The sequence below is a fragment of the Antechinus flavipes genome, chromosome 1 (genome assembly GCF_016432865.1).
Source record: "Antechinus flavipes isolate AdamAnt ecotype Samford, QLD, Australia chromosome 1, AdamAnt_v2, whole genome shotgun sequence".
Lineage (NCBI taxonomy): Eukaryota > Metazoa > Chordata > Mammalia > Dasyuromorphia > Dasyuridae > Antechinus > Antechinus flavipes.
This window is the reverse complement of record NC_067398.1, coordinates 309712322-309784410: the sequence shown is the minus strand read 5'-3', so window position 1 is coordinate 309784410 and position 72089 is coordinate 309712322. Positions and strand designations below refer to the sequence as shown.

The window sequence follows — 72089 nt, the reverse complement described above, 5'->3', positions numbered from 1 at the left end:
AAAGATGAATGAGAAAAAGATGTTTGGTCATTAATTTTCCCCAGAAAAAATGACTTGCTAGCTGCCACAGAGCTGCCTGCACAGTGTTTATATGTCAATTTAGAGTTCTCCAGGACAAGTGAAGAGGAGAAAAAACATGCCTGAATGATGAAGTGTTTGTTCTTCAGTTCAGGTTCTTTCCTGACCTCAGGTAACTCTCACACCCTCAACAGAAGAACTGTGAAAGAAGAGAAAGAAGAAGCATACTAATTTTTTTTCTCTTATAAGAAAATATATTATAGATGTCTTTTTTAAATTAATTTTTTCTTATTTGATTCCTGTTACATGTAAATTTAAAAATTTAGCACTAATTATTTTTTAAAAATTTGAGTCCCACACTAATAATACATTGTTGGTGGAGTTATGAACTAATCCAACCATTCTGGTGAGCAATTTGGAACTATGCCCAAAGAACTGTCAAACTGTGTGTACCCTTTGATCCAGCAGTATCTCTACTGGGTTTATATCCCAAAGAGATAGTAAAAAAGGGAAAAGAACCCACATACGCCAAAAATGTTTGTAACACTCCTTTTTATGATGGCAAGGAACTGGAAACTGAGTGGATGCCCATCAGTTGGAGAATGGCTGAATAAGTTATGGTATATGAATGTCATGGAATATTATTGTTCTATAAGAAATAATTAGCAGGATGATTTCAAACAATTCTGGAGAGATTTACATTAACTGATGCTAAGTGAAGTGAGTGGAACCAAGAAAACATTATATACAGAAATAAGAAGATTATGTGATGATCAGCTCTGACAGATATGAAAACAACAAGGTGATTCAGGCCAATTCCAATAGACTTGTGATGGAAGGGACCATCTGCTTCCAGGGAGAGTACTGTGGGGATTGAATGTGGATCACAACATTGTATTTTCACCATTTTTGTTACTGTTTGCTTGCTTTTTTTTCCTTTTTCTCATTTTTTCCCCCTATTTTGATCTGATTTTTCTTGTGCAGCATGGCAAATATGGAAATATGTGGAATAGAATTGTACATGTTTAACATATATTGTATTACTTGCTGACTAGGAAAGCAGGTGGGGGAAGGGAGGGAGAAAAATTTAGAACACAAGATTTTTCAAGGGTGAATTTTGAAAACTATCTTTGTATATATTTTGAAAATAAAAAGCTATTATTAAAAATATGAGTCCCAGATTCTTTCTTTCTTCATCTTCTCTCCCATCCTTGAGAAGAAAAATAATTTTATATTGATTATATGTGTGTGTTCATGTAAAACATTTCCATATTAGCTATATTGCAAAAGAAAACACAGACCCTCAAAATAATTTTTTAAAGTTTAAAAAACATGCTCCATTCATGTGTCATCAGTTCTTTCTCTGGAAGTGGATAGCATTTTTCATCATAAGATCTTTGGAATTGTCATTGCTGAAAATAACAAAGTCATTTACAGTTGATCATCACACAATATTGCTGTTATTTTGTGCATCAGTTCATGTAAATCTTCCCAGATTTTCTGAAATCATTCTGCCTATCATTTCTTAAGACATAATAGTTTCCATCACAATCTTATATCTCAGTTTATTTAACTATTCCCCAATTGAAAAGCATCCCCTCAATTTCTAATTCTTTTGATCACAAAAAAAAAAGCTGCTATAAACATTCTTGCACATGTAGATTCTTTTCCCTAATTTGTGATTTGAGACCCAGTAGAGACATTATTGAATCAAAGAGCATGCACATTTTTATAGCTCTTTGGGTAGCATTCCAGATTATTCTCTAGAATGGCTACATCAGTATTAATATTAAATTATTAAAGTAGTCCCTATTTTATTATTATTATTATATTATATTATATTATATATTATATTATATTATATATTATTTATTATTATTATTAAAGTAAGTCCCTATTTTCCCACAATCCCTCCAATATTTATCATTTTCCTTTTCTGTCATAATGGCCACTCTGATAAGCATAAGATGATATGTCAGAGTTGTTTTAATTTACATTTCTCTTATCAATAGTGACTTAGCTCATTTTTTCATATGATGGTAATTTTTGTTTCTTTAACTAAAAACTGTCTGTTTATATCTTTTGAACATTTATCAATTGGGGAATAACTTGCATTCATATAAATTTGAATCAATTCATGCCCAAAGAGCTATAAAACTGTTTATATCTTTTGATCCAGCAGACTCACTAATGGGTCTATATCCCAAAGAGATCATAAAAGAGGAAAAAGGACCCACATGTGCAAAAATGTTTGTAGCAGCTCTTTTTGTGGTGTCAAGGAATTGGAAGTTGAGTAGATGCCCACCAATTGGGTAATAGCTGAATGTAATGGAAAATTATTGTTCAATAAGAAATAATGAGCAGGCTGATTTCAGATAAGCCTGGAAAGATTGACATGAACTGATGCTGAGTGAAGTGAGCAAAGCTAGGAGAACATTGTACACAGTAATAACAAGATGATGTGATGATCAACTATGACAGACTTAGTTCTTCTCAGCAAAGCAGTGATCCAAGCAATTCCAATAGTCTTAGAATGGAAAATGCCATCCACATTCAGAGAGCGAGCTATGGAGCCTGAATGTGGATCAAAGCATGGTAATTTCACCTTTTTTTTTTGTTTTCTTGCTTTTTCTTTCTTATGGTTGTTTCCCTTTTAATCTGATTTTTCTTGTACAACATGACAAATATAGAAATTTGTTTAAAGTATTGTACATGTATAATCTATACCAGATTGCTTGTTGACTTGGGGAAGGAGGAGGGAACAGAGAGAAAGAGAAACTTTGGAGCACAAAATTTTACAAAAATGAATGTTGAAATTTGTCTCAGTTGTCTATATATTTGAGAAATGAAGCCTTTATCAGAGACATCTCCTGGAAATATGTGTTCTCAATTTCTTGCTTCCCTTCTAATCTTGGCTGAATTAGTTTTATTTATGCAAAACCTTTTAAATTTAATGTTATCAAAATTATCCACGAAATTCTGTCTTCATAGCCTGAAAGTCACTTCTTTGGTCATGAATTCTTCCCATAATTACTGATTTGACAGGTAAAGTATTTTATGCTCCCCTAATTTACTTATGATATTACCTTTTATGACTAAATCAGATATCCATTTTGACTTTATATACAGTGTGAAATGTTGATCTATACTTACTTTCTGCCAACCTGCTTTCTAGTTTTCCTAGTAATTGTTGCCAAATTATGATTCTTTTTCTTAAAATTTTGGATATTTGGGTTTGTCAAATACTAGATTACCATGGTCATTTATACGTGTATATCCCTGATCCACCATTCTATTTCTTAGCCAGTACTAGATTGTTCTGATGATTATCACTTTGTAGTACAGCTTGAAATATGATATTTAAAGCCTCTTTTTTTCACTTTTGTTTTCACTGATTCTTTAGATATTTTTGACTTTTTATTTTTCCAGATGAATTTTGTAATTATTTTTTCTAGCTCTATAAAATAACTTTAGGTGATGTAAGTAATTAATTTAGGTAGAATTATCTTTTTTTTAATGTTGGTTCAACTATCTATGCACAATTAACATTACTTGTTTAGATCTGACTTTAATTGTATGAAAAGTTTTATAATTGTAGTCATATAATTACTGTTTGTTTTGGCAGGCATACTCCCAAGTATTGTATGTTGTTTGTATTTATTTTAAATGGACTTTCTCTTTCTATTTTTTCATGCTGAACTTTGTTAGTAATATATAGAAACGCTGATGATTTATGTGAGTTTATTTTATATCTTGCCCACTTTGCTAACGTTGTTGATGTCTAGGGCTTTCTAAATAAAACATCATATCTTCTGCAAAAAATGATAATTTTGTTTCCTAGTTGCCTATTCTGATTCTTTCCATTTTTTTCTTATCTTATTGCTACAACTAACATTTCTAGAACAATATTGAATGATGGGAATAATAGGCATCTTTGTTTTATTCCTCACCTTATAAGCTTTTAGTTTATCATTATTAGAGATAATATTTGCTGATAGTTTTAGATAGATACTACTTATCATTTTAATGAAAGCTCCATTTATTTATATACTTTCTAGTGTTTGTAATAGAAATGAGTGACATATTTGATCAAAAGCTTTTTCTGTACCTATTGAGATAATCATATGATTTTTGGTATTTTGTTGTTGCTATTATTGATACAGACAATTATGCTGAAAGTTTTTCTAATATCGAACCATATCTGAATTTGTAGTATAAATTCTACTTGATCATAGTTTATGAATTTTGTGATATATTGCTATAATGTCATTGATAATATTTTGTTTAAAATTTTTGCAGTAATATTCATTAGGAAAATTGGTCTATACTTTAGGGTTTTTTTTTTGTTTGTTTTGTTTTGTTTTGTTTTGTTTTTGTTTTTGGCTCTTCCTGATTTGGTATCAGAAGCAAATTTGTGTTGTAAGAAGTATTTATTAGAACTTCTTTGCCTATTTTCCAAATAGTTTATTTTAGTATCAGAATTAATTGTTTTTTTTTAAAGTTTAGCAAAACATTTTCAGCAAAACGTAATTTACTTATCTCCTTTAATTAAATCTATTTTTGCTTTTGCTTTATCTGAAATCATGATTGCAATTCCTGGATTTGTGTGTGTGTGTGTGTGTGTGTGTGTGTGTGTGTGTGTGTGTGTGTGTGTGTTAGCCTCTGCTGAGGCATAATAAATTATACTTAAGTCCCTCATTTTTATTTTTCATCTCTCTGTTTCAAATGTCTTTTTTTAATAAACAATATGCTGTTGGATTCTGGTTTTTAATTCATTCTGCTATCTGCTTTCATTTTGTGGGTGAGTTCATCCTATTCATATTCATGTTATGACTATTAACTGTATATTTCCCTTCATCTTTTTTTTTTCCTTGTTTATCCTTCTTTCTCTTTCTTTTTAGCCTGTCCTTCCTCAGAAATTATTTTTTTTGCTTCTAATCACTACTTTCCTTCACCTGCTCTCCCTTCTCTAATCCCTTTCCCATTCTACTTCCCTGTACTATAAGACATTTGGGGTTCCATACCCAACTAAGTATATTATTTCTTCTTTAAACCAATTCCAATGGCAGTAAATTTAAAGAATTATCTCTTATCTATCCCCCATCTACTCCTTAATTGTAAAAACCCTTCCTTTCATATACTTTTTATATGAGTTTTTTTTAAACTAATGCATGCCTCTTTTTTACTTCTTAATTTTATTTGTTTAAATTATCCTATTAGAGACATCTCACATCCATGTCCGCTGTCTATGTATACTACTTCTAACTTCCTTAATAATGAAAAAATTCTCTAGTTACAATTATCTTCCTATATCAGTATGTAAACTTTTTATTCTTATTGATTCTCTAATGGTTTCTCCTTCATGTTTACCTTTTTGTTCCTCTCTTGAGTCTTTTTTTTTTTTGAAAGTCAAATTATATATTTATCTCTGGTCCTTTCATCAGGAATTCATAAAAGTCTTTTATTTAATTGAATATTCATTTTTCTCAATATTGCTGGATAGATTTTTCTTGGTTGTAATCCCAGTTCTTTTGCCTTCCAGAATTATCATATTCTTAATCCTCTGATCCTTTAATGTGAAAGCAACTAAATGTTATGTGATCCTTACAGTAGTTCGATAATATATTATTTATTTATAGCAATATTTTTTCCTTGCCCTGAGAGCTCTGAAATTTGGCTGTAATATTCCTGGGAGTTTTTATTCTGGAAAGTGATCAATGGATTCTATCTATTTCTATTTTATGCTCTGGTTCAAGGATAGTTTTTCTTGATAGTTTTTTGAAATATGATGTCTATAGTTTTTTATCATGACTTTCAGACAGTTCAATAATTTATATATTATTTCTCCTGAACCAATTTTTTCCAGGTCAATTGTTTTTCCAAAGAAATATTTCACATTTTCTTTTATTTTGTTCATTCTTTTGATTTTGTATTATTTTTATTTGTGTCTCATGGTATGATTAACTTCTAATTTTTAAAGGATTGTTTTCTTTAGTATACCTCTTTTTCTATTTTGCCAATTCTGCTTTTAAAGTATGCAGATTTTTATGGCTCTTTTACTAAGCCGTTGACTTTCTTCTCATAATTTTCATGCATCATTCTCATTTCTTTTCCTAATTCTCCCCTACCTTTTTATTTGATTTTTAATGCCCTTTTAAAGATTTTCCAGGAATTCTTTTTAAATTTGTATCCAATTCACATTTTTCTTAGAAGTTTTGATTATAGCTACTTTGACATCATTGTCTTTTTTCTGGGTTTGTGTCTTGATTTTTTATTGTATCTTGTTATGGTCATTCTTTTTTTTTTTTCCTGCTTGTTCATTTTTCAAATCTATTTCTTGACTTTTAACTTCACATTAAAATTGGGCTCTGCTCCCAACGTAGAGGGAGTGCCATTCCAAGGCATAGGCCTTTCTTCCTATTGTTTTCAAAGGTTGGAGAGGAGAGAGAGAGAAAGAAAATGGAAGAGGGAAGAATGAAAGAGTGAAAAAAAGAGAGAGGGAGGGAGGAATGAAGGAACAAAGGAAGGAAGGAACAAAGTAATGAATAAATGAAGGAAGGAAGAAAAGAATGAACAAATGAAAGGAGGAAGGAGGAAAAGAAGAAAGAGAAAAAGAAAAGAAGGAAGGAAGAAATAAAAAAGAAAAAAGAAGGGAGAAGAGAAGACAAGAGAAGACAAGAGAGGAGAGGAGAAGAGAGGAAAAGAGAAGAGAAGAGAAGAGAAGAGAAGAGAAGAGAAGAGAAGAGAAGAGAAGAGAAGAGAAGAGAAGAGAAGAGAAGAGAAGAGAATAAGAGAGAAACCAGATGCTAAAGTTTTCTTTTTATCCCTAAAGGGAAACATACTCTGGATGAGGTGGCCAATAAAGAACAGGAGGGATTTCATTGTTTTTGGAAGGTGTTCTAGGGCTGGAATCATATACAGAAATGAATTTTTAAAAATAACTTCCTGACTGCTTCCCACTGGTTTAACATGAAAAGTTTTTCAAAGTTCATGATCCCCAGGGCATTAAAAAGTTGTAAAATGAATTCTTATAAACTTGGCATATGAACCAAGGTATCTCTACCTTACACAGCCTTGTAAGTAGCTGCTGCTTACTAGTCTTCAAAAATAAGGTGTTAGGATGATTTATATTTATCTACAAGAGGCTTATATCTGTTAGTATTTGTTTTGGCTACGTCCTGTTGCTGATCTTCAAATAAAGAAGACTATGTCTCAATAAGCTTTACTAATTGGTCAAATAGTCAATAAAAATTTCTTAAGCACTAAGAATACACCAGGAACTGTTGCTAAGCAATGTGGACACAAAGAAAGGTAAAAAGACAGTCCATTCTCTCAAGAATTTTACAGTTTACTGGGAGAAATAACATGACAACAGCTATGTACAAGCAAGCTATATAATAGATAAATTGGGAAAGATCAACAGAGGGAAAGTACTAGAATTCATTAAAGATGGGCTTTGGCTGAGACTTGAAGGAATCCAGGGAAGACAGAAAGCAAGAGTGAGGAGGAAGAGTATTCTAAGCATGGGGTCAGCCAGTAGAAATGTAAGGAGTCAGCAAAGCAATTATCTTTTTTTAAGAAACAGCAAGGACAATGGCACTGGATTGCAGAGTATTTAGGGAGAAAGTATAAGGTATAAGAAGATTGAAACTTTCTAAGAGTAGTCTTGGAAATATGTGAAGAGGCAACTGGTATTCACTAGAGGCTAGGCCTAGAGTCAGGAAAACCTGAGTTCAAATCCAACCTACAGTACTTACTAGCTATTTAACATTGGGCAAGTCAAGTAACTTCTCTCTGCCTCAGTTTTCTCAATTGTAATATGAAAATAATAATAGCACCTACCTCTCAGGGTTATTTTGAAAATATTTTTTTCTTTTGGTATGATTTTTCTTGTACAATATGACAAATAAAGAAATATGTTTAAAAGAATTGTACATAATTAACCTATATCAGATTGCTTGGAGTCTTGGGGAAGGAATAAATAAGGGAAGGAGAGAGAAAAATTTAGAGCACAAAGTTTTATAAAAATGAATGTTGAAAACTATCTTTACATGTATTTGGAAAAAATAAAATATTATTAAAAACAAAAAGAAAAAAAGAAAATCAATGAGATAATATTTATTTTTTAAAAAGCACTAAGTACAGTATCTGGCATATATTAGGAACAAAACAATATATGTTTTCTTGCCCCCTTCCCAATAAAATAGGGGAAAGATCACTAGATTTGTAGATCATTCTACCTAAGGATCTTTTATAATCATTGAATTTTGATTCAGCTAACCTCTCTGAAATTCAGTTTCCTCATTTATAAAATGGAGATAATACTATATATGCACTATTACTTTAAGATTATAAAAATAAAACAAGATAATGTATTTAAAACAATATCTAATTATGAACTCTTGTCAGACATAATTGTTTTGTTATTTTGCTTAAATGTTTTTATTTGATTACAAGGGAATGTTCACTTGGTAGGAGAGGCAGAGTTTATAGGTAGAAGAGCCATAAATTACTGTGATGTAAAAACAAAGTTTTAATAAAACTGACTTTTTCAGATATTTTGCAATAATTGTCTTTGTTTTTACCATATCACCATAATAAATAACTCTTGTTAAAAGTTTAAAAAATATTTTTAAAAGATTATTTTTAAAAAATGAATGCATGGATGGAGGAATGGACATATGCAAACTATCATTAAGATTGCAGGCAAATTCTCCAATTGATAAATGATCAAAGGATATGAACAGACAATTTTCAGATGATGAAACTGAAACTATTATCACTCATATGAAAGAGTGTTCCAAATCACTATTGATCAGAGAAATGCAAATTAAGACAACTCTGAGATACCACTACACACCTGTCAGATTGGCTAAGATGACAGGAAAAAATAATGATGAATGTTGGAGGGGATGCGGGAAAACTGGGACACTGATGCATTGTTGGTGGAGTTGTGAACGAATCCAACCATTCTGGAGAGCAATCTGGAATTATGCCCAAAAAATTATCAAAATGTGCATACCCTTTGATCCAGCAGTGCTACTACTGGGCTTATACCCCAAAGAGATACTAAAGAAGGGAAAGGATACTTACTTTGTATGTGCCAAAATGTTTGTGGCAGCCCTGTTTGTAGTGGCTAGAAACTGGAAAATGAATGGATGCCCATCAATTGGAGAATGGCTGGGTAAATTGTGGTATATGAATGTTATGGAATATTATTGTTCTGTAAGAAATGACCAGCAGGATGAATACAGAGAGGACTGGCGAGACTTACATGAACTGATGCTAAGTGAAATGAGCAGAACCAGGAGATCATTATACACTTCGACAATGATATTGTATGAGGATGTATTCTGATGGAAGTGGATTTCTTTGACAAAGAGACCTAACTCAGTTTCAATGGATAAATGATGGACAGAAACAGCTACACCCAAAGAAAGAACACTGGGAAACGAATATGAACTATTTGCATTTTTGATTTTCTTCCCGTAAAGAAGGGGTTATTTTTACCTTCTGAATCCAATTCTCCCTATGCAACAAGAGAACTGTTCGGTTCTGCAAACATATATTGTATCTAGGATATACTGCAACATATCTAACATATATAGGACTGCTTGCTATCTAGGGGAGGGGGTGGAGAGAGGGAGGGGAAAAATCGAAACAGAAGCTAGTACAAGGGATAATGTTGTAAAAAATTACCCTGGCATGGATTCTGTCAATATAAAGTTATTATTAAATAAAATTAAATTAAAAAAAAAAGATTGCAGGCAATCAGCACCGTGAGTGAGTAGATTTGAGTCTTCATTGGCCTTTGTTGGTTTTATTATTGATGTAATTTACTATGCTAGTTGATTTCCTAAAGTTAAACTGTTTTTGCATTCCTGAAATAAACTCATATTACAAAGAATATTTTAATATGTTGCTTTTATTAAATTATTTTATCATTAATGATTTTGGCCAATTACCCATGCATGTGCTTTGTAAATAAAAATTTTAAAATAATAATAAAAAGTCCCCATCTTTAGTCATTGGTCATATCCCACATGAAAATGTATACAAATACATTATAGTGCTGTGGATATGAATTCTGGCTCTCTTATTTACAGCCTGTTTGATCTTAGACAAATCATTTTTCTATGAGAGCCCCTTTTGTCATCCTTAAAATTCAGAAATTAGACAAGATGTCTAGGGTCTCTACATCCTGTGACTGTATGTAAGTTTTTGTGGCTATCAAGTACTTTACCTTAACTAATTTGATAATGTGGACTAGCATTTATTAAACCACTTTGCAAATATTTGTTTCTTACAATAGTGTTTAAGCAGATAGGACAAACATTGTTGTATTTGTTTAGCACCTGGAGAAACTACCACCATCACTACCACCACCACTGCTCCCAGCTTTCCCCAGAAGAGGGCTATTAACTTCGAAGTACTCTGTTGGACCAGATTCTTCTAAAACCATAGCTCAGGAACCTTCCCAATATGGTTACTTTTAATAGTCAAGGAATTCATTCCAAGCAAAGTTATTAAATGAACTAACACAATACGAAAAAGTAGCAATATATCATGTTCCCAGCTAGGTGGTACAGTAAGCACTTTCTGGAGACAGGAAAACCTGAATATAAATCCAGTCAAAGATACTGACTGTATGTCCCTGAGCTTGTCATCACATTTTAGTTTCTTCAGTTGAAAAGTGGAGATAATAATAGCATCTATCTCATAGAGCTATTGTGACAATTAAATGAGAAAATACTTGAAAAATGTTCAGCATATTGCCTATTATATAGTAGGCATTTAACAAATATTTGTTCCCTTCTTCCTCATAAACTAGGGCTCACTCTCCTATAGAATAGACAGAACAAACATGAAAAGACATCCATGTAAGGAATATGTGGCTAAAGCCTTTGTGCAGAGATTCATATAAGAAACACAAGTGTCCTGGACTCAGGGATAGAGGTATAGAATACATTGGGACACAGTAGCAGGACACACATGGAAAAACTCATTTCAACTGCTGACATAAGATTTTTCCTGATCCATATAGCGGCTACTGCTTCCCTCTCTCTTGCTCTAACTTGTGAGGGCCATTTCCAGTTATTTTTATTTTAGATTACTGGATCCAGATGGCTCTGAAGGGGAAAGTGAGGCAGGTAACCTTGCCTAGCCCTCCCTCACTCAATCCAATGACATCACTTCCCTGATGTCTAGAATGCAGTACAAAAAACAACAATTAACTTGTATTTATTTTGTATATAGTTATATGCATATGAACATGTCATTTCTCACAAAAATAATATAAGCTACTTGAAGGCAGAAACTGCTGCATTTTTGTCTTTTTATCCGTTGCAAAGAGCCTGGCACATAGTAGATGTTTAATGAAGGCTTGATTGAAGGAAGAAGGAATAAAATAAGCATTAATTAAAGCTCCCACAATAAGCCAAGCATAGTACTATAGTCTTTATAAATATTATCTTACTTAATTCTCACAGCAATTCTGAGCGATAAGTACTATTGTTGTGCTCATTTTATAGTTTTAATCTTTTACAGAAAAGATTTAAAAACAAACAAAAAACCTTGGAGCAAGACCAGGAAAAAGCATTCCTTTTCTTCTTCGTTCAGAAGAATGAAGCCTTTTATCTCCCAGGGGCCAAATTTTTGAAAATAAAGAATAGAGGGCTTCCAGCCAGTTAATGCCTTGAAGATTAATCTTTTCTTTGGCTTCCACTTCCTAATCAGCAGATTTGATAATTCAGTCCAAGACCTAGCCTTGCTTAATGGTAAACACTCCATATATCTCCCAAATTGTTCTCTCTAAAGACTATATGATAAGTAATGATTATTCATTCAGTTATCATGGAGCAGTTCTGGGATTCAGAGTTGTCTAACTTTCAGATCTTGTCTCTAAAGTTCTTTCTTTGAGTGAGTAAGAAAAAGGTGGGGAAATGTGTTAGACCCTGAAAAAGGCTTTTATGTCAACCTAACCTTTTCATATACTTTTGTTGTCAGAAAAGGCAATCTAAAACTAGATTTGAACTTAGGAAGATGACTCTTACTTGAATTTAGGCCCAGTACTCTATTCACTGCTCCATTTAGCTGCCAACCAAGAATAGGAATACAGCTCAATATTACCTCTGCCTACCCCTCAACCCACTTTTATTATGCAGACCCATTGCTGGCCCTCCTCCTTTATGTACTACACAAAGGATATGTGAAGGCAGAAGAGGGACTGAGGGGTGAAAGAGGAAAGGGAAGTTGAAGAAGGGAGGAGAAAGGAAGTATGAAAGGCAAAGATGGAAGAAGGGAAAGAAGGAGGAGGGAGTAGAGGGAGAAAAAGGGGGAGGAAAGAAAGGGAAAGAGGAAAAGAAAAGAAAGAGGCAAGAAGTAAAATGAGAGGGGAAGAAAATTTTAGGATTGTCAATATTTTCAAATACAGCAAGAATGTCAAACAAATATACAGGAAATTTATATAAATTTTTTTTCATTCCTACCACACTTGGTATTATGGATTTGGAGTTCTCCTTCCAGTCCCCTCCTACTTTTGAATCAATACAATTTTGATTATAAGTTCCTCAAAAATGGGATCATATATGTGAACAAATGTCAGGGGAAGAAAATTAAGCAAGAACTTCTATCAGGAAATTAAAAAGCTCATAGTACATTGGGCAAAGTTTAAATGGAAGTGATGATTGATCAGGTCACGTGATGTTTAGAGATGGCAAAAGGAGATTCGATATAACCAGATTCCAGTTATAATGCATATAATTAGGTTTTAGACTTTTTGAGGTACATTTTATACTGACACAAGCTTTCCCCACAGCTTGGACCCTGAGGAAAAACAAAGGGCTGCTAGTAAAGAAAAGAAACAGGAAATACCAATGGCATGTAGAAAATTCCTCTTATAACCATGATGACTACAAGAGGTAGAAGATTCTCCTCTATTTTATTCCCAGAGCTTTTTCCAGATGCTGGCAAGTCAGAAAGCCTTTGGCGGTGGATCTTTTATACTTTCATGAAAAGTTTTACAGGCTTCTCCCAGAATCCTCTGAGTAGTTTAAACTGAACATACATGCCTTGTTTCCTCTCCTCATAGATACCAAGCATGTGTCAAAAGGGATTTGGAAGGAAATAACTTTCCCAGTAGCTTCAAAGCTTTTGGAAATTTATGAAGTTCTAAACAGTGACCTGAATCCTACCAAGAATTCTGGTCCAGTGGTCATCTATCTATACAAATGAATATATCAAACAGGTTAAGACTAAATATCCTCATGAAGCAGCTTATGACACCTTCCTTTATAGATTTTTTTTTAAGTGACACACATTATTATATGGATCAACTAATGGGGTAAAACTAGAACCCACATTCCATCAATTTCTTGATGTACTGGCTTCCTATGAGAACTAGATGAATCATATCTAAACATCTATTTCTAAAATTAATAAAGGCAATCACTCTGTTTAAGTTGGGTGGGATGGATATTCCCCTAAGGCCAGAGAGTCGGAATGATCTTTTGAAATTCTCTGGTCCAAATTCTCCCAGCAGACTTTATCCTCAAAGTCAAGAGGTGGCCTGGGACAAAGAACAGATATATTACAAATTCAAGGATCTCTATAAATTTGATGTCCTGCATTTCACCCGGAACTAACTTCTCCTTATGACCAACAAGTTCAATGATGTCAGGATGGTTGCCCAGAGAAGTTCATTAGTAGAGTCTATAAGTTTCATGATGGCATGCTTGCTTAGGTTCTGGACAATGGACAATACTTTCAAGTTTCCCAATCACCAATGGGGTGAAACAAGGCTGTGTTCTTGTTCCCAACAAGGATAAACATGAAATCAAAGTCAGCTACCAGACAGATGATAAATTCTTCAACTTGAAAAGGCTGCAAGCCAAAGCTAAAGTAGAGGAAGTGTTGGTGCATGATTTTTTGTTTGCAAATGATTGTGTATTCAATGCAGCCTCCAAAGCTGAGATGAAACAAAGTATGGACCAATTCTCTGCTACTTGTGCTATTTTGGATTAACAATTAACACCAAGAAAACACAGGTTTTCTACTAGTCAGTACCACATCATCCAAATATGGAACTATCAATTGTAGCAAATGGTGAAGTTTGGAGTGGTGTGGATAAGTTCTTTTACCTTGGCAGTATACTTTCTAGGGATGTTTATATTGATAATGAGGTTGACACACATATTGCCAGAGTTAGCTCAGTGTTTGGGAGACTCTGGAGGAAAGTGTGGAAGAGGATAATTATATTACCAAAATGAAGGTCTACAGAGCCCTTGTGCTGTGTATGTCTGTGACATACATGACAATAGATGAAGTCCATGCTAGGAAACCGAAACACTTCCATTTGAATTGTCTGAGATCCTTTCTCCAACTAAACTACCAAGCATTCCAGTTCTTCTACAGAAAGTACACATCCATTGGGCTGGTTACATTGTTGGAATGCCAAATGTGGGCTTGCCAAAAAGATTATTTTATGGAGAATTCATACCAGGAAGTGCTCATAAGGTGGTCAGAAAAAGGGATACAAGGACACTCTCAAGACCTCTCTTTTAAAGTGGAAGCTACTAGGTCCTGGATAATCCTGATTGTAGCTCTTCAGTACTTGAATTGTTTCCTTCTGATGCTAACAGTATTTTCTCCTTGATTTGATAATTCTGAAATTTAGCTATAATGTTCCTTAGAGTTTTCATTCTGAGGGTCTTTTTCAGGAGGTAATCAATGAATTCTTTCAATGGCTATTTTACCCTCTGGTTCTAAGACATCCAAGTAGTTTTCCTTGATGATTTCCTGAAAGATGATGTCTAGGTTCTTTTTTTTCATCATGGTTTTCAGGATGTCCAATAATTCTTAGATTGTCTCTCCTAGATCAGTTTTCCAGGTCAGTTGTTTTTCTGATGAGGTATTTTACATTTTCTTCTATTTTTTTTCATTTTTTGGTTGTTTAACTGATTTTTGAAGTCTCATTGAGTTATTTACTTCCATTTGTTCAATTTTAATTTCAATTTTTAATTTTTTAAAAGTTTTATTAAAATTTTTTATTTATATGCATGGGTAATTTTTCAACAAAGACACTTGCAAAATCTTCTGTTCCAAATTTTCCCCTCCTTCTCCCCACCCCCTCCCCTAGATGACAGGTACATGTTAAATATGTTAAAATATATGTTAAATCCAATATATATATACATATTTATAAAGTTACCTTGCTGCACAAGAAAAATTGGATCAAGAAGGGAAAAAACTGAGAAAGAAAACAAAATGCAAGCAAACAACAACAGAAAGAGTGAAATTGTTATGTTGTGGTCCACACTCAGTTCCCACAGTTCTCTCTCTGGGCGTAGATGGCTCTCTTCATCACTGAATAATTGCAACTGGTTTGAATTATCTCATTATTAAAGAGAGCCATGTCCATCAGAATTGATCATCATATAGTGTTCTTGTTGCTGTGTATAATGATCTCCTGGTTCTGCTCATTTCACTTAGCATCAGTTCCTGTAAGTCTCTCTGGGCCTTTTTGAAATCATCCTGCTGGTCGTTTCTTACAGAACAATAATATTCCATAACATTCATATACCATAATTTATTCAGCCATTCTCTAATTGATGGGCAGCCACTCAGTTTCCAGTTTCTTGCCACTACAAAAAGGGCTGCCACAAACATTTTGGCACATGTGGGCCCCTTTCCCTCCTTTAAGTTCTCTTTGGGAGATACACTGCTAGATCAAAGGATATGCATAGTTTGATAACTTTTTGAGTATAGTTCCAAACTGCTCTCCATAATGATTGGATCCATTCACAGTTCCATCAACAGTCTATCAGTGTCCCAGTTTTCTCACATCCCCTCCAACATTTGTCATCCTCTTTTCCTATCATCTTAGCCAATCTGAGAGGTATGTAGTGGTATCTTAAAGTTGTCTTAATTTGCATTTCTCTGATCAATAGTGATTTAGAGCACCTTTTCATATGACTAGAAATAGTTACAATTTCTTCATCTGAAAATCGTCTGTTCATATCCTTTGACCATTTATCAGTTGGAGAATGGCTTGAATTCTTATAAAATTTTTTAATAGCTTTTTATTTACAAGTTATATAAAGGGGTAAATTTACAGCACTGACAATTGCCAAACTGAATTCTTACAAATTTGTGTCAGTTCTCTATATATTTTAGAAATGAGGCCTTTATCAGAACCTTTGAATGTAAAATTGTTTTCCTAGTTTTCAATTTTAATTTTTAGTAAATTATTTTCTACAGTTAGCTTTTTAATTTCCTTTTGCATTTGGCTAATTGAACTTTTATATGAAGTGTTTTGTTCATTGCATTTTTTCCATTTCACAGATGTCGTTTTTCACTGAATTGGTTTCTTTTTCATATCTATTTTGTAATGAGTTATATGCTTTTTCCACTTTATCAAGTCTATTTTTTAAGGAATTTTCTTCAGATAATTTCTGGTTTTCTTTTTCCATGCCCTTTTGCAAATATCTCATTTCCTTTCCCCATTTTTCTTGTAACGCTTTTAAGATCCTTTTTGAATTCTTCCAAGAGAATCTTGTGAAATGGGGACCAACTCACATCACCTGTTGGAGCATCATCTAGAGTTGATTTGCCTTTAGGATACTCAGGGTTTGAGGTCTGTTCTTCTCTTTCTCCATAAAAACTATCTATGATCAGAGTTCTTTTTGGCTTTTTGCTCATTTTTTTTAAAGATTGAGGTCTGCTTTTATGGCAAAGGGGTGACAGTCGCCTTAATTTGCCCTGAAGCCCATACTGCTGACTGACTTCAGGTGCTAGGTAAGTTCCCATTCTTTCAGAGTTCATTGGCTCACAATTTGCCTTTTGTATTTGCTTTGCAGAAAATCTGCTGAATCACCAGCTTGCAACCAGGACAGAACAGCCTAAGAGCCTCACAATAGATTCCCCGGTGCTGAAGGCCCCAACACTCTGGTTCCCTGACCCCAGGGCTCCCTGCTCTGTGGTCTGGACTCAGTAGCATCTCCCCCTGCCCATTTGAAACAGACCTGTTCTGAAGTTCTTCCAAAGTATCTTCTTCTGGAAATTTGTTGTACTCCAAATATTTGTGGGTTCTGTCACTCCAAAACCAACTCCAAAAGTTCAGAGGCTTAATTTGCTGTTAATTTAGAGAAGCTCTAAGGAGGTCAAATAGATATGGTGTCTGCTCTCCACCATTCTGGCTCCACTCCCCAAGATCTCTCTTAAGAACTTAAGAGTTGATTGTTAAGAGTTGATTGCGTGACATGGGAGACACTGGCACAGGACCTCCCAGCATGGTGAGTGAACTTCAGAGAAGGCACTGCGCTCTATGAGCAAAGCTAAATTGAATTAGTTCAGAAGAAACGGGAGATTCGCAGAGTTAGAAAAGTCACCCCAAATGTTCATAGGGACTGTTTGTGTTGGACCTGTGGCAGAGCATTCCGAGTTCCTATTGGTATAATCAGCTACAGTGGGCAAATTGTAATTGGAACTAGTGACAGTCATTTTGGAACTCATCGAAAATATAGGGGAACAACTAACCAAACAATTGTGTTCTGTACAGCCATACTTTCTTGCTTCATCTGATTGCACAGGCAAGTAGGTGAAGGCAAGGAGCTGTTCTTAGATACTTTCTTCGTTTTTCAAACGCCAGAAGTCTCGTAGTAACACAGGCCCACCGATAGAGGGCTGAGGTTCTCCTCCCCAAAGGCAGCAAGGTAAGAGAGCGTGTCTTTTCGTTTGGCAAGAAGAGGGAGGATTCTCCAGCCTAGACCTCCAGAAGAGAAATGGTCTGTCTGGAAAAGGTCAGGCTCAAGGATATTTCTGGGGACTCCAAAAGCTGTCCCTCTCCCGAAAGGACTCCGGCCGGTGGCCAAAGGAAGGACCTCAGTAGGCGGGACTACCACGGCCATATCATGTCTCAAGCGCAACTAGCACCAGCTGGAAGGGCAGTGACTGCCCGCAGTTCGGCGGTGGGGCTTCAGAGGGAGCTATGGAGCTGTCCTTAGTCGGTCCGGCTTGACTGGATTCTGAGGGCGGTGTCTAGGGCTGGGAGGCCAGCCCAGGGAGGAGGGACCGAAGGAGGAGACTGCACCAGGCTCACAAGAGGCTTGGACAGCCGGGACGGCTGGGGATGCCCAGGCTTCTCGGAGCGCATCGCAGCACAGCCCGTACTCACATCCCTTCCCACTGTCAGGTAGCTCTGCCGCTGTCCTGAACCGGACCTCACTTCCGCAAAGCCCCAAGGTGAGTTTTAAAATCCCGAGGGAATAGGCATCTAGAGGTGTTCCCTGTGAAAGTTGGTTCGAATATTTGGGACTCCGCGTCGGTCTCCGGTTGCCGGTAGTTCTGCTGGTCCGACAGCGTGCTTTCCTTTGCTCTCTGCTCTCAGCATAAAATTTTAAGTTGGCTTTCCTCTCAGTCGCGGTCTGAGAAGCTGACACCAGTCATCTGCATTTTCCAAATAGAGCAAAACCAGGACTAACCCTAGGATCTGGACCAAACCTCCCCTGCCCGCTACGCAGGGATGATTTATAAGCAAAGTATCTCTGTATCCTTGATTTTGTGGGTGCGCAGGAAAGTGCTGAGCACACCTGAAGCCAAGGTGAAGAGTCCATTGTCTCACAGCTCAGTTCCCTCTAGCTACATTCCGGCAGCTAGAGATCCCCGGGACCCTTTGCTCTCAGGGATCTGAGTACCGAAACACCGAATCCTGAAAAACAAACTCCACTGACATTCAAACTACGACCGGCCCTTGGCATTTTACTTAAGGTCTAGCAGTTTCAGCGAATTGGTTGATTTCAACCTTATGCTGGTATAACTTATTTTCTATAGAATAATTCAGTCTTGGAGAGAAAGAAGGGGGAAAGTTAAGGCTTTAAATCTGTCCACATTAAAACAGGTTTTAAAAAATTCTTAAATTGCTGAGAGCTCCTGGCAAAAGTGGGAGAACATGAAATCAAAGATGCAGGTAGAGAGATTTAGTTTCTACTAAAAATACTTCTGTCATCAGAGGGAAGGAGAGAGTAGGTGCTGATGAAATTTCCAGGAAGCTTATGGAGAGGGCTCTTGTCTGGTGGCAGCAAATCTTGTTGAAATAGCAGGCTAGGGTATCTCCCCAAGTATGGGAAATGATGAGAGTCTAAGGTTAGAGGATAAATTAAATGTCTGGAATTGGTCTCGGATGGTAGTAAATGAATAAGATGATTGAACAATGAGCCACCCCAAGATTATGCACGTTGAATTTACAAGGAATGAAATCAAAGCTATATTAGGAGTTTTTGTTTTGTTTTGTTTTGTTTTTTATTGCTCAGCAGTTGGAAAGCAGGAGAAGAGAAATCAAGAAATCATATAGTGGAAATTTCCTAGATGTGAAAATTTTTCAGACTGGGTGTTGGGACTGATGACAAAAGGGATCCTAAACTGATAATTAGTGAAAGAGAAAAGTAGCAGACCAGATCTAGGCTGGATAGAAAAACTATTAAAATCAGAATAGGGAAGATGTGAAAAGATCACTGACTATGAAGTCAGCAAATCAGAGTTAGAAACCTAAGTTTTCTGTTTATTATCTGTGTGATGTGAGTCAAATTGTTCACTTTTGTACAAGTGGGAAGATTGAATTAGATAACCTCTGAAATATCTTCCAGCTCTCTCTATATAATGCTATGAGCCATGTAAAGATCAAAACCATTTGGAGATCAGGACCATCTAGATTGATCAGCCATCAATCTCTATTCTAACAGAATAACTGTTATGAGTAATTCAATGTCATGAAGGGAGCAGGGAGGAAATTTCTGTGGACCATGGACTAAGTTATCAAAGAAGTATAATCCCAAAAGAAAATTTCTTTCAATGAAAGAAATTGTGAATGTTGGTAGAATCAGAAATAGTAACAGCAGATTAATTATTGAAGTCTAATCTCCAAAATCATAGATTTGATAGCTTGATAGCTATATGTTCTTAGGATCATAAGATTTTATTGCACAGAGGAAAAATGTCACACTACCTCGTTGACGTATTTAACCTCACTGTTTTGAGATTTGAGTCACTTCTACAGGACTGTTCTCAAGACAAATATATGTGTGTGTGTGTGTGTGTGTGTGTGTGTGTGTGTGTGTGTGTGTGTGTATTTAGCCTTAACAAATCAGAGGAAACCAGATTTATGTTTCACCAACCTTGCAAAACACTCAAAAGCAAAAAGGCCCAGTCCTTCCTCAGACTAGGACAAGTAGTGTTCCTGGTGAAAATTTCCAATCAGTAATCAAAATCAGATATTTCTAAATATCTCCTATTAGTCTAAAAGAGAGTTAAAGTTTTAAGAAATAAATTTTATTTTTCACTCCAGTAATCCATCAGATTTTTGCAAATTGTGTCTTTTTAAAAAGTTGCTAAAGTAGAAGTAAAGAAATAATTCCTCTGTGGTGGGAAATGAGATGTTTAATGGGAATGAGGAGGTAGAATCCTACGTACCTGTGGAGTGAGCTGGAGCTGTTTGACATCCAATATGTCACTGATTCTTTTCTTCCTAACATCAGATAACTTGTTTCCCTTTTCCTGGTCAATCCCAGGCCTTTGGATTCCATATTTATTGTTTTTACTATACCATACTAACTCATGCCTTGCTGAAGAGTTTCATGTCACTGGTTTAGGGGTCTAGGGTAGAAGAAATATAACAATCAAGAAAAGAAGACGCCTGAAATCCAGCCAAAGAGCTCAGTCATTTTTTCAGCCATTTTTGACTCTTCTTGACCCCATTTGCAGTTTTCTTGGCAAAGATACTGGTTTGCCATTTCCTTTTCTAGCTCATTTTACAGATGAGGAACTTTGGCAATAGGGCTAAGTGACTTGCCTAGCATCATATAACTAGTAAGTGTCTGAGGCTAGATTTGAACTAAGAAAGATGAATTTTTTCTGATTCCAGGCTCAATGCTCTATCCATTGCACAACCTACACACATGCAAATCAGAACAGTTGTCCAAGGTACAGAAGACCAATTTTTGCACATCCAAGTCCCTGAATTCTCCTTCCTCTTGCTCATGGAAGCCCATAGTACTGAAATCCATTGCATGCATATATGATCATCAAAATGGCCATGGAAATCATAAGATTGTAGACTCTGAGGTAGAATTTTATCTCATATCTCATCTCATCTAACCATTTTATTTATTTATTTATTTTTACCAATAGAGAACTGATGCCAGAGATCACTCGAAATCACAAGCTAGATAGCGGCAGAAAAGAAAAGGAAAAGTCACCTGCCTTCAGAGATTTCAATCTAATGGGGCAACTAACAGAAAAATAACTGTATAAACAAAATATAGAGAGGATAAATTAGAGTTAATCAAAAGAGGGAAGACACTGGGATTAAGAGGGGCCTGGAAAATGTTTCTTATAAAAGGCAAAATTTTAGTTAGGAGTGGAAGGAAGTCTGGGAAGCCAGGAGATGGAAATTAGGAGAGAGGTTTCCAAGCATCAGGAGAGCCAGTGAAAATGTTTGGTTAGGAGACTTAGGTGAAGAACATTAAGAAGATCAGTGTTATTGGATCACAGAGGATCATTACTTGGGAGTAAATAAGGTATGAGAAGACTTGGAAGATATGAGAGGCAGAGGTTATGAAGAACTATGGTCCAAAAGGCAATGAACCACTAGAATTTATTGCATAAGAGGGTAACAAAGTGAGGTCAGATCTGTGCTTTAGGAATACCAATTTTCTTTCTTTGGAAGCAATTGATTACACAGCTAGTAATCATCTGAGTCAGGATTTGAACTCCAAGGCTGGTTCTATATCCACTCTGATACCAGCTGACTCTAAGAAGATTAATTTGACAATTAATGTGGAAAATGGAATGAAATAGGGAGAGATTTGAGGCAAGGAAATAGTCCAGGACTTTGGTATACTGGTGATAGGCTCAGGAGAGAAGAGGAAATATAAATGTTTTGAAGGTGAGATTGACTGGATTTGGGGAAAAAAAAATTGGATATGGAGTTGAGAGAAAGGGATGAATAGAAGCTTCTAATGGAAACTGAATGACTGGGAGGAAGCTGTGTCCTACAGAGTGACAAAGAACTTTAGAAGAAAAGAAAGGATTTATGAGGAAGATAGTAAGTTCCACTTAGGAGGCAGAAGAAATGTGGTCATTTAAAAAGATATGAAGAATAAAAATTGCATAGGGCTTTCAATACCCCAGAAGAATTTGTATTTTATTCTTGGAGGAAAGGGGAATTACTGAAGTATCTTGGGTAGGGAAATGATATTGTCAAATCTTTGCTAACATTTTGGCAGCTAATGAGAGGAAGTATAGAGTAGGGGAAAACAGATAAAAAGAAATCAAGTAAGAGACCACAGCAATAGTTTAGGCAAGAGATGATAAGAGGTTGAACTAGGGCAGCCACTTTTATGGGTGAAGAAAAAATGATGTTTGGGAGGTTTATTAAAAAAAAAAAAAAGCAGAGTTAAAGGATTTTGATTTTGGCATGTCATCTAGCCTCTCTGGGCCTGAGTTTGATCATCTTTAAAATGACAGTGATGATGTTTGGACTTTCCATCTTTCAGGGTTGTTGTAAAGTCAAATAACTTGTGCAATCTTCTTTTTTTTTAAAATTGTATTGTTATTGGAATGCTTGTTTTAGTCCATAAATTAAAAAACAATTTTAAAAAAAAAATCAAGTTAGGTAAGAAAGATCTTTGTCACTGTGAAGTGCTCCACAAAAATGGAAGAGTCTAGTAAAAGAGATTGGAAAACCTGGGAAAATCTCTGGAGAGTTCATGTTTTAATAAGTTCAATAAAGTAGCTGAATATAAAATAAACATGCGAAATAGCCAGCCCTTCTGAATATTGCTAGCAAAACCAGCAAGAAGAGAAAACAAAGGAAACCCCACTCAAAATAACCATAATAATCCAGGAAATATTGGGAATTAGTTTTCCCTCACGCCCAGGATTTATGTTTACAACTCCAAAACAACAAAAATAACAAGATAAAATAATCAAAGCGAGATTTATTTCATTGTTCACTATATCATTAAAAAAAAATAGAACAGTGCTGAAATTAATTTACAGATTTGTGGCTAGACCAATCAAATTAAGAAGGAATGTGTGTAAAGAACTAATTTTTCTATGCTGACCCTATCAGAAAACTCCAAAATGAATTTTCTTTACTAGGTCCCTTTCAGTGACTCATTAGTTAAGCCTCTAGGAACCCTACAGGGATAGATCGGTAGCTGTAAGGAGAGAAAACAAGACTCTTTGGCAGAGACCACAGTCAAAAACAAATATCCTGGAGAAGGAGCCAAACCTTAAGTGCACAGTATCCACCAGATAAAGGGAACAAGATTTCCCTCAGGTCTGGCTGGCTTTAGCCCCAGAATGAGGTTCCTCCTAAGAAGACATGAAAAAGACTATGAGCAACATAATGCGCAGAAGGTCAGGGGTTTGCAGGCAGCGCTTCTCTCACTAAGATCCCACCTTTTCCTCCTCCCTTTTCCAGGGTCGAACTTCACCATGGCTCCTGGGGAGAAGATCAAAGCTAAAATCAAAAAGAACTTGACTGTCACAGGTCCTCAGGCTCCCTCAATAAAGGAGCTGATGAAATGGTACTGTCTGAACACCAATACTCACGGCTGCCGGCGGATTGTAGTGTCCCGGGGCCGTCTCCGCAGGCTTATTTGGATCTTGTTAACGCTCAGCGCCGTGGGGCTTATTTTGTGGCAGTGCGCCCTGCTCGTCCTCTCCTTCTACACTGTCTCTGTCTCCATCAAGGTCCATTTTCAGAAGCTCGAGTTCCCGGCTGTGACCATCTGTAACATCAATCCTTACAAGTAAGAGATTGGGATATGAGGAGCAAAGAAGGGGTTTTTGAAGTGACCAGAGCCAACCATTTTACTCAAGACTTTAGGACTCAGTTACAGTAAACTCTGCTTATAGTTACTCTGATAAAGTAGTTTACATAAGTTCATAAAATGACAGTTCATGAGAAGGGGAAGATATAAATGGCTGTTATATATATATATATATATATATATATATTATATATATATATATATATATATATATATATATATATATTATATATAATTTTATTAGTATACATTATATATACTATATATGATTATATTTATTATAAAATCAGCATGTTTTTAAAAGTTTTGTCCCAAGCATGGAAAATGAAAAGAGTTACTTAATTTTAATTAAGAACTCTAATTTAGAATTCTTTTTCCCCCTTGAAGCAATTGGGGTTAAGTGACTTGCCCAGGGTCACACAACTAGGAAGTGTTAAGTGTCTAAGGTCTTCCTGATGCAGGGCTTGTGCTCTATTTATGTGCATCACCTAGCTGCCCCTAATTCAGAATTCTTAACCTTGAGGACCTCTTAGGGATAGATATATTTTAGAGAGTCTCTTAATTTGAATGGAAGACAATTATAATCTTTCCTTTTTTTCCTTTTTTACCAGTCTTTAACTAGAATATAGTTATTTCCTTCAATTATAAATATAGGCAATGAACATTATTCTAAGAAGAGAGCTATCAGCTTTAACATAATACAAAAATATATTTAAAAAATATTATTTTTCTTTAGGCAGTCAGAGTTAAATGACTAGTTAAGTTAGTTCAGTCTCTAAGGTCAAATCTGCACTCTGGACTTCCTGCCTCTAGGCCAGTGCTCTATCCACTGTATCACCTAACTGCCCCATGTCTATTGTTTTTCCAGTATTATGATTCTTACTCTTGTAAAGAGAACCTGTAGTAGCTAGTGAGACAGAGGTCTAGCTGCCTGTGGTTACTTTCCCAAATTAAAGATGATTGCAGGAATATCATAGGTTTGGGGTAGAAACATCTTTTAAAAAACACAACACAGGAATGTCAGATAGCCTGATCTTACCAAAAAACAAATATTTATTAAAGGTCAACCAGGCACAAGAGGGGTTTATAAGGCAGGCATTACCATCTAAGAGTTGATAATGTAATTAAGGAAACAGAAAACACGCATATAAAAAGAGAACTTTATCTCCCTGGGACTTTGTTTCCTCATCTGTAAAATCACAGGACTGAACCATATGTCTTTTGAAGACTCTTATTAATTTCCTAGATTTATGATCCTGTGAACTGCAACTATAAGAAAATACAATATACCCTCTCCAAATAATATACATAATATGATAAAGTACAGGGGTAGTCAGATAAGTAAGAGTTTTGGCCCTCAAGGAGCTTATTGTCTAGTAGGAGATAAAAGAGAAACATAGCTGGGCAGAATACACAGTAAAATGTTCCTAACAGAAGAGCTTAATTTGGCAAAAAGATTTTTTAAAAAAAATTTTTAGATTTTTTTTTAAGGGAATAGGTTGTAGACAAAATGAAGGGATAAAATAGACATCAGGAATGGTAAATATGAAATAGAATTGGGAAATTATAGCTAGATGAACCAAAGTTAGCTAGAGTGAGGAGAAGGACTCCAGTAGAGGGAAGACATTATGAGAGGAAGAGAGAGTAATCTCATGGTGGGCTTAGTTTTGTAAAGAACTTAGGCTAAACTTATACTCTTAGAGTAAGCCAAAGCTCTTTTAAGCTACAGCTCTTTTAATTCAAGCTACCATTTCTCGGACTTCCAGGTCCATATCTCTCTGAACTAAAGTTTTAGGCCTGACATGGCTAAGAGAAGGAAGTACAGCTCTAAAAACCTGTCCAAATAACTTCTAGCAGTAACTGAGCAGCTGCAGGTAACAAACTTAGTAGGACCCAGTCCCACTAATTGGGATCCCTGGGCATGAGACAGAGTGGCCCATAGAAAACAAACCTTAGCAAAGTAACTGCTGGGTCACCTTCTAGCTATCTAGTGAAGATTTTAAAAATTGCCATAAGGCAGATAGGAAATATCTTGAATTCTGCCAGTGTATGAGGGGAAGGACCCTCCAAAAAGCAACATTTAAAGTTATACAGTGAGTCAATGTCAGAACCAATTTCAGATCTCCTAATTCCTAACCTATCCTATGGTACCAAGAAAGCCAAATTCTAATGTAGTTAATGGTATACAGGTAGTGGTAGAAAGAACACCAGACTTAGAAGACCATTTAAGCTCTCTGACCTTGAGTTTCCTCCTCTGCCCTGGCTACCTCTTGGGGTTTTAAGGAGGATACCATGAGGTAATGCAAATGAAAATGCTTTGTGACTACAAAAGGAGTGAGAAATGTTAAGTATACATAGCCGATTATTACTTAATCCACACAATACAGAGGATGAGTTTTAGCACAAATAATCTAAGAAAGCCCTAGTTTCTCCTTTCTTGCCAGAACTATTAACCATCATGCTCAATCTCCTCTCATTATCATTATCACCACTGTCACCCTTGCATTAGACAAGATAATATGCTCCATTCTAGATAAGTAGAAGTGAAAGAATGCTTCTTGGATCCAGACCTCAAGGCTGATAATCTTAACCTGAAAATCTTGAAGTAATTTGCTTATAATCAAGTCATTTTACAATTGTCATATCAGAGAGAATCATTAATATCTAGAAAGGAGAAAAGTAAGAAAGGGATGATACAATCAATGTAAGAGATTTTCTTATATTAAAAAGGCCTTATGATCATGCTATGGGAGATTCAGTTAAAAGAACTGAAGATGGTTAACGTAGAAAAGGTATGAGAAAGGATCTTAAAGGATATCAAGTTTAACCCCCTTATGTTATAGATGATGATACAGAGGCCCAAGGAGATTATATGACTTGCCAAGATTTGAATCCACATCCTATGATTCCAAGACCATTGCTTACATGTCTACTATCTTTGAGAATTCTAAAGTCTTTCTCATGAAAGAGGGATTACACTTAGTTTGCCCAGCCCCAGAGACTGAACTAGGAGCAAAAGGTATAAGGTGTAAAGAAGCATCCTGACCTGGTGCTGAAAAAGCTTCCTTACAATTAATGTTCTCCAAAAGTAGAATAAGTTGCTTTAGAAGATAATGGGTTCTCCCACCCTAGAGATCTTTAGGTGAAGGCACTTAGGGGAATTCTTTCTGAGGCATGGGGTGGGGGTCTTTTCTGATCTCTGAGGTTTTGTGATTCTGTCCCTTTTCTCTCTCCCTACCCCTACCTCCAGGTGCCTGGAATGCAAATAATCATTGATAGCAAGCACAGAATAATGAATTATCACCTGTGTTTGTTCTAGTGAGAAGATGTTTGGGAGGGCATTGGGAAATCAGGTGCTGTCAAAGTTAGGTATTTTTTTTTTTCATGACATGTTTTCCCTGGGGTTGGTCACCTAGAGAAGAGCTCTATTCTCTCTCTACATTTCATGACTGTGTTTATGTCCTGACAGGTACAGTGCTTTGAAAGAACTTCTGGCTGGCTTGGACCAAGAGACCAAAAATGCCTTGAGGAATTTATATGGACTTTCTAATATCAAATCTCGGAAGCGGCGGGAGGCTAATTCCTCACAATCATCTGAGGGAGACAGCCATTCAAAGTTCTTGAACATCCTGCCACTTGTAGTCTTTGAGCCAGATGATACAACCAAGGAAGCCACTGACCTCCTGACTGGAAGAAAGCGGAAAGTCAGTGGTACCATTGTCCACAAGGCATCAGATGTTATGCATGTACAGGAGACCAAGAAAACTGTGGGCTTCCAGATGGTGAGGGCCATTCTATGGATGCTCCTTTCTGTGTGAATGTGTGTGTGTGTGTGTGTGTGTGTGTGTGTGTGTGTGCTTATACCCATGTCAGTCCAAATGTAGGCCATTGTTGAACCTAAATAGGATGCAACTCCAATATGAGATTTCTTTGAAAGGAAAAACATTCAGTTCAATTCTACCAGCATTTCTTAAATTCTTGTGATGTTCCAGGTATGACTAAATGCTGAGTATAGAACAACAAAAAGAAAAATATTCCCTGCCTTCAAAGGGCTTATATTTCTATTAGTGGAAAACAACATCTGCACAATTAAATAAATACAGATGTCTACAAATTAAATTATTGTATTGGAGGAGCAAGGAGGAATTATTAACAATTGGAGGATAAGGAAAGTATATAAGAGAGAGCATGGGATCTGAGCTTGTAATGGAAATAGAGATACCAGGAGATAGAAATGTATGTATCTTTCTCTATGCATTCTCTCCTTAGCTTTGTCCCACAAAATTCTCTTCTTTAAAGATGCAACTCAAACCACCACCTTCTACAGGAAATCTTTCCTGATTTCTCATCAGGAGAAATCTTTCTGTCTTTAGCTACTTTATATTTATTTGATTTATTCTATGTCGATTGATATATGTACTTGGCTCCCTTAATAGAATATAAACTCTTAGAATTATAAATGCTACTTTTAGAGTAAAGATTGGTTTATTTTTTATATTTATATTATCCCACCTACAATAAAAGAGACAGACAGAGCTGTGAGCCAATGGCACTTTATTAAAGGGTCCATGGTTCTCTCTAATGAAGCGGACCTCAGATCTGACTCATCATCTTAGAGGTTGCCTCCTTCCAGAGTTCTATTTTTATAGGGCTAGATGGCCAAACATTAAAGAATAGCTGTACTAAATACATAATAATTCCATCAATTAACATGTGATGCAGAAGCTAAAATAAGCTGTCAGCAGGGTCAGAAGATAGGTGAAACAAGGGATATCTCCACATAAGATGGATAGGCCTCCCATTAGGTTGGAAAGAAGGAAATGGTACAAGCTATCATTGTTTAAATTGTCATAATGTTTATTGGATAAGATATTGGTCCAGAGGCACTAAAGTATTTTGGGGGACTTTTTATGTAGTTGAGTCACCTCTGCCATGATGGGCTCAACCACCATGACAAGGAAAAACAAGAGTGGAGAGCTTTTAGTTGATTTCCTAGAGTTAAGGATGTGAACTTCGAATCTGCAGCTCACAGCTCTGGGGCTTATATACAGAGCTTTAATATGATTCTATCAAATTGATAAATACTAATTAGAATAGTGTAATTCCATAATTGATATAGATATGGATACAGATATAGATTGATATAGATACATCTCTTTTTCTCTCTATTACTATATATATGCTGAAAAATAACCCTCACTTTTAAGTTATACTCATCTTATACAAGTCAGATTGTGGGGGGAATTGTAGTCTAAATTCAGATCTATACAACATATAGAGAAGTGTGTTATTTCTGTCATACAGTGCTTCACTTTTGCCATCCCTAGTCTGCCTGCCTGGGTCTATTCTTGGAATTTTCAACATTAGAAAAGTTGCCAGGAGCAGTAACCACCATTGTCCAAGCTCCTTACATTAAAAAAAGAATCTTGTCTATGCACATTCTCTGCTCTCCTTGTCCCCGAGGTCTAGAATGACAACTAGAATAACAATTTCTTAGCACAAAGTCAACCTTTTCCCATCGCAATTCCCAGGCACCATCATTCATGAAGCTACTGATATCACAACATTTGAGGGAGTTGAGGAAATGAGATAAAATTCTATCACCTGGACATTCCCATCCAGATAGTGGACAGCATTCCCCTCTCCCAACTGCCCATTGCTAGAAGGGGCTGACAAATACCATCTCATCTCTTTCACAGTGTGAAAAAAATGGCACCAGTGATGACTGTGCAACTTATACCTTCAATTCTGGGGTCAATGCCATTCGGGAATGGTACAAGCTGCACTACATGAATATCATGGCGCAAGTGCCCCTGGAGAAGAAAATCAACATGAGCTACTCTGCAGAGGAATTGCTAGTGACCTGCTTCTTTGACGGGGTTTCTTGTGATGCCAGGTCAGCAAGGGAAATGCTCCTGCTTTCACCCTATTTTCAACCTTCAGCATCCTCTTGCACTGAAGGGTGCTACCCTACACACACAGCTGAGCTGACTGACTCTCCTTATTGGAATCCTGTTCCCTCCCTTTATTATATAGTTGACACATGGGTAGGAAGTTTTAGCGGAGGAGGAGAAAGTGAATGGAAAGGATCCAAGGCTGGTCCTTGATTTTTGACTAATAATACTTCTATTACTACTACTACTACTACTACTACTACTACTACTACTACTACTACTACAACAACAACAATTATTAATGCTACTACCACTACTACTACTACTGCAAGTACTATTACTAATATTACTAATAGTACTACTATTACTGCTACTACCACCACTACTACTACAAGTACTATTACTACTACCATTACTATTACTACTACTACTATAACTACTATTACTACTGCCACTATTATTATTATTACTACTGCTACTATTACCTATTACTATTACTACTACTACTAATAATAATAATAGTTGCAGAGAAGGTGCCAATCTGCATTGCTAAGGAATTTCCTTATCCAGGTAGTTCCTTATATCAACTAAATAACAGGTTCAATCTCTATTTCTATTAACAATAATAATTTTTAAAATCTAGCTTGTGATGTCATTGGAATAAGGAATTTTCAGAAAGGAAATTTCCTCTACCAATTCAGATCAGTGGTAACTTTAGAAGTTTACCCAGAGCATTTAACAATTAAGTGATCTTCTCAGAGTCATACAACAAAGATATATTTGAGGCACAACCTAAACTAAGGTTTTATTGACTTCATAAATAGCTCTTTACTCATTACATCAAGCTGACCTCATAATAATAAAGAATTGTCCCTTAGTTAACCTATTAGATTACATACCACTACTTTTAGTCAATTTTAGAAAAGTAGGTGTTTTTTTTTTTGTTGTTTTTATTTTTACCACATAGGTTCAGAGGTTCTCAAGATGATCCATAGACCCTTTCAACAGGTCCATGAGGTCAAAACTATTTTCACAATTATACTAAGATACTTTTATTTTCACTAAGGCATATACATATGACATTAATGTAAATAAAAACTCTTTGGAGAAAGGCCTCAATATTTTTTAAGACTATAAAGAGTTACTGAGAACCATTGTACTAGATAGTAATCTGTAAGACATTAAATATAAAGGAATTATGGCAGGATAATGACTTCTGTTACTGTTTCAATCTGAATTCCATCAAATAAGATAAGAACAAGATGAATAACAGTGGTAATTTTTTAAGGGACTTAAAGATGTAGGAACAGAGATATAGTAGGAGTTGAGAGGAAAAAGTAGCAAGCCCCGCAATAGTGATGGAAGAAGCAGAGGAAGAAATAGACAGGTGATAGACTATCCCAACAAGAGGTGGGGTAAGAAGGGGAAAAGAACTATGTTGAGGCTCCCAACACAACAGTGCTCCCTCTCTGACTTGACTTTTTTTTAAGGGATAGGAATGAAGAATCCCAAATCTGGAACTATCTGACTCAGTTTTATCCCTGTAGGAACTTCACTCTTTTTCACCATCCAATGTATGGGAATTGTTATACCTTCAATGGAGACATCAATAAGACTGCCCTCAATACTTCCATGGGAGGCAGTGAATATGGTAAGAAAATGGGAATTATGGTCTCTTGGGTATGATTAGGACAGTAGGAATATGAAAATCCTTTTTAAAATGTCTGTTTTCCTCCCTTTGGCCAAAGACCTAGGATGTCATGACCTCTTTCCCAGAATATTCTCAACCGAAATCATTCCTTCCCCCATTTTGTTGTCTGATGACACAAGAAGCAGAACTACAAGTTATTGGAAGTCACAAGGAGGGAAATTTAGGCTTGAAATGAGGAAAAAAAAACTTCTTAAGGAAAAACTGACATAAGATTTGCATATATTATCTTATTTGAACCTCATAGCAACCTTGTGAAGCAGGTACTCTTATTTCTTAGCCTCATTTTATAGATGAGGAGGCTGGGACTCAAAATACTGAAAAGTGTCAGAAGTAGAATCTAAGATCTTCCCAGCTCCCCAAGTCCAGCATGGTAGAATGAGATGCCTCTGCAGGTGGTAGTGGAGAGTTGCAATTAAAAGCTGAATGACCACTTGGGAGACAGATTCTAGGACTAACTGGCTGCTGAGTTTCCTTCCAAGCCTGAGATTTTGTGATACTGTAATACATTATCCACTTAGATTCCTTTTGAGATAGCAACATTTGCTGTTTCGATGAGCTACTGTTATAATTCATCTGAGTATCAGGTTTTGAATTCCCTTGGCTGGAAGCCAAAAATTGTATTGAAAAATACAATGGACAGAGTCCTGGATTCTGCCACTCAACTTTTTGGGTGACTTTAGGGAAATCACTTCATTTTCCTGTATCTTAAGTTTCTTCTTCTGAAAAATGTGAGGGAGTTGGAAAGGAAGGGGGAAGGAAGGGAATAAGCATGTATAAAGCAACTACAATGTACCAGTCACTGTGCTAATCACTTTACAAATGTCATCTCATCTGACTCTCAGAACTTTTAATAAGAACTTATTATTATCCACATTTTGAGGATTATTGAATAGAAGTGACTTGCCGAGGCTCACATAACTAGTAAGTATTAGAGGCTATAGGCTGTATCCACTGTGTCACCAGTGCTTAGTGCTTAGGACTAAATGAATTCTAAGATTCCTTCCTGTTCTAAATTTGTGATCTTATAAACCCTTTATCTAGAAGAACCACTCAGGTAAGTTTGTTACTGATGGCTTAGGCAATGGGAATATGCCCTTATTGACTTGTAATAGTAAAGATGATCCTCTAGACGGTCTCACTTGGATGTCTAATCATGTGGATTTTGGAGGTCTGTGACATCAGATACCATGCTCTTGCAGGTCCTCCCAAGCTAGAAAGGCTTTAGGTATATTCCTGGTGATCAACCATTTGTTTAAGGAGGTCCATCACAGGTTATTATAATCTGACAAATAAAACAGTGGAAAAAACACTGGCTCTGAAGTCAGAGAATCTGGTTCAGATCCCACTTCCAACACTGACCACCTATGAGAAAAACAAGTCAACAATCATTTACTAAGCACCTGTTGTGAGCTAGGGACTGTGTTAAGCAATGAGGCCACAAGAAAAGCAGAAGACAGGCCTCTTTTTCAAGGAGCTCACAATCTCATCAGGGAAATAGCATGCAAACAACTTATATACACAGAAGCTATAGATAGCATAAATTGTAGGTGATCAAAAGAGGAAAGGGACTAGAAATAAGGGAAGATTGGGAGGATACCAGAAAAAAAGATGAGAAAGGAGAGTGTTTGAGGCATGGGGACAAGTAGCAATCTTGGCCATAACTCAGCCTCTCAGGAGCCTATGAACACTCTTTGAGAGTGCTAGCTCACAATTATACAGTATTTTTTTGGCTGAGGCATTTGGGGTTAAATGACTTGCCCAGGGTCATATGGGAAGTGTTAATTGTCTGAGGCTAGATTTGAATTCAGGTCCTCCTGACTTCGGGGCTGGTGTTCTATCCACTGCAACAAAGAGCTGTCCCAATTATACAGTATTCTAAGGTTTATAAAGTATTTTACATACATTATCTCACTGGATCCAAATAAGAGCCCTATAAGGTAGCTATGTTTGTTATTCTTACCTTACAGATCAGGAAAGTGAGATTCAGAGATGTTTAGGAGGAATGGTTTAGTGCATAGGATACTAGACTTAGAATCAGGAAGACCTGGATTCAAATTTCACCCTGTATATTATGTGACTATGATATGTTCATACATTTTTGTGCCTCAATTAACTTTTCTGTAAAATGAAAGAGTTGGGCTCAGTGATATCTGATGTTGTGAGATAAAATCCTTTCTGGCAGAAAGAAGTTTGATATGGTATTTTAAGTATTTTACATGAATTATAATATTTATTCCTCACAGCAACTCTATGAAATAAGTGCTATTATTATCCCCATTTTACAGATGACAAAAGTGAGGCTAAGAGAGATTAAACAATCTAGTTTGAAAACAGCTAATTAAATCTCTGACTCGGAATTCAGGCATAAGTCTTTCTAATTCAAAACCCACTACAAAATAATGCCTCCTATTGGGTTTTCATCTACATGATATCTTTATGTTTGTAATCCTTGAAGTATTTAAGAAATAATGGTGTTCCTGGATTCTATAACTAGGATTGCCCACCTAACAATGAAAGTGGGTCTTGCCCTAATACTCAACCAATTAATAGCAAAGAGGCTCTAGCTGGGTGTTTATCCGGGGAGCACCCTTGTAGGGCTGACTCAGCCCCCGACACCTGTTCAAAATAAAACACCAGATATGAAAACTGGAAAAGTGCCACACTTTATCAAAGGTACAAATATAAACCCATGATAAGTATGCATGAAGTGAGATTTGCCTGTGTTTAGCAAAGCCTCCATTGGTAGGTGAGGAGGCCCAGTATTGAGTGAAACTGGGCTCTAGGTCAGTCAACTATTTTCCTCCATTGGGAGGAAGGGCCATAAGTTTCATCCAATAAGCATTTATTAAACATGTACCATGTACCTAGGCACTGGGGATAGATACAAAGATTAGTATGAAATAGTCTCTGTCCTCAAGAAACTTGCATTGTTGGAACTTATTTACAGATAAGTAAATTCAAAATAATAGTCAAAAGAATGGTGATGGAACACTAACAATTGAGAAAATCAAGAAGAGCTTTAGGAAGGCACCTGAGCTGAGCCTTCAAAGGAGTTAGTTAGGAGTTCCCAGAGATAGAGGTAAAAAGAGAGATCATTCTAGACAAATGGAGAACCAATACAGTTATCCCTTCCACAGCGAGACTTTCCCCATCTCAGTTTTGATATATCATGGGGTCAGCATAAGAAATTTAATGGGATTTTGGGGGAGTTTTGTAGAAACTGAAAACTCAGAAATGCATAAGATATATGTATAGTATTGTATAACATCAGCAAATTTTATCTTTTAATATAATCATAATTCAGACTTCTTCTCTGGTATGAAAAAAGAGCCAAATTATTTTCCAGTTAGTAGAGTGCTTCATCCTTAAACCCTATGATGTGGAAGGAATAACTGTAGGTCAGTTTGGTTGAAATATAGTGTTCAGCTAGGTGGTGCGGTAGATAGAGCACCAGCCCTGGTCAGGAGAACATGAGTTCAAATCTGATCTCAGACACTAAAACTTAAACACTTCCTAGCTATGTGACCCTGGGCAAATCACTTAACCCCAATTGCCTCAGCAAAAAGCAAAAAAAAGAAAAATAAAAATATATATATATATGCATATATATAGTTATACATATATATAAACAGCAAGATTATGTGATGATCAACTATGATAGACTTAGATTGTCTCAATAATATAGTTATCCAGGACAATTAAAATATTCTTGGGGTAGGAAACCTGTACCCAGAAGGAGAACTATGGAGACTGAATGTAGATTGAAGCATAGAATTTTCACCTTTTAATTTATTTGTTTTTTTTTCTTTCTCATGGTTTTTTCCCTTGTGTTCTGATTTTTCTTGCACAAAATGACAAATATGGAATTATGTTGAAAAGGATTGTACAGGTTAAACATTATTTGCTATCTTGGGGGAGGGAGGGAAAAAATCAGAAAACAAAATCTTACAGAAGTGAATGTTGAAAACGTTTTTTACATGTATCTAGAAAAAATATACATATGGTACTCAAGGTAGAGAGAAAGAAAGGAAAGTGATATTTAATATAGTCTGGAAAGATAGACTGATTTTTCATTTTTAATAATTATACTTTATTTTAATATTAATTTTTAAGTGAAAGAATTATATTTCAATCTGCATTCATCATTTTTCTCTCAGGATAAAGATAACTTTTTTTATGAGTCCTTTGGGATTTTCTTGTATCATTATTTAATTAGAGTAACTTAATTCTTTCACATTTGATCAAGGTTATACTATTGCTGTTACTGTATACAATATTTGGATCTGATTTTTGAAGGTTAAATGGAAGGGTTTGTAGTTTACTTTAAAAGCTATAAAAAGCCATTGGAGATTTTTGAACAAATGACTCTCCTGGTGAGACCTGTGTTTTAGGAATATGACAGGGTCACAGATTTAAAGTCAGAAGGGAATCCTCCCATTTTATAGATGAGGAAACAGAGAATCAAAAAAGCTAACTAATTTGCCAAAGATAACAAAGGCAGAATTTGAACCTAAATCTTCTAGCTCTACATCCTGTATTTTTTTTTTTTTTTTTTACTGTACCATGTGAGTTCCCTATCAGTTTGGCACATCTACAGAAAAGGATTTAGATAAGGGAGAAACAGGTTTAAAGCAGATCAGTTAGGATGCTGTTAAAGTAGTCTAGGTAAAGATGATAAGGACATGAATGCCATCAACAAATACTGTCATTCTTACCCCAGACTTTTTACTCCTGTCCTTGTTGCCCTAACATAGGTTGCAAATTTCCTACCTTAAGTCCCAGGCAGGACAACCTAGAACACTGATGTTCTCAGAATATATAGCTCTTATTGCCCTCCCCGCTTTTTTTAACCTGAAGTTTTGTTTGATTTTGATTTTGGAAGTAATTAGGGTTAAGTGACCTGTCCAGGGTCACCCAACTGGTAAGTGTCTGAAGCCAGATTTGAATTCAGGTCTCCCTGGTTTTAGAGCTGGTACTCTATCTACTATGTCACTTAGCTGTCCCTTTACCTGAGTTTTTGAGGGTCCCAAAGTGGTTTATATTTTCCCCACATTCACCTCTGTCCTCTACTTTACTTTTCTTTTTATTAAGAACTTAATAAACACCAAAAAATGAGCATTCTCATATATATATATATATTAAAATGGAAAAGCTTAGTTTTGCATGAAAGTTCATTTCTTTTAATATATATATTCAACACATAACTTTCAAAACTATGATTTTGTGACTCCTTAGGGATTTCCTTTTGTTAGCTTTTCATTCTGGGAAGGGGTAGCTATTCATTAAGTGGAAAGATTTTGTAACAAAAATGCTTAATCAAACTAAACAAATTCCCACAGTGATTGCCAGCCCCTTTATGAGTGTCCCTGCCACAGTAGCTCCTTTACTCATGCAAATCTCATGGAGTTTTCTTGATGTCTTCTTGATATCTCAGGTGTCTGATTATACCTTCTCTTTCCCTCCAGGACTGCAGGTCATTCTTTACATAGATGAAGAAGAATATAATCCCTTCTTGATATCATCAACTGGGGCTAAGGTTGTTATCCACAGGCGAGATGAATATCCTTTTATTGAAGACATAGGAACAGAGATTGAGACAGCTATGGCCACTTCAATAGGAATGCACCTGGTAAGTGAGGATTATTATGTGCTCTGAGGCACGTCCCAGAGTAATAATTACAGTGCTTAAACTTACTTAGAACTGCTTAGAAGAGTTAGAATGTAGTTGCCAAAATATTTTTCAATTGAAGGTCCATAGACACCCCCCAAGTGATCTGTGAACTTAGAGGCGAAGGGAAGAAATTATAATTTCTAAATGAGAATGAAATATAGTTGTCAAAATATTTTTAAAAGCAAGGTCATAGATCCAGGTAACATAAGGCACTCTTAGAGATTTAGGGATTAGTTTAGATCAGCCTTCTATGATACTGTAGTTCTTCAAGAGTTTTTATTTCATCATTGTGTATTCTTTCTCCAGTGAGGCAAATGATCATCATCATTGACATTTAGATAATTTTAAAATTTACAGAATTCTTTACCTACAGTGTCTCATTTGCTTCTCACGATAGACTCAGGAAATATGCCCTACTCAGGAAATATCCCATTTTTCAGATCAAGAAACTTAAGAGAAATTAAATGATTTTCCGAGAGTCAAGAGCCAATAAATGCTAGGACTAGGATTTGAAATCAGGTCTCTCCTGACTTCAGGTCAATCACTTTTTTCTACTATGCTGTTCTGCCTTCCATAACTTTTCTTGCCTTAGTCTTCATGAAGTGCTCTAACTTCCCTCCCCCAAAAAAGATCATTCTTTGGTGGCCAACATTCTGGTGATATATTAATATGAACAGCAAATAATATAGCATGATGGAGCATACATGAAGTTTACATAGAGAAGAAGAGTATGAGAAAATTGTAAATATGATGATTCAATATTGATCAATAGATCAGAAAAATTATCATATTCATGTGTCTGGATCTAACAAGGAATTTAACAAAGTCTCTAGAATCATAGCTAAAAGGGACTCTACAGGTCATTTAGTCCTATTTTCTCCCTCATTTTACAAATAAAGGAAAGAGGGAGACTCACTGATTTTTATTGATTGTAAATATCAGAGCTGAAATCTATCAGACTCCAAATCCAGTTCACTCTCTACTGCATCATCAATGGATGTTGACACCTATGGTCTTTTTGGACAAAATTGTGAAAGATGTGAGAGAATTTTGGTCCAGTTTCCTGTTATAGGACAGTGAATGTGGAGTTAGGTTAAAAAATGTAGATTTATGGATTGTCAGATAATGATTTTAAAAATCCTGGAGCTCTGCAAGTATCTTTGATCTCTCTGCAGCTTTTGATCCTTGAATTATCTTCTTCTCATTGATAGCTCTCTTCACTTTAGGATTTTTGTGACATTGCTCTTTATTGCTTCTCCTACCTCTCTAACTACTCTTTTTCAGTCTTCTTTGCTGGATCTTCATCCAGGTCATGTCTACCAATCAATGATTCCTTGAAGACTGTTCTGGATGGTCTTTTCTTCTTCCTTTATACTATTTCACTTAGTGATCTCAGTTCCTGGATTCACAGGAATCCAATTCAATCCATGCACAGGATTCCCAGATCTGTACAGCTAACCTCTCTCCTGACTTCCATTCTTGCACCTCTTAGAAGTCAGTTCTTCTAAGCCCTTCATTGTACAAATGAGGAAATAGAGAAATGATTTACTAAGTCACATATGGAGTCTTGTTACTCCAATGGTCTACTAGACATCTCAAATTGATCGTCCAATAAACACGTTAAATTTAGTGTATCCAAAACTGGACTCATTTTCTTCCCTCTCCAATACAGCCTTCTCCTCTTTCTACATTTCTTGTTATTATCTAGGATACCAGCATCCTTCCAAGTTACCCTGGTGTCATCCTTGAGTCCTCACTCAATCTCGCCCCCATATCCAATCTATTTTTAAGTCAGTTCTACTTTCACAACATTTCTTGTATATGCCCCCTCTCTCTCTGCTCTGGGACTGTGTTTGGCCCAGGCCCTCATCACCTAACACCTGAACTATTTCAGTAATTCACTGGTTGGTGTTTTTGCCTTTCCTTATGTCAGTCCATCCTCCACTCAGCTGCCAAACTGATCTTCCTAAAGTACAAATTTGATCATGTCACCAGCACCGCCAATTAATAATCATGTCACCAGCAACTCCCTGATGATACTTCCAATATCAGTTATAAAATCTTCTCTGGGGCTTTTATAGCCCTTCACAAATTTACCCTTTTATTATCCTTCCATATTTCATATACATTATATCTCTCATCCCCTTCCCAAGTATTCTGCAATCCAGCAACATTAGCTCCTTTGCCGACTGTCTTCTCTGCTTTCCTCTCTCCTCTTAGTTTCCTTCAATTTCCAGCCAAAAATTCACCTTCTACAAGAAGCCTCTCCCAATCCCCTTTAAGTTAGTGCTTTTCCTCTGTTGATTATCTCCAAATTATCCTGTATACAATTTGTTTGTGCATAGCTGTTTTTATGTTGTTTGTTTGCCCCCTTTAGATTGTGAGCTTCTTGAGAACAGAGACTATCTTTTGTTTTTCTTTGTTATGTCTTGATTTTAGCACAGTGTCTGATACATAGGAGGTGTCTAATAAATGAACTGGAAGAGAGATGAAATTAGACTCATTTTTTTAGTGAAGAAACTCATCTATTTTTGTGTTATGGACGCTTTTAGGAGTCTGGTGTATGTAGTCTTTGGACTCAAAATAATATTTTTTAAAATGCATAAAACAAGACTCACTCTATATCTAATCAAGTCTTGGAAAGTCAACTTTTTCTAGACTAGGAGTTTTTGCCCATTTTTGTGTCCTGGAGCTCTTTATGAGTCTGGTGAAATCCATGAAGCCCTGTTCAAAACAATGTTTTAAAATGCATAAAACTAATTACATGAAATCATAAAGGAAACCAATTGTATTGAAATATAGTTATCAAAATATTTTTAAGAACCAAGATCATAGACTCCAGGTTAAAAAACCCATTTCTGGCATTTACTATCTATCTGATTTTGAGCAAGTCATTTAACTTTCAGTTTTCTCATTCATAAAAAGAAGGGGTTAAACTATTGATGTCCTGTTAGATCCCCTCCAACTGTAGTTTCTCTATAGGATCTATAATCCTATAAGAGGTCATTGAGTTCAGAGAACTCTGGCTCTTTCCACTCAATCAAATGAGGGAATTCTTTCTGCCACTTCAGGGAAATTAAGCCTCCTCATGGTAGATAAAGGGTACAATGAATGGAGAGAAGTTATTCTTCTTCTCCCCTCCCCACTTAGGGTGATTTAAGCCCATGATGCCAGGGTAGAAGATACTACTGAGAAAACATGGGGGAATTTAATTTCTGAAATTCTCTTTAGGTCATCTGAGTCTCATGACCATGTGGGTGGTTGTCTGGGTGGTTTCAGCTACTTGACAAGGAAGGGCTTTGGAGCCCAAAGAATCATTTTCCTCCTCCCCAACACCACCACATACCTAATGTGAGCTTCCTACCCAGTCAGGAAACATAACCCAAGAAGCCCTGGAATCATAAGGTGTGATAACTATCTCTTCAAAGTCCAGGGCTATTTTGTTGATCAGATAGCCAAGAAATGAAAAATAATTCGAAATAGATTGCCCAGAACGAGATGGCCTGGCTGCCAGGCTCTCTAAGCCAAACTATTACCTGGGCAGCCCCAACCAACACCTGCTGAATGAAGCTTGACGGGCTTATCATCCTGATAAGTCAGCACAGCTTTTCCATGGAGGACATAGAGCTCTTTTTAAAAATTCCACGAATAACCAAGAGCCCCAGAGGGGCCTCCATTAGCTGAAAGTATGATGGTCTGGAGAAACTTTTGATGACTTCCAAGCTGGGTTCATGCTCAAGTGTAATAGAGGCTGAGTTCACCGGTACAAAATAGTACTCAGAATCAGGAAAGGGGGTTCAAAGGCCTTTCCTTGCTCGCAGCTAACACACAACATGCTTGTGCACACACACAGACTAACAATAATGCATTAGAAGCAACAATTCTGACTCCTGACCCAAAGATAGGAAACTTATTCTGTTTCTTTTACCATGGATACCCTGCTTTTCTAAACCAAGGAAGTCAACCCCTCCATAGCACTTGATGAAGTCATTCAAGGAGCTTTCTAAGCCTCAGACTCATCCCCAAAACAGCAGTCTGAGGGAGTAGACCTCAAAAGGCCATTCTTAACTAAAGATCTCCCCAAACCTTCCAGATTCTTGAAGAAATGAACTTGAAAGAAATCCCAAAGTTCAGTAGCTGAAATGGGCTGAAGTCTGAAATGACTTTTCAATTTATCCACTTCACTTCTAACCCCGTGTGACATTTATTATTATCACCACAAGATTCACTTGGCAAGTCCAAGACTCAGGAGGCTGATGACTTCCTTCTGAGTACTTGACAAGTAGGTCACCTTGCTAACAGATTGTCATCTTGTGGTTAGACAAGCTGGTTTTCCATAGGTGTGGTTATTGAAGAGAGATTAGTTCGATTCATTTCGATTTAGTCAAACAAACATTTATTTAAGGACTTACTTCAAAGCCTGTGCTAGCCACTTGGAAGAGCAACAAAGATAAACAAAGCATATTCTCTGTCTCTTATGGAATTTTCAGTTTAATGGAGGGATGTGATAGAAAAAGACTTTTGATAGGACTTTTAAAATCCAGAGGTGATCAGGAAAAGTTATTTCTCATTCTTCATGTCCCATTTTCCTCATAGATCATATACTTAGACCACTCATGTGGTCTGTGGTCTGTAACCATCACTTTCTCCCCACTCTATTTCATTGATGGTGAAACTCAAATTCAGGAAAAAATGTGATTTGCCAAAAGTGACATAAAAAATAGGAGCTGAGATTTGATAACAAATCCTGACTCCAATACCTCCTTTCCATTGCCTACCACTAAGCTGCCTTCTCCAGTTTGATTTTTCATTTAAGTCATTGCTTCGAATGTGGCTATGGTGGGAGCTGTTCTATGGGAGAGAAGGTGATATTTATCTCAGTTTTCTCTTTTGGGGTTTCAGACGGAGTCCTTCAAGCTGAGTGAGCCGTATAGTCAGTGCACCAAGGATGGCAGGGACGTGCCTGTTGAGAGTATCTACAACGCCACCTACTCCCTCCAGGTACTAAGCTGGGTGGGCAGGATGGCAATCTCCCTCTCCCAAGAAGTGTGAGCACCCACCGGGAAGCTGGCATGCCACAAGCTTCAAGGTCACACTCTGGCTGGGGAAATTCCACCTTGTAATCAGTTGAGTGTGGGGGTGGGATCAGAAGGTCAGAAATGGTGATAATAATCCCTGATGTTATCTAATCACCAGCAAGACTTTGGGTACATTGCCACTGGCTAATACCAGTTTTCCTCCATGTCATCTGTAACTGGATCTTAATAGTCAAAGATTTTCCTGGAACACTGTGTTAAGAAAAGAAGGTTTCTTTTCCCAGATAATGAATCCTTTTATCTGGAGTGTGGCAGATTAGACCCGAGATTCCTCACTGTAGAAATCTCTCCATATGGGAAAGGAAATTGGTGATTCACCCCACTGGAGCTGGAGGCATGGAGGAAGGGATGGGGAGAAATCATCAACATCTCTTCTTTCAGATATGTCTTCACTCCTGCTTCCAGAGGCATATGTCCGAAAAATGCCATTGCGCCCAGTATAGTCAACCTGCACCAAAAAATGTCTCCTACTGCAATTACCAGAAACACCCCAACTGGAGTGAGTTCTCATCAATAACCAGGAACCCCGGGCTAGTCTCCCAAGATATTGATTCAGAGAAAAAAAAAAGAGAGAGAGAGCGTGTCCAAAAACATGAAGCCAGAAACTTTAACCACTGAAATCAGTTTTGGGGTGGGGAAGGAGAAGGTAGAATGGCAAGACATGTAATTTGAATTTCATTATGAAGGAGAATTTCTTGATATAAGATTAAGGCAGAGATGATAACCTTTCTAGAAGGACTTAAAATATCAAAATGGAGGAGATCCAGCCAATTTTCTAGAAACTAAAAGGATGTAAAGAATTAGAGGGTCTTCACATTGGAAGGGACCTTAGAGAGCTGGAAGTAGCCTTAGTAGTTACCTAATCCAACTTCTTCATTTTATAGATAAGGAAACTGAGATTATCTGTTTAGGAATTCCTTCTTCAACAATGCTGCATAATATCATTTGTCTACTCTTCAATGTATAAAGAGAATTAGATCGGAGTGAGGAAGCCTGGGTCTACCCCTACATCTACCAAACTCAAGCTGTGCCCACTGACTTTATTTCTCTGGGCCTCAGTTTCCTGATCTGCAAAATCAAGGAATTAAACTACAAGGCTTTTTTAAATGTCCTTCCAGCTCAAGAGCCGAACCTACTTCCCCATCTGTGTCTCTGGATTTCTCTCCCAAAGAATAGCAACAATGGATAGGGGACTGGAGGCAAAGTTGGGAAAGAATGGATGGCTCATAAAAGTCAATGGAGAGGAAGGTGTCTTTATTTGGGTACGAGGTACGTACTCTGTCTGCTCCTCCAGATTCTGATACATCAGACATCATAGACAAGCAATAAAGTAGAGTGCAAAGAATTCTGGATTTGGAATCAGAAGTGAGATACAATTCCAACTCTGTCATTCATTATCTATTGATTTTGAGCAGGTTACTTCAATATTCTCATTTTTCTTATCTGTAAAATAAAAAAGTTGGATTAAATGTTCTCCGAGGTTCCTTTCCACTCTCTAAATCTGTAATTCTATATGTGATGTGGAGGGGAAAAGAACTGAGAAATAGCGAGACAGGAGATGAGCAGGCTCAGGGAGTAACAGGGACCTTGTGGGAAATTTCATGGCCCTCATCCTCCATGGTCTTCCCTCCACAGTGTACTGCTACTATAAGCTGCACCAGGCATTTGTCCAAGAAGAGCTGGGCTGCCAGGCCATCTGCCGGGAACCTTGCAAGTGAGTATTGCCACAAGTAGATGAGGGTAGAGATTACATTGGGTCTGGTCAAACTACAAGACTCATCTTGCCTTCTTTTCTCCATAGATTTAAAGAATGGTCTTTGACCACCAGTCTGGCTCAGTGGCCATCTGACATTTCAGAGGTGAGTTTGTTTCCCCCACTGGGTGTGGAAAAACTGTAGGGTCCTTCCAGCTTCTTGCAACCAAGTAGTACTTTCCTGCCACATAAGAGGATCAGTATAGTTGAACTGGGACCTCACTACTCTGTACAGTGTACTTGTGATCCAGGGGGAAAACCATAGAGATAAGAAAAACAAAAAGCCTTCCTTTCCCTTCTTCCCCTCCTTGAAAAAAATCTGAACTTCAAACTAGATAAATTAGCATTTCCATATATAGTTAGATATTTGCATGTGTTCATATATGATTGGAACAGAAGGAAGGAATAATATATTATCTGAATCTCTTAGTACTTGCTTTTCTTTTGAGATATATAATAAATTCAGCTTGTAAGTTTCAAAGCCATCCTGCCTATTTGTGACTCCTTTTATTCTTTTCTTATTTTCTTTTTTAAATTTTTTTATTCTTTTTAAAAGTTTTATTCTTTTCTTATTTGTTTTTTGGAATCCTATTCCTCCTGCCCTCTTTTTATTATTTCCCCTTTGCCCAATTTAAAAGAAAAAAAGTAAGCATTTTAGCACTTTCTAGCAAGTACACATAGTGAAGCAAAATCAATTCAAACGTTGATCAGAAAAAAAAAAAAAAAAAACGTTGATCAGGTCCAAAAACCGTATGTCTCATTCAAGAGGCAACATTTCTGGGCCCTGGCCCAGGAGGAGGGAGAGCTCCATCCCTTTCCTTTGTCTCCCCACTAGGAAGAGCCAGGCTCTTCCAGGTAGAATGGTTAGTTCCTTGAGGATTCATAATCAGCAAATAAATCTTTCCATGCTTACTCATGCATGTGTGTTCTTTCTCCCTCAGAAGTGGATGCTGGATGTTCTCACATGGGATAAAGGCCAAAAAGAAAACAAAAGGCTAAATAAGTAAGTTTTCTTCCATTCTTAGCCTCCTTTTCCTTTTCCTTGCTCTACCCATGCCTAACCTACAGGGTTCTTTCCTTCCTAGAGTAAGGTTCCCCTCCCATACTATTTGCATTTTTTATTCGTTTCCCTAATACCATGACTTATACCCCTTTTTGGAAAATCCTTTCTTCTGAAAGGACCTTTATTGGCAGATTGTAAGGCTAAGATACTCCTACTTTGGTCCTAGAAGGATATTTCCAAGATGGAAGGCTGCTTAGAGGACAAAGAAGAAACACAGGAGACAGGGAAGCACCTTCTATTCTTCAAAGGGTGCTCTTGGCCATGGTTCTCAGTCTCCCTCCTGAGACCCATGGGGAGCCCAGTACATCTCCAAGACAGGATGGGGACTCCATTAAGGGAGGAATGGGGCCAGGGACATGACTGTCTAACTATTTCATGTCCTGCCTTTGGCCTTAACTCACTCCAAGTTGTTTTTATGTTTGCTTTCCTCCAGGACAGATCTAGCCAAACTCTTGATTTTCTACAAGGATCTGAACCAGAGATCCATCATAGAGAGTCCAGCCAACAGTGTAAGTGATGCTTTCTCAGAAATGCTCTTTATTTCTCTAAGGTCAAAGACCCTGGAAATGGAATCCAAATGGAGTCATATGGAAAACCTGATTGAGTTGGGAAGGGAGACTCTTATGTCACATTTGGGGTAGAAGTGGGGTCGGTTAACAATGGGAAATGACATAATCACATGTTACTGGGGTCTTGAGTTCTGTGTCAGAACAGAGAAATCCTTTTGTTGCTAGGATTCTATCTCCCTCTTTCATGTTTTTTTATCTCCCACTGCAGGCTGCCCTTCTTATATGAAACATCCTGCCTCCTCAACTTGAATATTCTAACTACCTTCTTCTAGAGACATTACACAATTCCCCTACTTATTAGATCTCTCTCCACATCCCATCAATTTGTATTTACATTCCTATATATATGTTTTATATCCCTATGCCTAGTACATAGGAGTTGGAGTAGGGACTGTATTACCTGTGATTTCACTGATAGCTTTAGGATAAGGAAACTCCTACCAGGCCAGGCCATTTTTTTTTTTTTTTGCAAAATAATCAGGGTTAAGTGACTTGCCCAGGGTCATATAATACCAAGTGTCTGAGGCCAGATTTGAATCCAGGCTTCCTAACTCCAAGGCTGATGCTCTATTCACTGTGCCACCTAACTGTCCCAACTCAGAGCCCTTTTTAAAAATCAAAATCATTGAATTTTCTTTTTAAAAAAACATGAAAGAGCAATCATTTATTTTTTTTTAATTTTCAGTAGCATTTTATTTTCCAAAAATATATAAAGATACCAACTCAGAGTCTTAATAGAGTTTGTGATGGGACTTGAACTCACATCTTTCTGAATTTAAGGTCCCCTCTCATGCCCACCATGCTTCACAATAGGCACTTAATAAATGCTTAATAAGTTGTTGAATGATTGACTGCTGCTCAATATTTTTTGCAGATTGAGATACTGTTGTTGAATGGCCAAATGCTGTTGAGAATGGTTAAATGACCAAATGCTGCTCATTATTTTTTTTTCAGATTGAGATACTGTTGTCCAACTTTGGGGGGCAGCTGGGGCTCTGGATGAGCTGCTCCGTGGTCTGTGTCCTTGAAATCATTGAGGTTTTCTTCGTTGATTCCCTATCCATCATTACCCGACGCTGTTGGCAGAAGATCAAGAAGCGGTGGGCCCAACGGAACACTCAGCAGGGCCAGTCATCCTCTGGGAACCTTGAGGACCTCGCTGGCTGTGATAATCCAGCCTGTGTTCTTGATGATGATTTACCTACCTTCAATACAGCTCTGAGATTACCGCAAGCCCCAGGGACCCATGTGCCTGGGACCCCACCGCCCAAGTACAACACTCTGCGCATTGAAAGGGCCTTTTCCAACCAACTTGAAGATACCCAAGACTCAGAAAATGCCTGAGGTTGAGGGACTTTTTCCTTCTGCTAAGACCAAGGTGGAGTCAGTTCTTGTCTGTGGGCAGCTGGTTGGCGTCTTCCATGGACACTGCACTTCTAATTAGGGCCAGACCCTCCCTGCTGCTAGTCTGAGGCTCTAATTCTGCCCCTGGAGCCTGCCTAGCAGACACAGCCAGGAACAAAACCTCTGAACCTGAGAGAAATGCTATTGCCCATTTTTCTGAAATGTTGATTAAGACTCATTTTTGAAATGTACCAATGGGCCCCAGCCAAAGGCTAATAGCTACCCAGACAGAGTTGTCTCACCAACCCATTGCTACTGACAGATGCCTCATTTCTCTCATGGCTGAGATGAAGGAGGGATCCAGAATCAGAGCTTCCATATCTTTGGGGATTTTTTTCTAAAAGGCAAATTTAGCCTTGATTATAGGGAGAAACCTTCACACAAGTGGAGCACACTGCCTTGGGCAGTTGTAGATTCTCCCTCAAGCAAATGCTAGATGACCATTTGGGTACAGTGGAAAGGGAGTCCTTTTTTCAGATAAAGATTGGACTAGGTCATCATTGAGGTCCATTTGAATCATGAAATTCTGCAAGGCAGGAACCAAGGAAGTGTTCTGTAAGAACTTTGCAAACGAGAGGCAAGGAAGCATGATCTAAAAATCATAGCACTGATATGGCTGCAGAACTGAGGTAAGCAGGCTAGCCAGAAAAGGGCTCAGCCCCACTTACTCTCGATTGAGTATCACTAGGGCAAAAAAAGAGGTTTTTCTCTCATGGTCAGACTGACTGTGTAGGATATTGCACCCTGGGAACCTCAATAGTGTAGAAAGGTGTTCCTGGTCTTTGACTGATGCTGCTTTTTAAATGAGTTATTTAAAACTGTGTGGCTTGGAAAGTCTGTCCAAATGAGAGATCTATTTTTGAATAAACTTTGTTTGTTTTTTTAATTGATGGACTTGTGAGAGTTTCTTCCGTGATTTATTATTAAGTATGTTAAATGGAACCCTGAACTAGCTGATAAAAGTTCCAGGTCCTGATCCCAACAGAATTATATTCTCTGAGTCTCACTTTCCTCATCTCTAAAATGCAAATAACAATCCCTATTCTGCTTCCCTATTAAACATTTGGTCTTGGTCCCTAGAAGCACCAAATGAAATGGTGAATGAGAAGAATTCAAAAGTGGGAATGGAAGCTCACTGGAAAAGGCATTGGGGCAGCTAGGTAGCGAAGTAGCATAGAGTCAGGAAACCTGAGTTCAAATCTAGCCTCAAGATAATTCACACTAGTTGTGTGATGCTTGGGCAACTCATATAACCCTGATTGTCTCAGAAAAAATAAAAAGAAAAGAAAAAATATATAATGCTAAACTGGAAAGAAGGAAAGAAAGGAGGGAAAGAAGGAAGAAGGGAAAGAAGGAAAGAAGGGAGGAAAGGAAGGAAGGGAGGGAGGGAGAGAGGAAAACAAGAAAGGATGGGAAGGGAAAGAGAGAGGAAAATAAAAAAAGGAAGGGAAAAAAGAAGGAAAGGAGGAAGGAAGAAAAGAAGGAAGGGAGGAAGGAAGAAAAAGAGGGAGAGAGGAAAGGAAGGAAGGAAAGAGGGAAGAGAAAGAAAGAAAGAAAGATGCCAAGAGACTTGGCACTGCTGTGACTTCTATTTGTCATATGGTAAAAAGAGTACTGGATTTGGAAGAAGAGACCATGGGTTCTAATCCAGGCTCTGCCATTCACTACCTAATGTGGCCATGAACAAGCCATTCACTTCTCTGAAACTCAATTTTCTTTTCAATAAAATCAAGTATTCAGATTAGATGATCCCTTTCAGCTTTAATCCTATATTCTTTTCATTTTAAGACCAATGCAAGCATCTGCTTTCACCTGATGCTCCCTAGCAAAGGTAGCCACCGTATTCACCTCATTCTCTTACTGTGTAATGGGAATGAAAATGTTATAAACTAGCAAGCACCTTACGTGTGAAGTACTTACTGATGCTAATCGGTAGGGAGGTAGGCTTGGAAAGTCACTCTTGGGAAGTACCTGTATAATAAGTAAATGACAAGGATGAGGATACTTAAATTCATATTTAAGTTCATGTTTCTTGGGTTTTTTAGCCACAAATATTGCTGAACAGCATAGACCTTCAGAGTGCCCGAATTATGGGGGTTTGGGGTGGAGGGTCAGCAAATGGCTTCCCTGACCAAATTCTGGTCTCTGTCTTTGTGCTCCTAATCATTCTGCTCTATCCAGTGTTTGAGATTGTGTGTGCTGAAGGAAAGAGAGCAAGGGCCTGGTTACCATTTCTATAATGGAAAAGAAGCTGTTTGCTTCTTTATTGCAATCAGATCTTATCTGGGCTTATTGCTTATTGCTCAGATACAACTCAGGACTTGGAAGCCTTCCTGACAGCTGCCTCTCCCTGGCAGGCAGACAGGCATCAAACTAATATCGTTCCTTATATCAGCAGCTGTTTTTTTCCTCAAAACCAGCTATTCCCATGCCAGCCAACAGCCTCTTGCCATCATGCACAGACCTGATGATCTGTAGTTGTAGATTTCCTGATTTGTGAGCTATTTGAGGGGCTCCGTGCCTACTTCAGGAATCTTTGATCAATAGCTCATGAGCAGGAAAGGGGAAGGGAAAATGGAGGAAAGAGGGGACAGAAATTATTTCTCTTTCAGTGGCATTTTTCCTTCCAGATGTATTCACAATATTTCCCAGAAACAGAGACTCCAGGATACTTAAGAGTAATATTGGGATAAAGCAGGAGGGATAAAGTAGAGGATGAAGCATTCAGAAATACTTCTGGATTTGTACTTAATTTGTTTGAAACCTAGACTTGCCATTTACTACCTATATGACCTTGGACAAATTTTTTTAAATCTCTTTAAGCTTCAGATTAATAATAGCTAGTATGTATATAACTTCAAGGTTTGCAAAGTGCTTGATAATGTTAGTTTATTTGAGCCTCACAATAACCTGAGAGGTAAGTGTTATCATTATCCCCATTTTACAGATGAGGAAACTGAGGTTAAGTGACCTCAAGGTTACATAGTAAATGATTGAAATAAGATTTGAACTCAGATCTTCATGACTCTTTAACCTATTTAGTTATAAAATTGGAATCGAAATAAATGATATCTAAAGCCCCTTCCAGCACTCTTACAGATCCTGTAAAGTTCACTTTACAGTGAAGTAAAGTGTCTGGAAGTCAGAGTGGAAGTCTGGAGTCTGGAACAAAAGTGATCTTTTCTGGTGGCTATCAGTCCTACAATCTCATAAGTACTCTGCTTCATAAACTGACTGGGTACACTTTTGTTGTTGGTCAGTAGCATTTGACTCTTTATTGCCCCATTTGGAGTTTTCTTGTTAGAGAAATGGACTTGCCAATTCCTTCTCCAGCTCATTTAACAGGTGAGGAAACTGAAGCAAACAGGATAAAGTGGCTTGCCCAGGGTTGCGCAACTACTAAGTGTTTAAGAGCAGATTTGAACTCAGGTTTTCTTCCCTTTTTATGCTTATAAGAACTTTTTATTTTTCCAAATACATGCAAAGAGAGTTTTCAACATAGACCTTTGTAAAATCTTGTGTTCCAAATTTTCCTTCTTTTCTCCCCTTCCTCCCCTAGACAGCTAGAAATCTACTATAGGTTAAATATGTGCAATGCTTGTAAACATATCTCCATGTTCATCATGTTGTGCAAGAAAAATCAGATCAAAAGAGGAAAATAAAAATAAGCAAACAAATACTACCACCACCTAAAAAAGGTGAAAATACTATGCTTTGATTCACCTTCAGTCTCTATGAATTCAGGTCTTCTTGACTCCAGATAGGGCATTCTATCCACTCCACCATCTAGCTGAAATGATATACTCTTACACAATTAAGCAAATAAAAAGGTAATGTATCATTTCAAAAGGAACAGAGTTCTAGTTACTAGGGCATAAGGAATGTATTTATACAGAGGCCCCTAAAACTCAGATCATAGCCCAGCACCCCATACAAACTCACTCTATCCACTTAGCTACTAGTTCCGAAGTCTCTCCCTGAGATGTCCAGCCTGTTAGCAAGATCAATGTGCAATAGTCCCAGTTGTTATTTACTAATCCAAACCCCCTCTAGCATTTGCATTTCTTAAATAATTTTTCTGAATCTGCTGTGTCAGGTTGTGCTTTCTAACCTCAGATCATACTGATATTAAGTTTCATCAGTGTCTTGGATCTGACCTCTTTGGAGCTGTTTTCTTTTTTTGGGAGGGGGCAATTATATAATTTTATTAACAAGGCCAATAGGTTATTAAATTAAAAAATGATGGTCATTTGACCATCTCTTTTAGACCAAAAGCAATCACTTTGTTAAGGGTTTCTTGGGACTTAAGAGGAGAGACAATGTGAAAATGGATGGTGCTTGACAAAAAACAAAGCAGGCGATCCCCTTTGATAACACTGACAAAATCAAAAAGGACACTCTTAGAGCTGTTTTCTTAACTGAAAATGTAGGGAGTTGTAGACCTCTGAATTGTGTTCTGGATTCTAAGATATACCAGTAGTAGGACTTCAGGATTGCCCTAAACCAAAGGAAGATTGGGGCTCAAAGGGAGCCAGCACAAAGTTAAACTCTTGGTTTATAAGTCAGAACTTTGATCCAGAGCCAATTTTTCTCCTTCACCCCTGAAGGGATGTTATTGACAGGTTGATAGGATAGTCATTTTGGAGGTGTTCTATATTGAGGTTTTCTACATACCCCACTTATACCCCAAACTATGGCACTCACTTGTCCCTAGAAGAACTTCCTCTGTACAGAGTGATACATTAGAAAGTGCTGACTCTGAAGTCAGGAGATATAGGTTCAAACCATGCCCTTGCTACCTGTGTAACTAGGGGCAAGTCAGAGGAGTCTGAGCTACAGGGACTCTGAATTTCCTTCAAATTCTACCATCTGTGACCCCATGGGGGCCAAAGCTGCAGCCTTGGACTGAAAAGCAATAAAAACAAACCAGACACTTGTCTTCTGTGGCCCCCTGCCCTACCTCCACATTTCACCCTCCCCCATGCCATGATGCCATCTGACTATGGAGGACTGACTATAGAGTTGTTTGTCCCCACAGGATGGCTGCGGAGGCTGTTGATTGATTTCAACCAAAGTGTACATTGGATATAAGGTGATTAAGTGCTTCATATTACAGGGGAAGTGAGTTATTTTTCTCAGGCCAGAGTCAGGTGATAGCAACTGGCACAGACAGGGAGCTTCAAGTGGATTCCTGTCTAAGACCTGGAGAACAAGTTAGCTCCCAGAGGCACACATGTTTCCTCCTCTGTGTGCCTTGGGCAGCGGGGGCTTTGATTTGGGCAAATGGAAGACAAGGGGATGGTGTCAGGTCTAGAGCAGTCCCACAGAGCTCCCCACAGAAAATGCATGAGGGGCTTACAGTGGAATGTGGACTGGTAACTGTGGCAAGTAGGAACGGAACCCAATACCCCTTCCCCTGTCACCAAATTAAGACTGCCTTTCACTCTAGGAGTGAGATGTTTACTCATCTCAGCACTTTCAAGAGGGAGGTAAGGCACTCAAGGATGCCAGGAGCCAGAAATACAGAGATTGGTTACTTCCTCCAAGGACTATTGAAGAAAGAATGGAACCATAAAGGGTACTAAAGCACCTTCAACCCAGAAGGAGAAAGAAAATAAAATATGTAAGTGGTGCAAGAAATCTCATCAAAAACATGTGAAGATCTTTGCCACATCCCTGATAAATATTATAATTGTGGACATTTACATAGCACTTTATATGTATTAGTTGATTTGATACAACTCTGTGAGGTAGCTTTGGGGCTCTAGTTGAGTTTTTGGGGGGAGGTTGTTGTTGTTTTTGTTTATTTTTGTCCCGGGAAAATATTGGTCCAGATCTGTGATTTCCTTAATCACAAGGAACCATAATGTGGAAACTTTCTGCTTCAGTGAAGATCAGACCTATTCAGCAACTTAAAAATCTTAGAGAGATGCCTAGGGAATGGAGAAGTTAAATGGCTCATCCAGAGTTATCTGAGATGCAGGCCTTGAAGCCAGGTCTTCTTGGCTCTGAGGTTCGTCCTCCATCCCTCCAACTCACTATGCTTTCTCTCACATAGGAGATACTAAATAAATGCTTGTTGAATTGTTGAAAGTCAGGCTCCTAATACCCTCTCACTCCCAACTTTCCAATCCAGCCTCCTCGGGGAACAAGAACACTTCAACTCTGTGTCTCAGCAAAGTTCCATTGAACTCACTCCCATGAGGTTCACCTTGGCTAACAGGGGGAATGAGGTCACACAGTGCAAAGATCATTGAATCTGGAGTCAGAGGTCTGGGTTCAGGTTACTTAACCTTTTCATTTCTAGATAACCTAACTCATTTCTAAGATGAAGAGGGTTGGACAAGGCAACATCTGGAATCCATTCTAACTCTAGAACTGTGATCCTAATCACTTAGGTCATCCAAGATGATAGAAGCCATCTCTCTTATCCTGTGCTAGGTGAGCCTCCAGTCTTTGATGAGGAAATCATGGTTTAAACCCATAACCAGCAATATCAGAGAAGCAAAGTCTACCCATAGTGAGCAGATTTCCAAAGGAAAGGACATTCAGTCAGTCAATAAACATTTATTGAGCACCTTCTGTATGCCAGGCTAAGTGTTAGAGATACAAATACGGAGGGAAAAAAATAAAGACATTCCTTATCCTTTTGGAGACACTCCAAAACACACAGAGCTCTGAGAACCTTCCTTCCTGCCCCAGGAGAACACAGGTCTAGGAATGTGCACTTCCCAGTCTGGGAACCTTATAACAACAGCTCCTTTTCTATCTGGGAACTTTCCAGGATTACATACTGCAAACCCACCCCTTCTTCCTTCTTCCATGTCATCCTGTGCAATGCCCTCGGACATCCCAAGAGGCATATTCCAGAACCCAGCCCAGGGCCCATGAATGGGGAGAAGGAAGCTCAAGATAATAGCGACAACAATAACAATAGCATTTATATAGCACTTTACAGTTTGTAAAATATTTTAAATATATCTCATTGGAACCTCACAACAACCCTGTGAGATTATATTTCCCTATTATAATTCCCATATTACAGATGAGGAAACTGAGACTGAGATGTGGAGTTACACAGCTTACTGAGGATCATACAGCTAATAAGTATATGACTCAGGATTTGAACGCAGGTCTTCCTGACTCCAACTATAAAGCTCAATCCCCGGAGCCCCTTAGTCGCTACTGAAGAATAAGGATGACAAGTCGAGTGAATGAGGAAGAAGGGGGGCCACAGAACTGTGCAGAAGCATGCCCCTGCCCCCCTCCCAAAGTCCAGGACCTGGAATTCTTTTTCACACAAGCTGGAACAGATCAGTGCTCTTCCTCCTCTGCCTTCAGCTCTGCCAACCATCACCCATCTCAAGGCCATTCTTGTAGGAGGACAGGAACTTCAAGAATTACAGAGAGAAGAGGAGGTAAGGGGAGGAGAGCTGATACCAAGGGATGTCAGTTTAGAAAAGACAAAATCTTTCTATCTCTTAGACTTGACTCTTTCACACTAGGCGGTCCTTATTGCCCAAAGGTAGTGCTGGACTGTGAGCTCAGGTCTTTTGAAAATAAGGGAATGATTCGCCCAAAGGTACACTATCTGTAGCTGGAATCAACAGGGAGGAGAAGTCCAGTGCTTAAGGCTTTGGTGGAGCTCCCTTTCCATCCAGGGTCATGGAAGTGATTAAAATGAAAAAAAAAAAAAAAGTTAAAAAAAAAGTGATTAAAAAAATTAATTTTTTTAAGTGAAAAAAATCCAGGGCAGGATTGAGGAGAAAGAGGTAACAATGGGGGATTTGCTTCCTCCCAGTGTTGTTTTAGGAGTCCTCAGATCATAGAGATAGCCTAGAAGGCACCCAGGAAGGCATTTAGCCCTTTTCTTTTCAAGAGGAGAAATCAAGGATCTGAAATGATTTGTCCATGGTCCCTTAGGCAGAATTACTCCAGGTCTCATGGAAGGAAAGAATGGGATCAGAAGAAACAAGAAGGCTCCCTCACAGGCCTCCGTCCCGAGGCTAATGCTTTTAAGCCTTCGTTGTTCTGGTTTTCTGGAGCCAGCAGGCAGGGAGTCCCTTCAGCATTTCTGCTGAGGACACAGGCCCTTTTTGGCTAGCCGCACATGCTCTGTCATTGAGCTCCAGGGCCCGTGTGGAAACCTTGCCAGCTCCCTCCCTTGTGAGGCAGAGCTCCGCTCACCAGAATCTGAACCGGACAGGATTCCTGTAAAACATGCTTCTGCAGCAGCGCCTGCCAGCCTCATAATTACCCAGCAAATAAAACTGAAGGAGCTTCTTTGTGCTCCCCTGAAGTCAAGTGGACCAGGAGGAGGCCAAACAGACTCGATTGTTAAAGGGCTCCTTCACCCTCCTCTAGAAATTCCACTCAGGCAAACTTCCCAGCCCATTTTATTCAAATTTCTTCTTGACTCAGGCCGCATCTGCACAACACAGGTGCTCAATAAATGCTTCACTGGCTGACTCAATAGTTCACGGTTCCATACAGACCTTATTTTCAACAAGTCCATTTCACAGATGGAGAAACTAAGAGCCAATAAGTAATCAACATAGGAAGACAAGAGCCTTCAAAAAATTGTAAATTTAAAGCTAAAAGGGAGGTTAACATCTCACGGAACAGCAGAAATCTCTGCTAATCTACTACATCTGTCCAGGGAATCAGCCCTCCTGTCACCCAGGCCTCCAAAGGAAGTGTTCAGTTCTTCCTTCTTCTTCTATCCCTCCTCTCCGTATCTAATAGGTTTCCAAGGGTCCTCAGTCTTCCTGCCACGTGACTATCATTTGCCCTCTTTCTCTTTCCTCCCATGGCCCTAATTCTTCAAAACCTCTGAATGGACTATTTCAGTATCACCTTTTATCAGGGTCCTCAGTCCCAAGCAATGTAAGTGGTCCAGCCAACTGTGGAGTGAGGAGCCTGTGGAAGGAGAGTGATCCCTGGGGAGGTCAAGATGTCTCAGGAGTAATGATCCTAAAGTCTTTTGGTCACTCGTCCTCACCTCCATTTCCCTACAGACAGCCCAGAGGTGGGGAATGGGAAACAAGGGAAGAGAAGGTACTAGGAGGACTAAATCCATTGTTGTAGCAGAGCCCCTTAAATCATTTATTTACAAACAGATTAAAGGTTAAATTGATTGTTGTTCAATCATGATGGCTGACTCCTCCTGACCCCCTTTGAAATAGTTTACCATTTTCTCTTCCAGCTCATTTTACTGGTAAGGAAACTGAGGCAAACAAGGTAAAGTGACTTGCTGGTCACACAGCTGGTAAATATCTGAGGTCAGATTTGAAGCTCTCTTCAACAATGAGATGAACCAAATCAGTTCCATTTATTCAATAATGAAGAGAACCAGCTACACCCAGTGAAAGAACTCTGGGAGATGACTAAGAACCACTACATAGCATTTCCAATCCCTCTGTTTTTGTCCACCTGCATTTTTTATTTCCTTCACAGGTTAATTGTACACTATTTCAAAGTCCAACTCTTTTTATACAGCAAAATAACTGTACGGACATGGATGCATATATTGTAGTTAACTTATACTTTAACATATTTAACATGTATTGGTCAACCTGCCATCTGGGAGAAGTGGGTGGGGGGAAGGAGGGGAAAAATTGGACCAAAAGGATTTGCAATTGTCAATGCCAAAAAATTACCGATGCATATATCTTATAAATAAAAAGCTATAATAAAAATATATATATATGAGTGTCCCTGACTCCAGGCCCAGCATTCTATCCACTGTCCCAATAGCTCCTAAACTAAGTTGATAGCAGTCAGCTATTTATACTAAGCTACTATCAAACCCACCAGTTGAGTGAACCAAATGGCAAACATTGAGATACAAAGACAAAACAAAACAAAAAACAACAACAACAATAATTTCTTCCCTCAATGGGCTTGTATTCCAAAGAGGAAAACAAATAATATAGGAAATATAATGTAAATACAATGTAAATACAAAGTGCGTATGTGTGTGGGGGGATTGTTATTTCTTGGTGGGAATTTTAGGAAAGATCTTTTTTTAAAATTTTTGTTCTCTTTAAATATGTATTTTTGATTTTTAATGATAGGTTTTTTTTTTATTTTCAAAATACATGCAAAGATAGTTTTCAACATTCACTCTTGTAAAATCTTGCGCTCCAAATTTTTCTCCCTCTCTTCCTTTCAGCTCCTCCCTTAGACAGCAAGTAATCCATTTTAGGTTAACCATGTTCAATTCTTCAAAACATATTTCCACATTTATCATGCTGCATAAGAAAAAAATGATCAAAAAGGAAAAATATCAGAAAGAAAAAAAAAACCAAGCAAACAACAACAAAAAAGGTGAAAACACTATTTTGTGATTCACATTTAGTCCCCCTGGTCCTCTTTCTGGATGCAGATGTCTCTTTTCATCACAAGACCATTGGAACTGGCCTGAATCTCCTCACTGTTGAAAAAAACCAAGTCCATCAGAGTTGATCATCACATAATCTGGTTGTTGCTGTGTACAATGTTCTCTTGGTTCTACTCACTTCACTTAGCATCAGTTCATGTAAGTCTCTCCAGGCCTTTCTGAAATCATCCTGCTGATCATTTCTTACTGAACAATAATATTCCATAACATTCATATACCACAATTTACCCAGCCATTCTCCAATTGATGGGCATCTACTCATTTTCCAGTTCTTTGGCACTACAAAATGGCTGCTACAAACATATTTTTGTGTGGGTCTTTTTCCCTTTTTTATGATCTCTTTGAGATACAGGTCCAGGATAGACACTGCTGGAACAATGGGTACGGACAGTTTGATAGCCCATTAGGCCAGGTAAGGCCTTAAGAAAAAGGTTACTCTCAAGCTAGACTTTGAAGTGAGTTAGGTATTCTAAGAAGTGGAGGTGAAGGCTTTGCCCTTGTGGAAAAATCAAGTTCTCACTGGGAATCTTCATCTCTTTTAGCTTTCATCCCATCTCTCTCCTCCCTTTTGGAGATAAACTCCTGGAGAAAGCCATCTAAAATATGGCCCTCTAATCTAATTCCTCTTTCTTTGTTCTGAAATCATCCTCTCCAAAATTATTGCCCAATCTAATGTCCTTTTATCAATTCTCACATTCCTTGGTTTCTCTGCAGCCCTTGCTGCTGCTGATCACACTTTCCTAGATTCTTCTCTCTAGCTTTCTCTACTTTCTCCTAGTTCTCCTGTCTTACCTCTCTTCAGTTTCCCGGGTGAAGATCCTGCCCACTAACCATGCCGGGACCACAAGGTTCTGCCCTGGGCCTTCTCCTCCCTCTATATTGTGGCATTTGGTGACCTCATTAACTCTCAAGATAACTCAGTTATCTCTAGGCTGAGGAAACTTGAATCTTCTTATCCAGCCCTAAGCTCTCTCTGACTTCCAGTCTTGCACTTTCTACTATTTACGGACATTTCTGAATCTGAAATTTGAATTCATTACCTTTTTCCCCAAACCAGCTGTCTACCAAACTTTCCAATTACTATCAAGGGTCCTGCCATCAGTGGTATTCAGAAACCCGTGCAAGAAATGTAAGTGTCATCCTTGATTCATGCTCTCTCACCTCCTCTATCCAAATACTTGGCAATTTTATGTTTTTAACTCTCAAAGACACTCTCTTCTCTCCTCTAACACAAATATCATCCTAATAAAGCCCATCATTACCTTATGCCTGGACTATGGCAATTGCCAGCTGTTTGGTCTCTTTGCCTGATACAGTCAAACTGATCTTCCTAATGCATAAATCTGACCTTGTCAACCATCACTGCAGCCTCCCGCCTCTCCCACCCTCATTTAGTTAACTCTGGTTCCCTATCACCTTTGGGATCAAATATAAAATCCTGTTTTGCTTTCATAACCCTTCATAACCTGCCTTACTCCTAATTTTCCAATCTTCTACTTTTCTTCTTTCTCTCCATGTAATCAGCAATTCAGTGATACAGATCTCCTTTCAGTTCCTCACAGAATACACTCTATCTTCTACTTCCAGATATTTTCAGTAGTTGTTCCCTAGAACTGGAATACTTTCCTCATCCAGCTCCTGGCTTCCCTGATGTTCTTCAAGTCTTACCTGAAATTCTACCATCTACAAGAAGCCTTTCCTGATCCCCCTAATGCTGGTACTTTCCTCCCTGCCTCCATTACCTCCATTTTTGGTCTTATGCTTGTGTGTATATGTGTATGTGTGTGTGTGTGTGTGTGTATAATATGTATGTTTGTAAAATGTGTACATAGTTGAATGCATATTGTCTCCTTCATTAAACTGTACATTCCTTGAGACCAGGGTCTGTTTTCTGCCTTTCTTTGTATGCCATTGTTTAGCATGGCACCAGACATGAAATAAGCACTTAATAAATTCTTCTTGTTAACTGACAGACTGCATTCCTGGCCAAAGATAATCCATGAAAAGGTTCAGAAAGGAGAGATGGAATAATACGTGGAAAAAAACCACCAGTGTGGCCATCAGTGTTGCCACAAGTGTGACCTGACAGTACTACATAAACTATCCACATTTCTGTTTCTTTACATAAAGCATGTTAATATTATTACATGACAATATTTCTCTGAACAGAAAGAAAATAGAATGCAAGGCCTTTGTTGGAATAGGGCTAGAAGCAATCTGATCAAAGTAGTCAGGATTTGGGGGTTGTTTTTGTTTTTTGTTTTTTGGGTTTTTTAATTTTTTTCTTTTGAATTATCCAGACATTTATTTTTTTCTCCTTTCTACTTCCCTCACTAAGAAGAATAAGACCCCTTCAACAAATACACATAGTCAAGGGGCAGCGAGGTGGTGCAGTGGATAGAGCACTGGTCCTGGAGGACCCAAGTTCAAATCTTTCCTCTGATACTTAACATTTACTAGCTGTGTGACCTTGGATAAGTAATTGCCTTGCCAAAAACAAAAAAACCCAACAACAACCTACTGTGCATAGTTGGACAAAACAAATTCCCAAACTATGTCCAAAAATGTATGTGTTACCCTGCATATTTTATCCAACTATTCTCTCTCAGCAGATGGGTAGGATTCTTTATCATTAGTCTTCTAGAATCATTGGTTTTATCATTGCTTTGACCAAAGTTTTTAAGTCTTTCAGAATTATTTATTTTTATAATATTGACATCACAGTATAAACTGTTCTCCTAAAGCAGGCAGGATATTGAGGACAGGGCCTGTGTAATATATGGCAGAACACCCAGCCTAAGAATCTGAATCAATGAAGATATAATAGCCTCACTTAAAACCAAAGAAATAACCTTGATTCTAAAGGAATTTGGCAGATTTAGCCTAAAAAAAAAAAAAAGACTTAGGGACTTTCAGATATTTGAAAGGCTTCCAAGTAGAAGAGGGGGAAATAAGCATTTATATAGCACCTACATTGTGCCAGGCACTAGGTTAAGCACTTTATCAATATTATTTCATTTGATCCTTACAACAACCCTGTGAAGTAACTGTTGTTATTATTACCATTTTACTATTAAGGAAGCTAAAGCAAAAAAACAGAGGTTAAGTGACTCCCCAGGCAAGCAAATATAATAAAGATGACAATACTACTTAAACTAATCTATTTATTTAACGCTATATCAATCAGATTCCCAAAAAAACTATTTTGATGACCTAGAAAAAATAACAACAAAGTTCATATGGAAAAACAAAAGGTAAAGAATTTCAAGGGAATTAATGAAAAAAAAAATCAAATGGAGGTGGCCTCGCTGTACCAGATCTAAAATTATATTATAAAGCAGCAATTACTAAAACCATCTGGTATTAGCTAAGAAATAGACTAGTTGATCAATGGAATAGGTTAGGTTCAAAGGACAAAAACAGTCAATAACTTTATTAATCTAGTATTTGACAAACCCAAAGACCCCAGTTTTTGGGATAAGAACACAGTATTTGACAAAAATTGCTGGGAAAATTGGAAATTAGTATGGCAGAAACTAGTCATTGACCCACACTTACCACCATACACCAAGATAAAGTCAAAATGGGTTCATGACCTAGGCATAAAGAATGAGATTATGAATGAATTGGAAGAGCATAGGATAGTTTACCTCTCAGACCTGTGGAAGAGGGAGGAATTTATGACCAAAGAAGAACTAGAGATCACTATTGACCACAACATAGAAAATTTTGATTATATCAAATTGAAAAGTTTTTGTACAAACAAAACAAATGCAGACAAGATTAGAAGGGAAACAATAAACTGGGAAAACATGTTTACAATCCAAAAAAAAAGTGACTTCCCAGGGTCACATGCTGGATTTGAACTGTGTATTTGACCTGCCTTAGACAAAGGTCTATCCTGGGTAGCTCCTGAGGACAGACATAAAAACAATTAATGGTAGAAACTACAAGAAGGAGGCTTGAGTTTAATATAAGAAAATATTTTTAACAATTAGAGATGCCCAAATAATAGGTTCCCTTACTAGATAGGGAGCTCTTCATTTTATGTTTAAATAGAATTTAAATCTGTCAAGAATAAGGTATAGAAAAAGGAATTAGGAAGTGTAGACCCTCAGGCTTATAGTCCTGTTTTGCTGAAATCTGGCCAAGATCCATGACTTGGGAAGTTGGCAATCTCTGACTCCATGTTATTATTCTCAGCAGGCTGGTGGTGTTCCAACCACAAACGGGGTGGATGCTTAAAGAATATATTCCTGGATTCCTGGAAACAATAGAATTGGGGATTAGATGAAGTCTGGATCCTGAAATCCTGAAACAATCTGGATTCCTATGTAGGAAGATCACATTAATTGGGCTTCTCCAATTGCAGGGTTTTCCTAGCACATACCAGACCTATAAACAAATCTGAATGCTTCCAGGGGAAGATCAACTCTGGGTTTTGAGACAAGGACAATGGCACCTAACCCACCAGGTATCTAAGGATATTGTGGAGAAATCAGAGGTGTGCCATATATAGTGTCATGTCAGCCCTCCCTTAGCCACTCCCTGATGATAGCATTCCAAATGCTGAACAGACCTTGACTCATTTAATAAAATTCTGTTCAATCCATATTCTTTAAGCATCCACCATGTTTGTGGCTGGAACACCACTGGCCTGCTGAGAATAATAACATGGAGTCAGAGGTTGCCAACTCCCCAAGTCATGGAATTTGGCCAGATTTCAGCAAAACAGGACTATAACCCCGAGGGTCTACACTTCCTAAGTTTTAAGTACTTGGACAGGTGCAAATGATATAATATTATATTAATTATAAATAAGTATATTTATTCCTTCCACAATCACAACTTTCCCCATTGTGACATCAATTTGTCACAGGTTGGCATAAGAAATTAAATGGGTAACATATTTAACATGTATTGGTCAACCTGCCAACTGAGGGAGGGAGTGGGGAGAAGGAGGGGAAAAATTAAAACAAAAGGTTTGGCAATTGTCAGTGCTGTAAAATTACCCATGCATATAACTTGTAAATAAAAAGCTATAATAAAAAAATAAATGGGAATTTAAGAGAAGTTTTGTGGAAGCTGCAGATGATATGCTAAATCCAGCATATCACACAGAGGCTATGACCAAATACTTAACCCAAATTTTACAATAAGGTATTGTAAACAAGCCATAAAAGAAAAAGAAAAAAATCAGAGTTTTTCTCTGTTATGAATGCAGGATCAGAAAATGTTATTCAGGTTTTCCAGATCAATGTCTTCTCCCTAACCGCACCACAATGTGGAAGGAATAAATTGTATGTTATTATTATACCCACTCAGCTGCCTAGTATGCCCAATATCATCTGGCACATCATACCGATTTATGAACTGAATTGAACTAAAATGAATCAAATTGAATCAGGAAAAGATTTTTTGTAATTCCACCATACTAAGAACTCCCAGCCCTATATACACATGTATATATACATGCAAACTTACATATTACATTAAAAAGTGCATAAATGTGTGTTGTTCACTTCTTTTTTATAATATAATATATGATGGTTCTCTGTGGGCAGGTTTCTTGAGGAGGTTTTCTGGAGGCAGCCTTAGTTTCAGTTGAAAGTAATAATCACCTCAAACGCAGCCAGCTGATAAAATGCAAATGTTTATTTTCTCCTTCCAAGTCTTATCTCTTTCCTTGGGCCCGGTCAGCTTTCTTAGAGGCCTCTCTCCCTCCTTAGTTCCAAGAGCTCTTGCAGCTTGTCTTTTGCCTCTGCCAGCTTCTGCCTCTAGCTCAACTCCAACTCCTAGCAATCTTCCGAACTGACTGAATTCACTGACTCAGCTTCTTTTTATGCTCTCTCAAAGGTTGACTCCTCCTCCGAGAGTGGGATTATGGGAGGTGTGAATTCATAAAGTTACAAAGTTTTGTGTATCTCCCGTACTTGTGAACTGCAATGTGTGAATTCTCAAAGGTGTAAACTCAAGCATTGTTTCTACCAACTCTAATGAGTTAACACTTTGTAAGGATTCTAACATAAATGTAGTACAGAGGAGTTATAGAGATACATAAAATCATAGTATAGAAAAAAATCTCAGAGGTCTTCTTATTTAACCAAAGCATGACTTTCCCCATCAACATTCCAACAAAGAATCCCCTACTTTACATCTCCACTGGGATAGAAGATGTATTCTTTCCTATTTGGGGGATTATTTACTTGTTAAATTGACATAGAAAACATTTCAACAAAGCTGATTCATCCATGTCTTCTCATCCCAACTTGTGTCCATGTCCTCCCATAAGTTCACCAAAGAAGGTCCACCTAGCATGCTAAAGACATTACTTTTACTTTTTGATGTCCCATTCCTACTTCATATTGTACACTCTGAGTACTTGTAAAATAATTTTTCTCTCTTTTGAGCAATACTCTTTAAGTGTGAGCCATACACAAATAAAATGATTTCTCAGTTCACCAGAGGGATAAACTGAGTCAACAAAAATGAGGAAAGTACTTTCCTCCCCAGAAGTCAGGCTCCCCAGGATTTGACCAATTCCAAATCACCTCTCCGGTTTACAAAAAGGAGGGGATCCAATGCTTCAGTCTTTGTGGGCTCAGCCAAGTACCTCCATAGCACTAGATCAAGGGTATCATTGGAGGCCCCAACTATCTGTCTGTCATCCCTCTTCCTTGCCATATGGCTAGCTTATCTACCTTTCCTATCATACATTTCCCTGATAACAAGTTCTATTCCTATTCTCTGAAGTTCCTCATTAGTTATATGTTACAGCCTACTTACATCCCACATAAGTTTCTCCATTATCCTCTTTCAGTTCTTCAGAAATTATGTTCAGTGTTTTGAAGTTCATATAACCTTTATGATACTTTTAAAAATACATGCCTACATGAAGGTAAAAAAGGAAGGAGACATTACTGAAGGCTTAAGGAAGTCTGGCCTGTTCTAACTATCTCACTCCTTTGGTTAGAGAATGGATGGAGGATTCACAACAATAACTTAGAAGGGGTAAGCATTTGGGAGGGGAGGGTGTTAATTTTTTCATTTAATTTTTATTTTTAAATTTTTCAGTAGTATTTTATTTTCTCAAATACATGTAAAGTTAATTTTCAACATTCCTTTTTTTGTTTTTTTTTGTTTTATTATAGTTTTTATTTACAAGATATATGCATGAATAATTTTTCAGCACTGACAATTGCAAAACCTTTTGTTTCACCTTTTCCCTTCCTTCCCCCCACCCCTTTCCCCAGATGGTAGGTTGACCAACACATGTTAAATATGTTAAAGTATAATCAACATTCATTTTTGCAAGACTTTGTGTTTTGAATTTTTCTCCTTTCCTCCTTTACCTCTCCCCTCTCTGAAACAACAAGTAATTTGATATTTATATTTGCAATTCCTTTAAACATACTTCCATATATATGCCATGTTGTGGAAGAAAAGTCAGACCAAAAAAAAGAAAAAAAAAACACAAGAAAGGAAAAAACAAATAAAAATGGTGAAAATATATGCTTCAATTCATATTCAGTCTCCATAGTTCTCTCTCTGGTCAAGATGGCATTTTCCATCCCAAGTCCAACGGACTCATTTCATTGTTGAGAAGAGCCAAGTTTATCACAGTGATCATACCATAATCTTCTTGTTATTGCATACAATGTTCTCTTGGTCCTGCTTACTTCACTCAGCATTTGTTCATGTAAGACTTTCTAGGCTTTTCTGAAATCAGCCTGCTCATCATTCCTTATAGAACAATAATGTTCCTTTACATTCATCTACAACAACTTATTCAGCCATTCCCCAACTGATGGACATCTACTCAATTTCCAGTTCCTTTCCTCTACAAAAATGGCTCCTACAAACATTTTTGCACATGTGGGTCCTTTCCTCTTTTTATGATCTCTTTTAATACAGACTCAGTAGAGACACTAGATCAAAGGGCATGCACAGTTTCATAGCCCTTTGATCATATGCTCTCTAGCATAGTTCATTTCAAAACTGCATTAATGTCCCAGTTTTTCCATACCCCCTCCAACATTTATCATTGCTAGATAAGGTATTTTAAAACAGGTCACTGCTTCATAGATGAGGTGAAATTTAATGGGAGACTCAAAGGGAGAATGAGACTGATAAGCAGAGAAGGAGAAAAAAGGAAGTTTCTGATGTTTATTATGTGTGTACCTTAAGTAACGTATCACATCCATAGGCAGCTGCATCCCAGTCATCTGGACCTGTGTCTTGCCATTGGACTCCAATGACTCTGGAGGAAAAAGTGAGCCCACGCTCACTTTGCAAGCTCTATCTCACTTAAATCCAATACACTTTCAAGACATCACCTTCCTGATGTCATTGGTCCTCTTCAAGAACTAAGGATGGACAACAGCAAAAATAATATCCACAGGCTTATTTCCTCATCTTTAAATGGGGGAGGGAAGGGAGAGTTAGACTTGATGGTTTCTAAAATCCCTTCCAGCTCTACATCTATTGCCCTGTGTACCACTGGCTCTCTGGTTACAAATAACAGCTGATCAGACTGTGCTATTTTAGTATCTTCTGCATAAGGGTGCTCTTATTTTTGCTTCTTTGATTCTGGATCCTGACTGCTTCTCATTCATGATGAGATTCTCTGAACTTGATTGAACTTTGATGTAGCCAGATCTACATACCAGCCTGATGCTTCAGGTCTTTTCTATTGCTCAGAACTTTGACTTTGAGTCTGGTTCCTATCAACCCATTCCCATCTTTTCATCTGCCTGAATTCCTTAGCATGTCTTCACCTCCATTCCACGTATAGCAAATATCTATATAATTCAGACTCTGAAGATACTTTTTTGAAACCTAGTATAATGTATAGGACTGCTTGCCATCTGGGGGAGGGGATGGAAGGAGGGAGGAGAAAAATCAGAACAGAAGTGAGTGCAAGGGATAATGTTGTAAAAAATTACCCTGGCATGGGTTCTGTCAATAAAAAGTTATTAAATTTAAAAAAAAAAAAAGAAATCTAGTATAGTTTCCTTTAAGATGGCAAATAGTTCAGTTCCCAAAGCTTGCCCAGTAAGCGCAGAGAGGGTTAGCCCACAGTGTGGATGACAAAGAATGAGCTATAAGATTTGGAAAGAGTCCAGTTTCCTCACCCAAAATAAAAAGAAGAAATAAAGCAAAAAAAGTCATTGCCTTGCAGAGTTGGCCATTTGGGGATGATAAATCAGAAAGATAACTGTGAGGAAATTATAACTGCCAAGACAATCTCAGGAAAAAAAACTAAGAAAAAAAGACATTTCATTACCTCAACATAAAAACTTTATTGTTTCAACTATGTCTCCAGTTACAGTGACAGCCCAGACCATGGTGACATTTGATGGTTTGTGAACAAGTTTGTGAACAAGATCATTTTTGTGGTTGTTATTGTTTGTCCTTCCTGCTCGAAAAGGACCAAGACATCAGAGTAGTGATACCATGACATGCCAGTCAATTAGATTTAAGTGATGAAGGACTGGGCAAAGTCACCTGCCTCACTTTCCCTCCAGAACTGTCTGGCTCTGATGACAAGACACAGATCAGGACAACTGGAGATGGCCCTGGAGAACACAAAATCTGGTTAAATCTATAATGATTTGTCCTAGGTTATACCTGTTTCAAGGACTATTGCCATTCCTAATTATCCAGGTAACTGCCCCATAGCTTTTTAGTAAAGAAAACAAAAGCCCAAACTCTGAGCTCTGAAACTTAAAGAATTCAAAGTCCATTTCTTTTCTTTTATTAGGGAAGAGGGGGAGGAGGAAGAAGAGTGGCGTGAGCCTTAAGCCAACAAATTTTCACCCAGATAAGGTGGGGGATACTGGTGAATTTCTTCCCCTTTAGACCTGGTATACCTTCTTTTGGAAAAGGAGGCCTAAGCAGAAAGTAGTAGAAGAAAGTTCAGAGAGGGACAAGTAGGGCAATGTTGTAACTACCATGTCACATTTTAAATATACTCCAAAAAGCAGCAAGTGGTAGAGGAGGAGGGAGACAAAGTATATAAAACAGAAATTTTCATTTAAAATTTCCTTTTTTGTTTCTTTTTTGCATATAGAAAAGTTTGGTTTCTGGATATTTATTAATTTCACAATAAAAATATTTTTAGAAACTTTAAAAAGGAAAACAAGTTCTTATACAAAGGTTCCTTCCTATGAAAAGGACTATTAATAGTTCTACTAATTTTTGAAAGGAAACAACAAACTTCAAAAATAAATTTAGGAGATATGTCACCTCCAACATGAAAAATAGATAATGTACAGAAAAATATATTTAAGCTTAAGGGAGGAATGGTTGTGGTTCCAGGCATTCTGACAAGCTGAACTAAAGGAAGAAATTTTGAAATCTATTTCTTCTTATATTTTAAGATAAAATATTAAAACATCTTTCATTATTAACTACATTTCCCAGTGTAGGGGCAGTTAGTGATGCAATGGATAGAATGCCAGACCTGGAGCCAGGAAGATTCATTTTCCTCAGTTCAAATCTGGTTCCAGATTATTGGCTATGTGACCCAGGGCACATCATTTCATCCTCTTTGCCTCAATTTTCTCAACTTAAACTAAATAGAAGAAAATAGGTCAAATCACTTCAGTATTTCTGCCAAGAAAACCCCAAGTAGAGCAACAGAGTTGGATGTGCCTGAAACAACTAAACAACAGATTTTACAGATAAGAAAACTGTGACTGAAAGAAAGTAAATGACTTGTCCAGACTCACACCACTTGGAAATGTCTGAAGCAGAACTTGAACTCAGATGTTGATTCCAGTCCCGTCCTCTATTCATTGTGCCATCTACCTGCCTTTTGATTAATAAAATGTCTAAGGGGGAGTGAAGATCACAGAACTTCTGGGTTAAAAAGTGGTCTCCAATGTCTCTTTCTAAGTTTACATTCCCTCTTCCACCTCCTTCAGAAGAAGTTACATAACTTGTTCAGGGTCACGCAGTTCTCTCTGGCTTTCAAACTCAAGACTTCTGATATCAAACTCATCCCTCTTGCCTTCCTAACAATAGAATGAAGCCAAAAAAAAAAAAAAAAAAGAGGGGAGGAGAGGGAGAAATATTAAATCTCTTGATAACCAAGAAGATACTAACTACTCTGAGCCTTTGAATCCCTTTCCTCCAATCATCTGTGCCAAAAATTTACCCTATTAATAGGCATAGCTCATTTCTACTCTTGAGCAAGATATTTTTAAGGAGTCCCAGCCACGGACAAAGTTGGCTCAGTATCAAAAATTAGGCATGTGTGCTAGTCACTTTGTCCTGGTTATTTAGTCTCTCTGTGTCTGGGTGCCCATCACACACTGCCCAGACACTTCCAATTCTGGATTCCAAGGTCACTGCCCAGATGCAGGTTGTGGTCTTGCTCCCCAATAATGCCTTGTCTGGGTTCCAATCCTGAGGGGCCAGGTATTAAATAAAGGTAATCCTCAGATCTGACTCTTGTGACCCAGTCCGTCAATGATTGAATGTTCAGGATCTCTATTCCTGAGGGTGCTGTACCCCATGTGAGTTGAAAAATGATGATGACTGGGAATTATTATCAGTTCCAAGACACTACCAGTAGTTTTCTGCATAGAATGGAATTGGTCTAAGAAGACAATGACCAAGTTATCTACCTTCTTCAGAATCTACAAGTATATACTTAATACTTGTTACAGCCTTCTTACAGCATGAGCTGTGCCCCAGAGCCATAACATTCTTTCTGGCTAAGTTCATTAGTGCCTAATGGTTCTATTATCATCTCCATATAGATGACTCCCAGATTTCTACATCAGCCTTCTTCTTTCTTCAGAGATACAGTCCCAATGCCTGCTAGATATCACCACCTGAATATCCACGGTAATATAAACTTAACAAATATAAATATTACTTACTTCCAAAGCTACTTCCTTCTGGAGACCTAATACTATCATGTATCTTGTCTGTTTTTCTCTGGTATGGACTGCTTTATTTATTTTTTTATATATTTATTTTAAGGACCGTTTTATTTATGTTGTCTTGCCCATTAGAATGTAAGCATCTTTAAAGAAAGAATTGCTTTTTTTTTCTTTATAAGTCCAGCACTTAACACTATACCTAATATAAAATAGATGCTTAATAAATGCTTGCTGATTGATTAGCTTACTTCCTAAAACCACATTTCCTCTTAACTTCTCCTTTTCTGTCAAGGACATCTTCCTTCCAGTCATTCAGGTTCAAAACCCTTGAGTTAGTATTTCTTTCATTCCCTATAGGCAATTGGTTGCCAAGTCAAATCAATTCTATTTCCATAACACTTTCCCATCAATCTCTTTTTTTCCCACTCTTCACTTATAAGGCCACCATCCTAGTTTAAGTCCTTAACTGTAAAATGAGATTCATAATAGTCCCTATCTCACAGAACTGTTGTGAGGATTTTTTGAAAGACTATTGGGGTGGAGGGATTGTTTGTTTTGTTTTTGAGGCAATTAAGTGACTTGCCCAGGGTCACACAGCTAGGAAGTATTAGATGTCTGAGACCAGATTTGAACTCAAGTTTTCCTGAATCCAGGACCAGTGCTGTCTAGCTACCCTGAAAGCACTTATCACACAGTCTGGAACATAGTAGGTGCTTAATTAATGTTTACTTTGCTTACCACTTTTTCACTTCTTTTGGAAAACTAATGACTTCTAACAGTCTCTGTTTTCAATTTTTTCCCTCTTCAATCCATCTTCCACATAGTTGTCTAAGTCATTTTCTTAAGGAATTCATCAGATCATTTCCTTCTTGTAGAAGATGGAATTTAAGCTGGAACAGGAATGGAGACAGAGAAGATAGGAGGAAGGGATAAGAAGAAAGCTTCCAAGTATGGAACATAATCAAAATCATCACAGAAGTATCTTCTTCAAGGAACAGCAAGGAGGACAATGTCCCTGGATCCAAGAAAACATGGAGGTATATGGTATAAGGTGTATATGGTATAAGAAAACTGGAAAGGTTGGGGTGTGAAGTGGCATTAGAAATAGATTATAAAGTGTTTTGAACACCAAACAGTGGAGATTGTATTTAATACTGATGCTGATAGGGAGCCACCAGAATTTATTTGGGGATGAGAGAGTAATATGTCCAATAAAAATTTAGATACCAATTAAGTAAAACATTCACAATCAGTAACCTTCCAGAACTGTCTGGCTCTGATGACAAGACACAGATCAGGACAACTGGAGATGGCCCTGGAGAACACAAAATCTGGTTAAATCTATAATGATTTGTCCTAGGTTATACCTGTTTCAAGGACTATTGCCATTCCTAATTATCCAGGTAACTGCCCCATAGCTTTTTAGTAAAGAAAACAAAAGCCCAAACTCTGAGCTCTGAAACTTAAAGAATTCAAAGTCCATTTCTTTTCTTTTATTGGGAAGAGGGGAGGAGGAAGAAGAGTGGCGTGAGCCTTAAGCCAACAAATTTTCACCCAGATAAGGTGGGGGATACTGGTGAATTTCTTCCCCTTTAGACCTGGTATACCTTCTTTTGGAAAAGGAGGCCTAAGCAGAAAGTAGTAGAAGAAAGTTCAGAGAGGGACAAGTAGGGCAATGTTGTAACTACCATGTCACATTTTAAATATACTCCAAAAAGCAGCAAGTGGTAGAGGAGGAGGGAGACAAAGTATATAAAACAGAAATTTTCATTTAAAATTTCCTTTTTTGTTTCTTTTTTGCATATAGAAAAGTTTGGTTTCTGGATATTTATTAATTTCACAATAAAAATATTTTTAGAAACTTTAAAAAGGAAAACAAGTTCTTATACAAAGGTTCCTTCCTATGAAAAGGACTATTAATAGTTCTACTAATTTTTGAAAGGAAACAACAAACTTCAAAAATAAATTTAGGAGATATGTCACCTCCAACATGAAAAATAGATAATGTACAGAAAAATATATTTAAGCTTAAGGGAGGAATGGTTGTGGTTCCAGGCATTCTGACAAGCTGAACTAAAGGAAGAAATTTTGAAATCTATTTCTTCTTATATTTTAAGATAAAATATTAAAACATCTTTTATTATTAACTACATTTCCCAGTGTAGGGGCAGTTAGTGATGCAATGGATAGAGTGCCAGACCTGGAGCCAGGAAGATTCATTTTCCTCAGTTCAAATCTGGTTCCAGATTATTGGCTATGTGACCCAGGGCACATCATTTCATCCTGTTTGCCTCAATTTTCTCAACTTAAACTAAATAGAAGAAAATAGGTCAAATCACTTCAGTATTTCTGCCAAGAAAACCCCAAGTAGAGCAACAGAGTTGGATGTGCCTGAAACAACTAAACAACAGATTTTACAGATAAAAAAACTGTGACTGAAAGAAAGTAAATGACTTGTCCAGACTCACACCACTTGGAAATGTCTGAAGCAGAACTTGAACTCAGATGTTGATTCCAGTCCCGTCCTCTATTCATTGTGCCATCTACCTGCCTTTTGATTAATAAAATGTCTAAGGGGGAGTGAAGATCACAGAACTTCTGGGTTAAAAAGTGGTCTCCAATGTCTCTTTCTAAGTTTACATTCCCTCTTCCACCTCCTTCAGAAGAAGTTACATAACTTGTTCAGGTCACGCAGTTCTCTCTGGCTTTCAAACTCAAGACTTCTGATATCAAACTCATCCCTCTTGCCTTCCTAACAATAGAATGAAGCCAAAAAAAAAAAA

The 72089-nt window shown here is 37.5% G+C and overlaps 1 protein-coding gene and 1 pseudogene across 1 annotated transcript; both read left to right on the top strand.

Moving 5' to 3' along the window:
- Positions 1–13330, top strand: part of LOC127545456 (poly(A)-specific ribonuclease PNLDC1-like) — an 86150-nt pseudogene extending 72820 nt beyond the window's left edge.
- Positions 13331–18102: 4772 nt separating this feature from the next.
- On the top strand, positions 18103–47896 carry SCNN1G (sodium channel epithelial 1 subunit gamma). The gene is made up of 13 exons (XM_051964817.1): positions 18103–18258; positions 23498–23828; positions 27319–27631; positions 29549–29745; positions 31291–31394; positions 36920–37083; positions 42028–42126; positions 42603–42720; positions 43857–43935; positions 44023–44080; positions 44916–44977; positions 45471–45546; positions 46561–47896. The coding sequence occupies exons 2-13, from the start codon at positions 23512–23514 to the stop codon at positions 46948–46950; spliced, it is 1977 nt and encodes a 658-aa protein (XP_051820777.1). The 5' UTR covers positions 18103–18258; positions 23498–23511; the 3' UTR covers positions 46951–47896.
- Positions 47897–72089: the final 24193 nt, after the last annotated feature.

What these genes read in the sequence shown, in the direction of transcription:
- SCNN1G (XM_051964817.1), top strand. Translation starts at nt 23,512, where the DNA reads ATGGCTCCTGGGGAGAAGATCAAAGCTAAAATCAAAAAGAACTTGACT. An exon ending in AAACTGTGGGCTTCCAGATG is followed by an intron (nt 27,632 to 29,548) that starts GTGAGGGCCATT and finishes TCTCTTTCACAG; the next exon opens with TGTGAAAAAAATGGCACCAG. An exon ending in ATCTGCCGGGAACCTTGCAA is followed by an intron (nt 43,936 to 44,022) that starts GTGAGTATTGCC and finishes TTTTCTCCATAG; the next exon opens with ATTTAAAGAATGGTCTTTGA.